At 39.4% G+C, this 72,089-nt stretch overlaps 2 protein-coding genes across 3 annotated transcripts in view; one reads left to right on the forward strand and one right to left on the reverse strand.

Annotated features, from left to right (window-relative positions):
* Positions 1–4,627, forward strand: part of UBXN8 (UBX domain protein 8) — a 24,339-nt gene extending 19,712 nt beyond the window's left edge. For both annotated transcript variants that reach the window (XM_034647616.1, XM_011226990.3), the window contains 2 exons: positions 1,659–1,733; positions 4,008–4,627. In XM_034647616.1, the coding sequence (XP_034503507.1) occupies positions 1,659–1,733; positions 4,008–4,178 (246 nt within the window). In that variant the 3' untranslated portion in view covers positions 4,179–4,627. The remainder of the gene's footprint in view (positions 1–1,658; positions 1,734–4,007) is intronic.
* Positions 4,628–22,706: 18,079 nt separating this feature from the next.
* On the reverse strand, positions 22,707–58,491 carry PPP2CB (protein phosphatase 2 catalytic subunit beta). The gene is made up of 7 exons (XM_019801339.2): positions 58,396–58,491; positions 35,544–35,753; positions 33,835–34,008; positions 30,816–30,905; positions 30,540–30,701; positions 28,768–28,886; positions 22,707–23,509 (listed from the first exon to the last, which is right to left on the reverse strand). The coding sequence occupies exons 2-7, from the start codon at positions 35,658–35,660 to the stop codon at positions 23,437–23,439; spliced, it is 735 nt and encodes a 244-aa protein (XP_019656898.2). The 5' UTR covers positions 35,661–35,753; positions 58,396–58,491; the 3' UTR covers positions 22,707–23,436.
* Positions 58,492–72,089: the final 13,598 nt, after the last annotated feature.

Here is a 72,089-nt window from a genome sequence, read left to right on the forward strand (position 1 = left end):
TTTTTTTTTTTTTAAGATTTTATTTATTTATTTGACAGAGATAGAGACAGCCAGTGAGAGAAGGAACACAAGCAGGGGGAGTGGGAGAGGAAGAAGCAGGCTCATAGCAGAGGAGCCTGATATGGGGCTCGATCCCGCAACGCCGGGATCACGCCCCGAGCCGAAGGCAGACGCCCAACCGCTGTGCCACCCAGGCGCCCCGGAGGGTCTCATTTTTATCAACACATTTGCAACATTTCAGTTGAGGACGTTGGATGTCTGAGGAAAATCCAAAAGTCATTAAGAGACAGTGAAGTGTGCAGTCCAGACATCGAACCTCCAGGAGAAACACACATACAAAAAAACAACTTCTAATTCCTTTCTGTTATACCCAACAAATTCAAGTCTGTGATATGTCCCTCCCGACCTACACACTCTACATTCTCACTTCTCATTAGGCGCTGGGTTGGTATCCATGACAACCATTTATCATACAGATGTAATTCAGTATAGCTCCGGTTTGACAGGGAACACCTTTTATGAATTTACTCTGGCTTTAAAATACATGACCTCATTCCTACAGGACAGACTGGGTGGAGCTTTCTCTATATATGTCTGTATATTTCTGTATGTGTGGTGCCTGTGACTCTATGATAACGAGCCATAAGAAAATTCCTGTTCTAGCCAAAGCCTGCTTGCATTTAGGAGCGGACTAATAGATGAGCAAACTAACAACTCCATGGATTTCTGGTAGGAGAGAGAGGGATCTGAAATATAATTAATGCAATTCTTACTTAAGCAGTACACTCTAATTCTTTTTGTGCCTGTTATTTATTTAGTATTACAACCATCCACAGAGTTCTAAATAATATGGTAAGAATTTTAAAATGAGAGGAGGGGCACCTGGGTGGCTCAGTCGGTTAAGTGTCTGACTTTGGCTCATGTCATGCTCTCAGGGTCCTGGGATCCAGTGCCAGGTCGGGCTGCCTGCTCAGCAGGGAGTCTGCTTCTCCCTCTGCCCCTCCCCCTGCTCGTGCTTGCTCTCTATCGCAAAAATATTAAAAAAGGGTTTCCTGACATTTATTATTTAATAAACATCAGAAAATATTACTTCCTCATCGTTTTTTGTTTTGAATGTCTTTTAATATTAACTAGCAGTTTGCAAGCTCTTTTAGTTACTTAACTGTTTAATCAGGGAGAAATGATGGGGAAACTCAATACATAAAGCGCATCTAGCAACTAGGACCAGCTCCTCTGGGCACAGCTTACAATGATAGAGTAACTTGGGAACCTGTTTCCTTCCAGTCCAGGGTTTTTCTCGTCTTAGACTCTGAGGCAGCACTGGATCGTCTTGGTTTGTTAGATGAATTTTGAAGCCCATGAACAACCTTGATATTATCTGGACAGACAGAAGCATCTAGTTTCTGATGTCCTCTCCAGAAGGCCCTGTCAGTGATCTCCTCAGTCAATAGGAAAATGTTCTTCCGTTTCAGAAGGCATTTTTATATTTAGAGTGAATTTTATTTAGACCTTTATTTTGGCCCACTACTCTCAGAGCTCAATGCCTACAAAACCCTACACAAGCTGCTTAGAATTACAGACGTTTCATAAGAGTAGCAATTTTGGAATTGCAAAGAGCAGCGGATTGGAATTCTTACTAGAACATTTTTATTCCTCAGGTAGTTACTGTCGCTCTCCGATGTCCAAGTGGGAGTGTCCTGAGAAGAAGATTTTTTAAGTCTTGCAGTTCACAGGTGAGGCAATTCATATATTGAGAAATATTTTTGTTGAATTTGACAATAGTTTACTCCCATGCAGTGGGGAGGTATTACCACTGTCTTGTCTGGGTCTCCCTTCATGGATGGTAAAGGGCATTTATATGTACTCTGTGTTGCAGAAATTTGGGTAATTAGGCATGCTGGATTTTTTTGAACTGTAATTTCTGCATTTTTTTCAGTTATTTTCCTTTTTTGTTTGTTTTTTTATTAATTACATTTTCACAGCTTGGTAGATATGATGCTCTCAAATCCCTAGGAAGCAGCCAGTATTAACTTTGTTCCCATTATCCTTGATGGGTTATTAGCTTAAGCCCTATTGTTTATATGTAATTTTCAGATCATTCTTTAGAGGTTATTTCCTTTTGTTCTAATAGATTTTTTTTTCTCTTAAAAACTGTGCTGTGTTCATTAGCAATAATTTGGAAAACAGAAAAGTAGAGAGAATAAAGACGATCTGCAGTCTGATGCCAAGGCCAATTGCTAATATTTTGGTGTATTTCTACTTTCAAGCATACTTAATTATGCATTATATTAGAAATATATCTAAATTGTTTTCTGTCCTGATTGTTGCATTTAGCCTTCTGTGACTAGCATGCTATGAACTATAATGGAAAATACTAATGGATTTGACTACATAGAAATGTAAAATTCTATAAAGAAAATGTTCAGGGGTATCTGGGTAGCTCAGAGGTTAAGTGTCTGCCTTTGGCTCAGGTCGTGATCTCAGGGTCCTGGGATCGAGCCCTGGGTTGGACTCCCTGCTCAATGGAGAGTCTGCTTCTCCCTCCCCCTCTGCCCCTCCCCATCACTTGTGATCTCTCTCTCCTCTCTCAAGTAAATAAATACAATCTTATTAAAAAAGGAAAAAGAAAAAATTCGTAAAGTTAAAACTTTGGAAAAAAATATTTTACATCTATGTTTAATAGTCATTTCTTTATAGGGAGCTATTATACTAATTAAGGAAAAGGTAAACTCCACACTAGAATGGCAGATTAAAAAAAAAAATGAAGGATTTCCTAAAGAAAAAAAAACAAGTGACAGATAAAAATTTTTGGCCTTACTTAGGATCAAAGAAGTGCAAATTAAAATGGGACAGAATTTTCTACCTATCAGATTGTCAAAGATTAAAAAGAAGAGTATGCAGTTTTGGCCAGTGTGTGGAGAAAACAGTGATTCTCATTAATTGTTCATGTGAGTTTACATTGGGCCACTATTCCTATGGGATAATTTACTCATATTATCTTTTTTTTTTTTTTTTAAGACTTTATGTATTTGAGAGAGAAAGAGAAGGAGGGAGCACAAGCAGGGGGAGTGGCAGAGGGAGAGGGAGAAGCAGGCTCCCGGCTGAGCAGGGAGCCCGATGCGGGCCTTGATCCCAGGACCCTGGCATCACGACCTTAACCAGCTGAGCCACCCAGGTGCTTGTATAATCTTTAAAAATGTCTTTGGTTCATTAATTTCATTGATGAGAATTTATTCTATGTAAAATAAGACAAATGATCAAAGGTATAAGTGTTTATGTGGGAATTGGTTTAATTAAGGTGTATCCAAATATTGGAAAATGATGAAGCTTTATGACCTAGATGTATGTTTATTACATGGAATAGGTTCTTGGATGGTAGTTAGCAGAAGTCAGAGATTATCTATAGTTGATACTCCAGCTTCTCCCAAGAACATTCTAGTATCCAGCTTTCTTCCTAAAGCAGCAAACAGTCCTTTGGCAGGCGTTTTTAAACAATAGGAAATGGAAGTTTTCACAATTACTGTGGAAATCTTCATAACAGGAAATGTTCTCAATTTATAGGAATAGCCCATTGAAAATTGGGTTATCATAAGGCAGAGTCACTGGGCCTGGGCATGTCTCTGGTGACAAAGTTCCTGAGTGATTTTTTACTCTTGGCTTCGATTCTGATCTAAACAACTTTTTTCCTAAGTGCTAACCTTTTGTTCGTAACTTTTTAATTGAATAACCTTTCCATTTCCTAGGGTTGGGGTTTTGCTACTTGTTAAATGCCCCTGCTGTCTATAGGTGCCTTTAGTCCCTAGGCCTTTTCTGAAACTTCAGAAGGGTATTAAAGGTTATTTGCGTCTCACAATTCTTGGCATGCTATTTTCCTTTAAACTCTAGAAGGTTCTGTTTCATTACTCCTAGGGGCATGATTTAACAATGAAAGAATTATAAAATATCATGGTGATCTAGAGAGACACAACTTTGCACAGTATTTGATAGCTAAACTTTTTATCTTTTAGGTCTTATTTGACTGGATGATGAAAATCGGGTACCACACATCCCGATACAGCCTTTCTACTTCCTTTCCCAGACGGCCTCTGGAAATGGAGGGAGGCTGGTCACTGCAGGACATAGGAATAACTGTGGATACTGTACTCAATGTGGAAGAGAAAGAGCAGACTACTAATTAAGAAATGAGAATTACCTGTTCTCCATAAAAATCAGTGATGCCCTGATCTTACAGGACAATAAAGGGTTCACATTAAAATTATGCCATACCTTGATTGAGCTCAAGGAGGTAAACACTTTAATGTTGATATCCTTGGGAACATATGGACATAAAGGATTAGAAAAGGATTGCTCTCTGCATATAATAGGTTTTGGAATGTGCCATATTATAATGTACCAAATGAAAACTAGATAAAAATGTATACCGTAAGGCATTCAATGATCTGTATTTTTCCTAGCTGACATCATTTATCACTATGTTGAAAACAAAGTCATATGACTCTGTTTTCTACCTCTACAGTCCACCTTGCCACACTGAACATTTCACAATTCAGTCAAACTCTAAAGTCTATTAAGTAGGAATATTTGTTCTGCTGTATTTCTAGAAATTAAACTTTAAAGACATTTCAAAGGTCTTTAATGCTTTAAGTTCTTTTTGATATCTGATAAAGGGTTAGTATCTAAAATATGTAAAGGACTTATAAAACTCAACACCCAAAGAACAAATAATCCAATTAAAAATGGGCAGAAGACATGAACAGACATTTCTCCAAAGAAGATACAGATGGCTAACAGACACATGAAAAGATGCTCAACATCACTCATCATCAGGGAGATTCAAATCAAAACTACAATGAGATATCTCCTCACACCTGTCAGAATGGCTAGAATCAACAACACAAGAAACAACAGGTGTTGACAAGAATGTGGAGAAAAAGGAGCCCTCTTGCACTATTGGTGGCAAACTGCTACAGCCACTATGGAAAACAGTATGGAGGTTCCTCAAAACGTTAAAAAATAGAGCTACCCTACGATTGAGTAATTGCACTACTAGGTATTTACCCAAAGCATACAAGAACATTAATTCAAAGGGATACATGCACCCCGATGTTTATAGCAGCATTATTTACAATAGCCAAGATATGGAAGCAGCCCAAGTGTCCATCAGTTGATGAATGGATAAAGAAGAGGTGGTATATATACAATGGAATATTATTCAGCCATAAAAAAGAATGCAGTCTTGCCATTTGCAATGACATGGATGGAGCAAGAGTATAATGCTAAGCAAAATAAGTCAGAGAAAGACAAATACCAGATGATTTCACTCATGTGGAATTTAAGAAACAAAACAAGCAAAGGGATGAAGACAAACCAAGAAACAGACTCTTTAACTATAGAGAATAAACATGGTTATCAGAGGGGAGGTGGGTGGGGGATGGATGAAATAGGCAATGAGGATTAAGGAGTGCACCTGTGATGAGCACTGGGTGGTTAAAATAAAAACTTAAAAAGTGAAAAGTTTTTTTTTTTAATAAAGATCTTTTTGATAGGTATGTATTGTTTACTGAATTAATGTCAAGATTTATTTAATTTCACCTTGCATTAAATTGGAACATATACAAGTTCCGGGATCAGTATTTTAAAAATAAAACAAAACATTAAAATACAGGTGACTTTTTTATATCTATCTATCTATCTATCTCTGGTCATATCATTTTCCTGCAGTGTTATATTCATGTATTTTAATACCAAGTTCAACTCACAAGTGTGTTATAAAAAGATCTTTGTTCTGGTCAATCCCTTTTTCTTTTCCTGTGTGTGTTAAGAGTCAGTTAAGTTGACTCTTGTGTATTGGCCACTTTTTAATGCTCCTTTTACCTCTTCTGTAGAATTTATTACACTGTTTATTATCACTGTTTTTGTTTTCCCAAGTAATTCCTTAAAAACAAGGATTGTATCTTTTTTTCCTCCAGAAGTACCTAGTATATAGTAGGTGAAAAAGATTCATATTTTAAATTAATCATAAAAGGGCTTCAAAACTTTACAAAGTTATAAAAACAAAATCCCCCATAATCTCATCCAGAAATAAGTGTGACTAAAATTATAGTTTTCATAATGTCCTGCTGCACTTTCTATACTTACGTAAAATTGATTAAAAAAGCAAAAAGACGCCAAATTTTTAGACCCCTTGGAAAAGCTGATTATTGTGAAAAGTACCAAGGAATTCTGCTACTTAGGAACGTGGTAGTTGGCTCCGAGGAGGGGGAAATTTGTTATGTGGCAAGAGAAACTAGTACAAGAAACATTTTCCCCAACAGTATGAGGAGGTCTTTAGAATGAATGACTTTTACTGTTCTGGGTAGATTCTTTGGTTTCTGTGGCTAGTAACTTGTCTTAATTAGGGTTCCTTTCAGATAGTGTCCAGTATTCTTTGAAATAGACTCATGCACATAGAAATACAAAAGAAAATGAACAAAAGTTTCCATATTTACCTGTTCTGATCACAGACTTTAATAGGCTCTATTTTCAGTTGTCTGTCCACACCCATGTCCAAGGAGAGAGACTACAGAAAATGATTATCATTAAAAAAAAAATGGGGTGCCTGGGTGGCTCAGTCAATTAAGCATCCGAATCTTGATTTCAGCTTGGGTCGTGATCTCAGGGTTGTGAGACTGAGTCCTGCATTGGGCTCCATGCTCAGCAGGGAATCTGCTTGAGATTCTCTCTCTCCCTCTCTCCGCCCCTCCCCCCAATAAATAAATCTTTAAAAAAATATTCGCTCTGGTTTAAAAAGCCAAACTCTTGGTAATTAACAAATGGTCCTTAAAATTTGTGGAATAGTTTCCTCCTGTCCCCCCAATTTCTAACACAAAAATCATTAGAGCCATTTCTTTGCATAGCGATACATTCTTCTTTAAACAAATAAAAAACACTACGTTGCATGGATAGCTAAAGGGCTAATGATAGATCGTTAATTGTTTCCTTGGTTACAAAAGCTAATTCTTCCGGGTGTAGGGAAAGGAATTACAGATGCCTTAAATCTTTAGATTCTTGGTTAATAATACTATTTATACATACATAGTCCTCTTGCATTGAGTTGGAAAAATTAGAAACATAATTAAGGAATTATTATTTTTAAGACCTTTTTTTTTTTTTAAAGATTTTATTTATTTATTTGACAGAGATAGAGACAGCTAGGGAGAGAGGGAACACAAGGCAGGGGGAGTGGGAGAGAAAGAAGCAGGCTCATAGCAGAGGAGCCTGATGTGGGGCTCGAAACCATAACGCGGGATCACGCCCTGAGCCGAAGGCAGACGCTTAACCGCTGTGCCACCCAGGCGCCCCAGGAATTATTATTTTTAGATGTGATGATGGCATTGTGGTTAGGTGAGAAAGAAAAAGACTATCTCTAAAGATACATGCTACAATAGATAGGAATTATGGTAAATTTTGCTTCAAAATAATGGGGAGAGGACAGTAGGTGGGGATATAGCTGAATAAATATTAAAGGTAAGTAAAAGATACATTGGGTTACCTTATACTCTTCTAATTTTATACAATTTTCCATGATACCAACAGGCTTAAGATTTTAAAAAAGGACAGACTTGTAAGTTTGTCAAGTGATTTATGAGAAAGCTGTGACTTAAAATAGCTTTAGATTAAAAAACAAAAAAACAAAAACAAAAACAAACAACCAGCCGCAGGGAAAACTAACTTGAATCCTATTTCGACTTGGCCTGCTTATTATTGTTTTTAATAATACACGTCAGTGGAGGACTGAAATTGAAAAATTTAAAATACCTACATCTTACACATACTAAGGAATATCCTGAGTATTTCAACGGGGCAGTCAAAATGACCAGGAGTGCACTATATAACCTATTCCCTCAAGCACACAAGCCACATGTTTATTTAGAGAATTTCCGCTAATTTTATTACCTTCATCTCTGCTTCACTTTTTTTTTCATTTTTTAAGATTTATTTATAATTTTTAAAAGATTTTATTTATTTATTTGTTAGAGAGCACAAGCATGGGAAGTGGCAGGCAGAGGGAGAAGCAGGCTCCCCTTCAAGCAGGGAATCCAAAGCAGGACTCCATCCCAGGACCCTGGGTTCATGACCTGAGCTGAAGGCAGGTGCTTAACCGACAAAGTCACCAGGCATCCCTAAGATTTATTTGTTTGAGAGAGAGTGGGGGAGTGAGATGGAGAGGAAGAGGAAGAGAATCTCATGCAGACTGCCCGCTGAGTGTGAGCCCTACTCGGGGCTCCATCTCCTGTCCCCAAGATGATGCCCTGAGCCAAAACCAAGTCAGACGCTCAGCCAGCTGAGCCAGCCAGGTGTCCCACGCTTCACTTTGTAAACTTCACTGTAATGGACTGGTGTGGCAGATAACTCATTTGAGTTTGGGTAATGCAATAATTATCTGTTAACAAGACAACATAAATGTTGCTTTAGGTTGCCCAACTATTAAGCCTGTGATACTAAGGGGTATTTATGGGAGAAAATAAAAAACATAAAACCATCTTTTTCTTTTTCTTTTTTTTTTTTAAAGATTTTATTATTTATTTGACAGAGATAGAGACAGCTAGCGAGAGAGGGAACACAAGCAGGGGGAGTGGGAGAGGAAGAAGCAGGCTCATAGCGGACGAGCCTGATGTGGGGCTCGATCCCATAATGCCGGGATCACGCCCTGAGCCGAAGGCAGACGCTTAACCGCTGTGCCACCCAGGCGCCCCAAAACCATCTTTTTCTAAAGGGGAAAAAAACCCTTTTTCTAAAGGGATTTGTTTTTTCTAAAGGAAATTTTTTTTTTAAATGTGACATTCTCCTTTAAAGTTGGGGAGGTCGGGGGCGAGGGGGGACTAGTCTTAATCAGTTAATTGTTCTGCCAGCTGAAACAGATCCTAAAAATAACAAGTTCTAAACCACCCAGCAGTTTGGGACTTCTCCTTAGGATAAAGAAAGCTGCAAAGAATGTTTCTCTCACTCTAACAAGAACAGCTGGATGATACACGGAATCACAGCATGTTTGAGCCTCAGATGGCTGAGGCGGCAAAGAATCCACGGAACCTAATTCCAAAGAGGGGTAACGCACCACGAGGAGAGACAGGACCCACCGACGGTCTTCCCTTTGGCAGAACATGGCACTGTGGGTGTTCTGCAAACAGATAAGAAAAACCCAGCTGAGATTGTAAACATGTTTAAAGGCCAGGCATGGGCTACTGTACCACTTCGGAATGGGACTGGCTATTTAACTGGTGGGTCTTAGCGCCAAATGAAAATGTGGGAACCCGTGCGGAAAAAGGAAGAATTCAAGATGGTGACCGCAGAGCATTAGATCGAGCCTAAGGTCCGTCTCAGCGTGGGTCTGCACGTGACTGCACAGGGCACACGCCGTGAAGCCCGTCAGGACCCGGGGCCTCAGCCACGAGGGGCGTTTGCGCTCAGCGGAAAGCGCTTCCCCACCAGCCCTCACCAGGTGTTCCTGGGAAGGAGGCAGAGCGGCGCGGGAGGCCCGGGGAGGCCAACCCGGCTGCAGATGGGGTGCCTGGTGCTGTGGAGGAGCAAGCCTAAAGCTCCCCTGGCCTGCTGCCATCCTTCTCCCCTGGAACGCCAGAGTCTGAATCCACCACAGGCGGTTCACCGAGCGCCATGACCACAGGACCCTGGCCGAGATTTCTGGAAGCGGCCACAGCACAACCAGACAGGCGCCCTCGAGACGCAGGGAAAGATTGCTGGCTCCTGGGGAAGAGGAGAAGCCAGCAGGTTCTGTGCGGCGGGGAGGGGCAGATGCAGCTCTCCGCCAGGTGTTTGCTGCTGCGGGGGGGTCCTCGGAAAACCGCCACCCGGCACCCAGCACGCAGAGAAGGCAGGGCTTGGGGTCCTGAGAACACTTCCCCTCTGCAGCCGAAGCACGGAGGCAGGCGACCGCTCGGACAGCCGGGGCCAGAGCATGGAGGAAGACCCTCTCTCTGCCACAGGTACGCGGGCCAACGGAAGGCTGCGGGGCAGCGCGCACGCGGAGAAACCTGGCCCTCCAACCCCACTAAGCGAAGCGTGAGAGCAGCCAGCCACCGGTAGTGGAAGGGACGGCTGTGGGCTCCGAGTCTGGGGAGGGACGGAATTCTCTACCCACGGATAATATGCTTCAAAACGGGGGCGCCTGGGTGGCACAGCGGTTAAGCGTCTGCCTTCGGCTCAGGGCGTGATCCCCGCGTTATGGGATCGAGCCCCACATCAGGCTCCTCTGCTATGAGCCTGCTTCTTCCTCTCCCACTCCCCCTGCTTGTGTTCCCTCTCTCTCTGGCTGTCTCTATCTCTGTCGAATAAATAAATACAATCTTAAAAAAAAAACAAACCAAAACGGAGCATCTAAGACCTAGAAACGCTGAAGGAATTCATCCCCAGTGGACTTCTCCCGCAAGAACTCTTCAGGGGAGCCTGAATGGTTCAGTCCGTAAAGCGTCTTTCAGCTCAGGTCATGATCTCAGGGTCCTAGGATCGAGTCCCGCATCGGGCTCCCTGCTCGGCGGGGTGTCTGCTTCTCCCTCTACCCCTCTCTCCATTTGTGCTCTCGCTCTCATCCATCCATCCATCCATCAATCTATACAAAAAGAAACATTCAAGTAAGTCTTTAAGGCGGAAGAAAAATACCACATGGAAATATGAATTTACGCAAAGGAATAAAGAGCATTGGAAATAGTATCGATTTACATGAGTGAATACAGAAAAGGTTTTCCTTGTACAAATCCCTTTAAATGATAATCTGTTTTAACAAAAGTAATAATGTTATATGGGATTTTTAATACTTGTAAAAGAAAGATGTATGATAATAGCATGAAGTGTGAGGGGATAAAGAGAAGTATTCTAGTAAAAGGTTCTTATACTATAGGTAGTGTGGCGTAATCACTTGAAGGGAGGCCTAAGTTAAAGATGTATACCACCAATCAATCTTAAAGCAACCAGTCCTAGAGTAACAAAACCAAGGAGTATCATTAGTAAGACACTAAGGAGATAAATGGAATAAAATATATTTAATCTAAAAGAATTATGAAAGAAAAGGAATATATGGGACAAATAGAAAACCAATAGTAAGATGACAGATTTAAACCTAACTATACCAATAATCTCATTAAATTCAAATGGTCTAAATACCTCACTTAAAGACAAAGTATTTGGGGCACCTGGGTGGCTCATTCGTTAAGCGTCTGCCTTCGGCTCGGTCATGATCCGAGGGTCCTGGGATCGAACCCCGCATCAGGCTCCCTGCTCTGCTGGGAGCCTGCTTCCTCCTCTCCCTTTCCCCCTGCTTGTGTTCCCTCTCTCGCTGGCTGTCTCTCTCTCTATCAAATAAATAAATAAAATCTTAAAAAAAAAGACAGTATTTGATTGGATTAAAAAATAATGCCCAACTAGATGCTGTCTAAAGGAAATAGTGGTAATAGATAAATGCCACCTCCCCCAAAACCTACAGCTAAAATGAAATACTGGTTGTCCTACCTAATGCAGTATGAAACACTTAAGAAAAGTCATAGGGGTGCCTGGCTGGCTCAGCCCTTAGTCAGTGTGACTCTTGAGTTTGAGTCCCATGTTGGGGGTAAAGTTTACTTAAAAAATTTAAATTTACTTTTAAAAAGTCATAAAGATCAGGAAGGGGAAAACAAAAAAAGCTTTGTATTCACAGAAAACATGATTTTGTAACAACAACAACAACAAAAAATCCAAAATAATTTTATGGACAGTAGGAAAGGGAGAGAGAGAGAGAGCAGGTGAAGGGGTGAGGCAGAGGGAGAGGAGGAGAGAATATCTAGCAGACTCCTCACTGAGCGTAGAGCCCCAGGTGGGGCTCAATCTCACAACCCTGAGATCATGACCTGAGCCGAAATCAGGAGTTGAATGCTTAACCAACTGAGCCACCCAGATGCCCCGAAAATAATTTTTGGTAAGTATAAGAATTAAGTACCTCTGGTATGGCTACTGGATACAGGCACAATATATTTTTTTTAAATCACTTCTAGTTATTATCAATAAACATTGGAAAGTAAAATGAAAAGAAAGAGGTCATTGAAAACAACATTTTAAAATCAAATATATGACAGGGGCACCTGAGTAGCTCAGTTGGTTAAGTATCTACCCTTCAGCTCAAACACAATGGGAAAAATGTCCGTTCTCCCCAAAGTAATACAGACTCAATACGATCCTGGTAAAAATCCCAGTAGGTTTTTTTTTTTCTTCCCTCCATGTGTGAGTATATCAAAGCTGACTCTAAATTGTCTTATTGTAAAATCTTTGACAAAATTTGCCATGTTAACCATTTTAAAGTATTCATTTCAGTAGCCTAAAGTATATTCACAGTATTCTGCAACCATCACCACTATTTCCAGAACTTTTTCATCATCCCAAAGTTCTGTACCCATTAAATAATAACTCCCCATTGCCTCCTTCTCCTTTTCCCCCAGGCCTGATAATCTCTGTTCTACTTTGCATCTATATGAATTTGCCTATTCTAGGTATCTCACGTAAGTGGAATTATGTAATATTTGCCCTTCTGTGTCTGGTTTATTGCACTTAGCATGGTTTTAAAGTTCATCCATGTTGTAAAATGAATCAATTTCCTTTTTATGGCTGAATAATACCGCACTGGATGTATACACCACATTTTGTTTATCTATTCGTCTGTTGATGGACATTTTGGTGGTTTCCGCCTTTTGGCTATTGTGACTAACGCTGCTATGAACACTGGTACTTAGTGCATTCTTGATAAGATTTCAGTGGTTGATTCAGCTACTTCAATGTGAGATGAGTATTTAGACTGCATTTATTAATTTCTTTTAAAAAGATTTTATTTATTTATTCGACAGAGATAGAGACAGCCAGCGAGAGAGGGAACACAAGCAGGGGGAGTGGGAGAGGAAGAAGCAGGCTCATAGCAGAGGAGCCTGATGTGGGGCTCGATCCCACAACGCCGGGATCACGCCCTGAGCCGAAGGCAGACGCTTAACCGCTGTGCCACCCAGGCGCCCCGTAGACTGCATTTATTTTTGAATCAGTTCAGTAAGGTCAAGATACTCTAGTAATTTGCTCATTGACTCTGTTTTCAATTTATTGGCAAATATCATTCATAGACCCTCTTAATTTTTTTCCCCTTCTCTTTTTTCCCCTTCTGTATCTTTTATTCTACAAATTCATGCTTTTATTTGTGCCTTCCTCTCCTTTATATTTTATTGGTCTTCAAGGACCAACTTTCGTTCTTTTCTTTGGAAACTTTTATTTCTTTTGATATTTGCTCTAATTTTTTTTTTTTTTACCTTTTATGGAGTAGTAAACACTTGGCTTATAATGTCCAGCCTTTCCTTTATTACAACATAAGCATTTAGTTATAAATTTCCCTATAAAGACTAGTTTGGTTGCATTGTACAAGTTTTATTTTGTTCTGTAAACAGTTTCACTAAGGTATAGTTTATATATAAAACTGTCCCATTTCAAGGGTACAATAAAAGATTTTTGGGGGCACCTGGCTGGCCAAGTCCGTAGAGCATGTGACTCTTGATCTTGGGGTTGTGGGTTTGAGCCCCATGTTAAGTAAGAAATTACTTAAAATCTTAAAAAAAAAAAAAGATTTTTAGGGACTGCAGCCACTCTGGAAAACAGTATGGAAGTTCCTCAAAAAGTTGAAAATAGGGGCACCTGGGTGGCTCAGTCGGTTAAGCACCTGTGTTTGGCTCAGGTCATGATCCTAGGGGATCCTGCTTCTGCCTCTCCCCCGCCCCTGCTCTCGCTCTCTTGCTTACTTTGTCTCTGAAATAAAGAAAAAAATCTTAAAAAAAGAAGTTGAAAATGGAGCTACCCTATGACCCAGCAATTGCACTTGTAGGAATTTACCCCAAAGATACAAATGTGATCTGAAGGGGTACCTACACCCCAGGGTTTATAGCAGCAATGTCCACAACAACCAAACTATGGAAAGAGCCCAGATGTCCATCAACAGATGAATGGCTAAAGAAGATGTGATGTGATATATATATATAATGGAATACTACTCAGCCATCAAAAAATTGAAATCTTGCCATTTGCAATGACAGGGATGGAACTAGAGGGTATTATGCTAAGCAAAATAAGTCAATCAGAGGAAGACAATTATCATATGACTTCACTCATATGTGTAATTTAAGAAAACAGGATCATAGGGGAAGGGAGGGAAAAATAAAACAAAACGAAATCTGAGAGGGAGACAAACCAGAAGAGACTCTTAATCATAGGAAATAAACTGAGGGTTGCTGGAGGAAGGTGGGGATGGGGTACCTAGATGATGGACATTACGGAGGGCATGTGATGTAATGGGCACTGAGTATTATATAAGACTGATGAATCACTGAACTCTATTTCTTTTTTTTTTTTTTAAAGATTTTATTTATTCATTCGACAGAGATAGAGACAGCCAGCGAGAGAGGGAACACAAGCAGGGGGAGTGGGAGAGGAAAAAGCAGGCTCACAGCGGAGGAGCCCGATGTGGGGCTCGATCCCACAACGCTGGGATCACGCCCTGAGCCGAAGGCAGACGCCCAACCGCTGTGCCACCCAGGTGCCCCTGAACTCTATTTCTGAAACTAATACACTATATGTTAATTAATGGAATTTAAATCAAGAAAAAGTAAAAAATATTAAAAAAAGATTTTTAGTAAATTTACCAAATGAAACAACTGTGACCATAAATCAGTTTTAGAACATTTTCATTGTTCCAATAAGATCCGTCGTGCCTATTTAGTTACTTCCCATTCCCACTGGCCAGCCCAAGGCAACCACTAATCTACTTCTGTCCCTGAATTTATCTTTTTTGGACATTTCATACAAATGGAATCATAATATGTAGTTTCTCATGTCACTAGCATGTTGTGAAGTTCATCCATGTTGTAATATGTTTCCTACTAATGGTACTTTACCGTTGTACGAATATAGCATTTCTGTGTATCCATTCAGCAGTTGATGGACATTTAGATTGTCTCCAGTTTTTGACTATTACAATTAATGTTACTATAAATATTTGCATACTTGTCTTTGTGTGAACACATATTTTCGTTTCTCTTGGGTAGATACGTAGGAGTGGAATTGTTGGGTCATGAGGTAATTTTATGCTTCAGAAGCTGCCAAGTTTCCCAGAGGGACTGCGTCATTCTACATTTCTTTTACAGCAGTGTAAGAGGGCTCCAATTTCTCTACATTTTCACCAACATTTCTTATTTTTTTGTTCAAGTATAATTAACATACAGTGTTATAATAGTTTCGGGTGTACAATAGAGTGATTCATAAGTTTCATATACTACTCAGTGCTCATCAAGATAAGTGTACTCTTTTTTTTTTTTAAATTTTATTTATTTATTCGACAGAGATAGAGACAGCCAGCGAGAGAGGGAACACAAGCAGGGGGAGTGGGAGAGGAAGAAGCAGGCTCATAGCAGAAGAGCCTGATGCAGGGCTCGATCCCATAATGCCTGGATCACGCCCTGAGCCGAAGGCAGATGCTTAACCACTGTGCCACCCAGGCGCCCCAAGATAAGTGTACTCTTAATCTCCTTCACCTATTTCACCCATCCCCTCCCCCACCTCCCTTCTGGCAACCACTAGTCTGTTCTCTGTATTTAAGATCTGGTTTTTTTTGTTTCTTTTTTGTTTATTCATTTGTTTCTTAAAATCCACATGTGAGTGAAATCATATGGTATTTGTCTTTCTCTGACCCACTTATTTTACTTAGCATTATACCCTCTGATCCACCCATATTGTTGCAAATGGCAAGATTTCATTCTTTTTGATGAACAAGTGATATTCCATTGTGTATTCCCACATCTTCTTTATCCATTCATCTACCAATGGGCACTTGGGTTGCTTCGTGTCTTGGCTATTATAAATAATGCTGCAATAAACATAGGGATGCACATATCTTTTCAAATTAGTGTTTTCATTTTCTTTGGGTAAATACCCAGTAGTGGAGTTATTGGATCAAATGGTAATTCTGTTTTTAATTTTTTGAGGAATTGCCATACTGTTTTCCATAATGGCTGAACCAGCTTGCATTCCCATCAGTTCCTTTCTCTTCATATTCTTGCCAACACTTGTTGTTTATTGTGTTTCTTAATTTAGCCATTCTGACAGGTTTCAGGTTTAAGACAAGTATCTCGCTGTAGTTTTGATTTGCATTTCCATGACAGTAAGTGATGATTGAACATCTTTTCATGTGTCTGTTGGCCATCTGTGTATCTTCCTTGGACAAATAGCCATTCATATTCTCTGCTCATTTTCAATTTGATTTTTTTTCTGTGATGAGTTGTGTAAGTTCTTAATATATTTTGGATATTAACCCCTTGTCAGATATATCATTTGCAAATAATCTTCTGCCATTCATTAGGTTGTCTTTTTGCTTTGTTGATTGTTTCCTTTGCTGTGCAAAAGATTTTTATTTTGGTGTAGTCCCAATAGTTTATTTTTGGTTTTGTTTCCCTTGTCAAAGGAGACCAATCTAGAAAAATGTTTCTATGCTGATGTCAAAGTTATTACTGGCTATGTTTTCTTCTAGGAATTTTATGGTTTCAGGTCTCACATTTAGGTCTTTAATCCATTTTGAACTTATTTTTGTGTATGCTGTAAGAAAGTGGTCCAATTTCATTCTTTTGTACGTAACTGTCCAGTTTTCCCGGTACTGTTTGTTGAAGAGACTGCCTTTTTCCTATTGTATATTCTTGCGTCTTCTGTCATAGGCTAATTGACTGTAGAAGCATGGGTTTATTTCTGGGCTCTGTATTCTATTCTGTTGATCTGTGTGTTTTTGTTCCAGTACCATCCTGTTTTGATTAGTATATCTTTGAAATCTGGGATTATGATGCTTGCAGTTTTGTGCTGCTTTTTCAAGATTGATTTGCCTATTTGGGGTCTTTTGTGGTCCATACAAATTTTTCGGTAATGTGTTTGAGTTCTGTGGAAAATGCTGTTGGTAGTTTGATAGGGATTACGTTAATTTGTAGATTGCTTTGGGAAGTAGGGACATTTTAACAACATTGGTTCTCCCAATCCATGAGTACAGATAATTTTCCATTTGTGTCATCTTCAATTTCTTTCATCAGTGTTTTACAGTTTTGGGGATATAGGCCTTTCATCTCCTTGGTTAAGTTTATTTGATTGTTTTTAATTTTTAAATTTAAATTCAATTAATTACATATAATGTGTTATTAGTTTCAGAGGTACAAGTCAGTGTATTTTATTCTTTTTGATGCAACTGTATATGGGATTGTTTGCTTAATTTCTCTTTCTGCTACTTCATTATTAGTGTATAGGAAGGCTGTGGATTTCTTTTTTCTTTTCTTTTCTTTTTTTTTTTTTTTTAAGTAGGCTCCATGCCCAGCACGGAGTCTAACACGGGGCTTGAACTCACAACCCTGAGCTCAAGACCTGAGGTAAGATCAAGAGTCAGATGCTTAACCAACTGAGCCACCCAGGTGCCCCTGCAGTGGATTTCTGTATATTAACACTGTATCCTGTGACCTTACTGAATTCATTTATCAGTTCTAGTAGTTTTTTTCATGGAGTGTCTAGGGTTTTCTCTATATAGAATCCTGTCATAAGCATAGAGTGAAATGTTTTTCTTTTCTGATTTTCTTACTCCTGATTAAGGCCTTTTCTTTCAACTCAAAGAATTCCCTTTAATGTTTCTTGTAAGTCTGGTTTAGTGGTAATGAAGTCCTTTTCCTTTTTTTTTTTTTTTTAAAGATATTATGTATTTATTTGACATAGAGAGAGACAGCCAGTGAGAGAGGGAACACAAGCAGGGGGAGTGGGAGAGGAAGAAGCAGGCTCCCAGCCAAGGAGTCCAATGTGGAGCTTGATCCCAGACCGCCGGGATCACGCCCTGAGCCTCTGCCTTTGAGCCACCCAGGCACCCCAGTCCTTTATCTTTTGTATGGGAAAATTTATCTCCCCTTCTATTCTGAATGATAGCCTTGATGAATAGAGCATTTCTGTTTGCAGGGTTGGTTTTTTTAGGTTTTATTTATTTATTTGTCAGAAAGATCATAAGTGGGGGGCGGATGGCAGGCAGCAGGCAGAGGGAGAAGCAGACTCCCCACCGAGCAAGGAGCCCAATGTGGGACTTGAACTCAGGACCCTAGGATCATGACCTGAGCCGAAGGCAGATGCTTAACCGACTGAACCACCCAGGTGGCCCTGTTTGCAGTTTTCTTTTTTTCCCTTTCAGCGTTTTGAATATATTATGCCACTTTCTTCTGGTTTGCAAAGTTTTTGCTGAAAAATCAGCTGATAGCCTTAGAGGGTTTCCCTTGTATGAAAGTTTCCTCTTGTTGCCTTAAAAAATTCTCTTTATCACTAGTCTTTGTCATTTTAATTATTATGTGTCTTGGTGAGGACCTTCTTGGGATTGATTTTGCTGGGGGCTCTCTGTGCCTCCTAGATCTGGACATTTATTTCCTTCCTCAAATTAGGGAAATTTTCAGCTATTGTTTCTTCGAATAAATTTTCTACCCCCTTTTCTCCATCTTCTTCTGGGATCTCGATAATGTAACTATCATTACACATGTGGATATCACTGAGTTCCCTTAACCTATTCTTATTTCTTATTATCCTTTTTACTTTTCCCAGTTTTTCTCTGTTGCTTTCCAATACCCAACCTTCCAGATCACTGATCCATTCTCCCACTTCTTCTTGTCTACTATGTATTACATCTAGTGTATTTTTTATTTCAGTTATTAAGTTCTTCATCTGTGATTGGTTCTTTTTTTATGTTTTCTATCTCTTTGTTGAGGGTCTCATTGAGATTGTCCATTCTCCTATTCGGCTGTCTTCCCAGGCTTTCTTGGCAACATTTGTTATTAATAAGTAAGGGCTTAATTGTTATAGCCTTTCTAATGGGTGTGAAATACCTCAATTGTGCTTTTAGTTAACATTTCCTTAATGACTAATGGTGTTGATCTTTCATCTATGTACTTATTAGCCATTTGTATGTCTTCTTTGGTGAAATGTCTATTCATATTTTCTGCCTGTGTTCCGACTGGGTTGTCTTATTATTAATGAGCTTAGCAGTTCTTTTAAATTCTAGATACACGTCCTTTATCAGATATGTGTTTTGAAAATATATTCTTGCAGTCTATTGTCTTTTCATTCAGTTCTGTCTGTTTAAGCACAGATGTTTATTTCCCAGGTCTAGTTTATCAGTTTAAAAATTTTATGAACCTTTCTTTTGCTGTCACACTTAAGAAATCATTGTCGTAACACCATTTGTTGGACAATCCTTTTCTCAATGAATTGCCTTACCACTTTCTCAAAAGATAATTAACTATAAATGAAAGGATTTATTTCTGGACTCTTAATTTTGTTCACTGATCTATGTATCTGTTTTTACCTATACTACACTGTCTTGAAAATTATATTTTTATAAAAAGTTCCGACATAGGAAAAGTGAATGTACTTGTTCTTGTTTTTCCAGATTATTTTGGCTATTGTAGATGTTTTGTCCACACATTTAAAAATTTATTTTTCATAACCGGTTTTTCTAAATTCTATTTTATGGAATTTAAAAGTTCATCTTTGACCTTAATTCTTTTAATTTCAAAAAGAATAGGTACTTCTGAAAAATTCTGCCTTTTTAAGTTTTTATTTAAATTCTAGTTAACATATAGTGTAATATTAGTTTCAGTAGAATTTAGAGATTCATCACCTACATATAGCACCCAGGGCTCATCACCATGAGTGCCCTCCTTAATACCCATCACGCATTTACCCCATCCCCACTGCTCATCTCCCCAGTAACCCTGTTTGTTTTCTATAGTTAAGAGTAGTTTTATGGTTTGCATCTTTTCCCTCCATGTTCATCTGTTTTGTCTCTTAAATTACACGAGTGAAATCATGCGGTATTCCTTTCTCTGATTTATTTCGCTTAGCATATACTCCATCCATGTCATTGCAAAAGGCAAGATTTCATTCTCTTTTATGGCTGAGTAATATTCCATGATGTATATACCACCTTTTTGTTGTTAAGTAGGCTCCATGCGGGGCCCGAGATCAAGACTTGAGCTGAGATCATGAGTTGGATGCTTAACCAACTTAGCCACCCAGGTGCCCTGTCTACCACATCTTCTTTATCCACTCATCAGTCAATGGACATTGGGCTCTTTCCATAATTTGGCTAATGTTGATAATGCTGCTGTAAACATCAGGGTGCATGTATCCCTTTGTATTTTTGTATCCTTTGGGTAAATACCTAGTAGTGCAATTGCTGGATCATGGGGTAGTTATAGGTTTAACTTTTTGAGGAAACTCCAGATTGTTTTCCAGAATGGCTGCACCAGTTTGCATTCTCACCAACAATGTAAAGCTTCCCTTTCTCCACATCCTTGCCAACATCTGTTGTTTCCTGTGTTAATTTTAGCCATTCTGACTGGTGTGAGGTGATGTGTAGTTTTGATTTGTATTTCTCTGATTTTGAGCATCCTTTCATGTTTCTGTTGACCATGTGTATATCTTCTTTGGAAAAATGTTTATGTCTTCTGCCCATTTCTTATTATTTTGGGGGGGGTGTTAAGTTCTTTGTAAATTTTGGATACTAACCCTTTATCAGATATATCATTTGCAAGCATCTGCTTCCCTTCCAAAGGCTGCCTTTTAGTTTTGTTTCCTTCTCTGTGCAGCAGCTTTTGATGTTGATCAAGTCCCAATAGTTCATTTTTACTTTTGTTTTCCTTGCCTCTGGAGATGTATCTAGTAAGTTGCTACAGCTGATGTCAAAGAGGTTGTTGCCTGTGTTCTCTAGGATTTTGATGGTTTTCTGTCTCACATTTAGGTCTTTAATCCATTTTGAATTTATTTTTGTATATGGTATAAGAAAGTGGTCCAGTTTCATTCTTTTACATGTTGCTGTCCAGTTTTCCCAACACTATTTCCTGAAGAGACTTTTTCCCATTGGATATTCTTTCCTGCTTTGTCAAAAGAGTAGTTGACCATAGAGTTGTGTCCATTTCTGGGCTTTCTATTCTGTTCCACTGATCTATGTGTGTTTGTGCCAGTACCATGCATCACTACAACTTTGTAATATAACTTAAAGTCTGGAATTGTGATGCCACCAGCTTTGGTTTTCTTTTTCAACATTCCTTTGGTTATTCAGGGTCCACACAAAATTTAGAATTGTTTGTTCTAACTCTGTGAAAATGCTGGTGGTATTTTGATAGGGATTGCATTAAATGTGTAGATTGCTTTGGACACTATAGACATTTTAACAATATTTTCTTCCAATCCATGGACATGTAATATTTTTCCATTTCTTTGTGTCCTCTTCAATTTCCCAAAGGTGTTCTATAGTTTTGAGAGTACAAATCTTTTACCTCTTTGGTTAGGTTTATTCCTAGGTATCTTATGGTTTTTGATGCAATTGTAAATGGTACTGATTCCTTGATTTCTCTTTCTGCACATGGATTTTGTATCCTGCAACTTTACTGCATTCATCAGTTCTGGCAATTTTTGGTGGAGTCTTTCGAATTTTCTAGAGTATCATGTCATCTTACTTTTGCTATTTTCTAAACTGCATTGTAGTCAGAATTTGGTGTCCTATCAATTTTTTGAAAGTTTTTTCCAATTTTTATAAATCTCCCATATAAACTTGACAAGAGTATGTGTGTATTTATTCTGATAGGGCACAGAGATCTAATTTTTTTTTTTTTTTTTTTTTTGAGAGTGCATGAGAATGGGGAGGGACAGAGGGAGAGGGAGAGAGCTTGGAGCCCAACACAGGGCTCAATCTCATGACTTTGAGATTATGACCTGAGCCGAAATCAAGTCGGATGCTTAACTGACTGAGCCACCCAGGTGCCCCTCTATTATATCAATCTTATTAAAATCTGTTATTAAATACTCTACACCTTTGACTTAGTAAGAAAGGAGTTGAATTCTGCTGTTGTGATGAAAACTTGTCAACCCGATTCTCCGGATTTTTGCTTTTAACATAGGCTATTTTGGTACGTACACGTAAGTTTAGAATTGTGAGTTAACTGTTTGTATTCATCTTCTGTTCTTAAATTTGTCTCAGAGTCTATTTTAATATTAATATAGCTATTCCAGGTTTCCTTTGATTAGTACTAATCTTCCTAGTCTATTCCATCTTTTTATTTTTAGCATATCTGACTTTGCTTTTGGTATGTGCCTTGTAATCAGGATCTAGTTGGATTTAAAAAAAAAATCAAATTTGACCCTCTGTTTTTTAACTAGAGAACTCTGTCCACTCTCATTGAGACACTCATTCTACCATCTTGTTTTCTTCTACAAAGACTTAATTTTCTCTTGTCTTCCACCCTCCCACACTTACCCTTAACACTGACTCTGTATCCGCCCCCCCAACACTTGGAATTCATATGTTAGTAATGGTGCTATTACTATACTATTTCTACTAAACTCTCTTTTGGAGATTCTCATTTTTAGAGCAATGGATAAAGATAAAATATATTTTGGCTTTTAAAAGATTCTTCCTAGCTCTAGAATATTCTACAATTTTAGCATACACTCCATACTGAATATATTAATACAAACTACCTAGTAAAATGTTTAGAGATAAAAATGGTTTCTATGGTCTAAAAGTTACCAGCCTACTATTTAAGATTTTCTTCTGAATATAAGCCTTACACAAAGAACATTACACTTAAATTATCATCTCAACACAACTCTTTATCACAGGTCAAGAGGCTTTATTTTTTATTTTAAGAGGTTTTATATCAAGTGTCAAAATAGCAGAACTTCATTTAGAGCATACCACAGTAAATCAATTTGTTTAAAATGGAAAGTTTATTTGCTTAGTACACCAAATAGGATGCAAGCACTGTCATGACAAATATACAGAAATATGCAGATCAACATAAAACAGTAATTTAGTTTAAATGAAGGGAAACCTTTTTAAATGTTATGACAACTTACTCCCAAGAATCTTTTCTTCAGTTAATTTAACTATACATTTCAATAAAATAAAGGGTAATGGATTAAGTGGAAGTTAGCTTGTGACTTTTTCTTAAAAATAAAACTCCAACTCTATCAATCCATGCCAGTTACACTATTAACTAAAATTTCCAAGTAAGTGCAAAAGGAGATGAAGGAGTTAGTTACCTTTTTTGCTTGAACAGTCCAGAGGATAATGGTTACTACAAATACAGCAGGCAAACTGTTAAGACTGACGGATCTAGAACATAGTGTTGTACTAAATTTCAGTCTCCAATTGTGCTAAATGCTCATTAGTATGGCACATTTTGGTCCATGATATGGTTTAATGCCAAGACAGATCCCAATTTGTTACAGAAACACATACATTACTGCTGCTTTTTTTGTTTTGTTTTTAAATATATATATTTTTAAAAAGCCAGGTATACTTCCACATACAAAGGCAGGTTTTTTCCCAGGAGGAATTTACAGGAAGTAGTCTGGGGTGCGCCGGGTAACATGAGGCTCTCCACGACGAGGTGCTGGGTCAAACTGAAGGCTATAAATGGCGGAAAAAAAAGCGAGTAGTTAAAGGATTTGAATTTGCAAGCAGATCAACAAAGAATAAGACGCTGTAGGAGAAAGACCAGTACTGATTTCCCGCTTTTACTATGTTTACGACTGGAATAACCCTGGGCGAGTCACTGCAGGTGTGTTCTTCCATAAAACTATCAAACAGCTATGGTGAAAACTGAAGCAGACCAAATGTCTGGGTCAGTGCCCGGCATAAAAGATTTGCGATATAATTGTCAGCTGAATGAAAGTTGTGAGCGTGGACATGTTTGTTTTGTTCTAGATTAGAAGGGGAAAGCATTTAGTCTTTCGTGATTAAGAATGATGTGAGGGGCACCTGGGTGGCTCAGTCGGTAAAGCGTCTGCCTTTGGCTCAGGTCACGATCTCAGGGTCCTGGGATCGAGCCTGTGTCCCACTCCCCACTTGGCTCAGAGTCTTCTTGTTTCTCTCCCTCTGCCCCTCCTGTTTGTGCTCTCTCTTAAAGAAATAAAATCTTAAAAAAAAAAGGTGTTAGCTGTGGGGTTTCTGTAGATGACCTTTATCAGGATGAGGAAGTTCCCCTGACTAGTTTGGTGAGTATTTTTATTATTAAAACAAATGTTTTTCCTGGCTTAACTGAGATGATCCTATGGGGTTTTTTTTGTCCAATGGTTTATTGCTTTGGTTTTTCATAGTTTTTTTTTTTTTTTTTTTAAGATTTTATTTATTTATTTGACAGAGATAGAGACAGCCAGTGAGAAGGGCAACACAAGCAGGGGGAGTGGGAGAGGAAGAAGCAGGCCCACAGCAGAGGAGCCTGACGTGGGGCTCGATCCCAGGACCCCGGGATCACGCCCTGAGCCGAAGGCAGACGCCCAACGACTGTGCCACCCAGGCGCCCCTGGTTTTTCATAGTTTGAACCAACTTTGCCGCCTCGGGATAAATCACACTTGGTCATTGTGTATAATCCTGTTTGTATATTACTGGATTCAGTTTGCTAATATTTTGTTACAGATTTTTACAACTATCAGCATAAAGAGTATTGGTCTGTAGTTTTCTTAAATTGTCTTTGATTTTGGTATTAGGGTAAAACGGGCCTCAAAGAATACATTGGGAAATGACCCCCCCTATTCTATTCTTAGTCTCTGTGAAAAACTGGTGTTAATTCCCTTTTAAACTTTTAGTCTTTTCATCAGTGAAGCCAGCCGGTCTTGGGAGCTTTTCTTTGTAGGAAGTCTTAAAATATTTATTTATTAAAATATTTAATATTTATCAATATTAAACTATTAATATTAATTCAACTTTTTCCACTTGTTCCAGGTTTGTTCAGATTATCTTACTCAATTTTGGCCATTTGTCTTTCTAGGAATTTGTCCAATTTATCCAAGTTACCTAGTTTGTTGCCATACAGTTATTCACTGTATTCCCTTGTAATTCTTTTTATTTCAATAAGGTCTGTAGCGATTTTGGTAATGTGAATCTTCACTCATTTTTGTTTGGTCAGTCTGGTTAAGGCTTTTTCAATTTTGTTGAAAAGAACCAACTTCTGGTTTTGTATTTTTTCTGTTTTTCTACTATTTCATTTATTCCCACTCTTTATCTCCTTTCGTATGTTTGCACTGGTTTTAGGTTGCTCTTTCTAGGGTCCTTGAAGTGTAAAGTTAGGTTACTGACGAGATCTTTCTAAAAATCTGATTTTTAATATAGGCACTTAGTTATATATTTCCCTGCAAACAATGCTTTCATTGTACCCCGTAAGTTTTGGCACATTGTATTTCATTTTTATTCATTTATTCAAAGTATTTTCTAATTTCCCTTATGATTTATTCTTTGACTCAGGTCATTTAAGAGTGTTAATTTCCACATATTTTTACATTTTCCAGTTTTCCTTCTATTTCTGATTTCTAATTTCATTCCATTGTGTTTGGAAAACATACTTTTGTATGACTTCAATATTCTCTTTTTTAAGGGGGGCAGAGGGAGAGAGGGAATCTTAAGCAGGCTCCATTCCAGTGTGGAGCCTGACCTGGGGCTTGATCTCATGACCCTGAGATCATTATCTGGACACTTAACTGACTGAGCCACCCAGACACTCCTCAATATTCTGAAATTTACTGAGGCTTGTTTTATAGCCCAGCATATAGTCATTTTAGAGAATGTTCCATGTGCATTTGACCAAACTGTATTCTGCTACTGTAGGGTAGAGTGTTCCATAAACGTTAAGTTATAGTACTTCTCAAGTCTTCTATGACCTTGGTGATCTTCTGCCTAGTTCTATTATTGAAAGTGGCATAATAAAGTCTCCAACTACTGTTGAATTGTCTATTTTTCCCTTCAATTCTGTTCATTTTTGCTTCATAGATAAGAGTGTTATGTTTATAACTGGTATATATTCTCTTAATGCTCTGACTCCATCATTGTGAAATGTCTTTGTCTAGAAACAATTTTTACTTTGAAATCTCTTATCTGATTATTAGTATAACCAGTTCAACAGCCATCTGGTTGCTGTTAGCATGGTTATCTGTTTCACGTAATTTACTTTGAACCCATTTGTTTTTAATTTAAATTGTTTTCAAAAGTAGACATCATAAAGCTGAATCTTAAAAAACAAAAAAACAATCTGATAACTTTTGCCTTTGACTGCATCACTTAAACCACTCACATTTAATATTGCTATGACTGGATATATACCTGCCATTTTCTTTGTCTTGTTTCTTGGTTCCCACTTTAACTGCTTTTTTATTAAAAGCATACTTCCTCATGTGACATTTAAATTCCTTTAATAACTTTATTTTCCCTAAGTTATCTTATTGGTTGCTTGAGAACTTAAATATACAACTTAACATATGGGATTCTGCAGATTTATACATTCTAGTCAATTAAGAGAAATTTACTCCTGTAACAGTAACTCCTTTCCATTTCCTCTTTTGCTACTGATGTTATGTTAAAATCCCCAAAATGCATTGTTATAATTACTCCTTCATACAATCTCATGCCCTTAAAGAAGCTGAGAAAGGAGATCAAGTGTGTATAGATTCTATTATATTAACCTTCTCATTTTTATTTTCTTCATATTCTTCCTCTGGATTCAAGTTATTAAGAAACACATATGCACGACAGTATCGTAAATGACAGTGTAACTATATCTTCTTAACTGATTTAAAAAACCAGTTGCAAATGGATGCAAAAACAATAAGGATGTTATTTGTAGTACAGCTGAATTTTTAAGAATTTTAACAGACAAAAGAAGAGCCAAGAAAAGTCTTGCTGGGATCACAGTCAACACTGGGATACAAGACGACTGTGCATGTCTATTAGCTATACCCACCCTAGGAACAATTAGAGTAGCATTTGGGGCATTCTTGAAAACATTCCCAAGCCACACACACACACTATGTCAAATAGTTTTACCCCCCAAATTCATGTCCATTCAGAACCTCAGAATGTGGCACTATCTGGAAATAAGGTCTTTGCAGATGTTAAGCTGAGGTCATACTGGATTAGGTTGAGCCCTAAATTCAATCTGGTGGTATTGTTTTCTTTCTTTCTTTTTTTTTTTTTTTCCTCTTAGAGGATGAGCAGGGAGGGGCACAGGGAGAAGAGAAGAGAGAATCTCAAGCAGGCTCCATGCTCAGCATTGAACCGAACATGGGGCTCCATCTCACGACCCCAGGATCATGACCTGAGCCAAAATCCAGAGTAAAATGCTCAACCAACTGAGCCACACAGGCGCCCCACCAATCTGATGGTACCTTTATTAAAGAAGAAACAGACACACGGGAGAGCGCCACACGAAGACAGGGACTGGGGTGATGCATCTACAAATCAAGGTTTGTAGGAGCCACCAGAAGCTAGGGAGAGGCAAGAAAGGAAACATCACCCTGCCAACACCTTCATTTGAAACTTCTAGCCTCCACAAATGTGAGAATAATTCTGTTAGGGCAACCACTTTGTGGGAATTTGTTACAGCAGCCCTAGGAAACTAACACGTAGATTAATCAACAAAAGGCTACATAACCCTCAATGATACTAGGGGTTTGAACACAATCTCTAATTAAATACTGGCTAATCAAGTTACTCTGACCCAGGAGCAACTCCTACGAAGCCAGGCTTAAAATCCCAATCACATACATCTCTGACAGTCTGGAAAATGACACTATGGGCATCCTTAAGGTTGAGCCCTCTCAGGATTAATCAAACAAGGAAAATCCAAGGTACTAGTGTGCTTGGTTCAACTGTGAGCCAAAATGTAAATTCCTTCAACTCTGAGAGCAACTTCTTAGCCACATACATTCCCAGTGATCTTACTGGATTAGGGTGAGCCCTAAAATTTCAATGACCAAGGAGGCTTGAACACAACCTCTCACCAATAAGTGGCTTGTGCCCACCCAGAGGGAACCTCTAAATAACTCTGTTGTTTAGTTAACAGAGGCTAAAGATTAAAACCAGGAAAAAATCTGAGCAGGGCCCAGAGGAGAATGACTGTGGAGTAGTTTCTGGTCAGGGATCTGGAAAGATGGGGGAGGGAACAGGATATGGCTCAAAGTCCACAGACTGTTATTACTGAGATTTAGTACATATTCTAGAATGTCTTTCTCTATGGGCTGTATAATTTTGGACAATATTCAAAAACCCACAATGATTGTTTAAAATAACCCTTCAGAGGCACCCGGGTAGTTCAGATCATTAAGCATCTGCCTTCGGCTCAGGTCATGGTCTCCAGGTCCTGCCCGTCGCTGGACTCCCAGCTCAGCGGGGTGTGTGTGTGTGTGTGTGTGGGGGGGTGGTGGGTGTGCCTGTGGGTGCTGCTTCTCTCTCTTCCTCTCCCCTGCTTGTGCTCTCTCTCAAGTGAATAAATAAGATCTTAAACAAAACAAAACAAAACAAAACACACCAAAAACCTTCCAGTTAAATGACTGTTTCTGCTGGGGAGAGGGTCTGCCATGTTCCTCATTCCACTATCCCAGCAGCAGAAATCCTCTAATTTTAATAAGCTACATTTAAAATTTTCTTTTTTTTTTTTTTTTTTAAAGATTTTATTTATTTGACAGAGACAGCCAGCGAGAGAGGGAACACAAGCAGGGGGAGTGGGAGAGGAAGAAGCAGGCTCATAGCAGAGGAGCCTGATGTGGGGCTCGATCCCATAACGCCGGGATCACGCCCTGAGCCGAAGGCAGACGCTTAACCGCTGTGCCACCCAGGCGCCCCTAAAATTTTCTTTCTAAAAGCAATTATACAATTTAAAAAATTTTCAGTTACTTACAAGGAGTATTTTAAAGTGTCATCTAATTCCATGATAGCAGCCTGGTTCCCACAACGGTAGCAGTAATTGGGTGCACTGAAAATGGTAACCACATTCCGATCATGACACCAATTGTACCCCTGCAGCATTAAAAAAACACAAAACATTTCACTGTAAAATTATCATCTTGACATGGGTCAGTTTAGAAAACTAAATTCAAAATTACAAATATTCTCGGTGGAAATGTAGTCTTCTCTGCTCCCTTATAGGATATCCATCCTTCACACGGTGCCCCTGCACGGATAGTCCAGTGCTGGGCCCAGCGTAATGGGCCACGAAGCTCACGAATGGCGTGGTTCTGCTTACATCTATGCTTCGGCTCTTGGCTCGGATATGTATTAAAGTTTCTCCCACAATGATGGAAGATTAATTTTTCCTTATACCAGTTTTTGCTTTATATATTTTGAATCTATTCCTAGGTAAACACAAATTCAGAATTATTTCTTCCCTAGAGAACTGGGCTAGTTTTCATCAGTAATGACCTAATTTTTATCTCAGAGGCTATTCTGATGCTTATTAGCTGTACTTTGAATCATTATCTAACTGATATACCAATATACCATTTTCCCTCTACTTCTAGTCTCTAGTGTCATTATGTTTTAATTTTTATTTTTTTCATTATGTTTTAGATTCATCCCAAGTAGCAGATGTATTTTGATGATCTAATTCAGAGTCTCAGTATTTTAGGGAAGTAAAAATTTTCATCCATTCACATTTCTTATGATATAATTAAGTTCATCTTTACCATATGAATTTATATTCCTTATTACATGTTCTCACCCCTCCTGCCTCAACTGCCTTTAAGTTTTCTCTAACACCTTGAAGCTACTCCGCGATTTAAAAGAATAAAATTCTATTTACATTCCTTTAGTATTTATAATAGTAACATCATGGTAGAGAAATCTGGCAGCCAGTTTAACTAAGCTGATGCCACGAACAGTGGGGTAAACAGATTCCATGACCCTAATATGACGCGCTGAGAAGAATGTCACATCGTGGTGTGGGAACCCTGCCAAAAATGCATACCCTGAATCATAAGAAAACATCAGCCAAACCACAAGCGAAGGATAGTTCTACAAAATAAAACTGCCTGTAGTCTTTAAAAATGTAAAGATCATGCAAAACTAAATCTGAGGAATTATTTCCATACCAAAGGAGACTGAACACAGCACGATCCTGGATTAGATTATACATGCACATACACGGCTGAATTTTCCTATCAAGAACATTAGTGAGCTACTAGAAAATTCAAATGACGTGTTTAGATTAGATCATAGTACTGTATCAATGCAAATTTCTGGACTGTGATAATTACACTGTAGTAACATAAGAGAACGTCTTTATTTCTGCAAAACATACATGAAATTTGGAGGTAAAGGAGCACCATGTCTGCAACTGACATTCAAATAGCTTAAAAGAAACGTGTGTGGATGAAGGGAAGCTGGAATATAGAGAAAGAATGCTAAAATATGAAAATATATTTGAGAAATCAGTGTAGGATATAAGGGAATTTTTTGATAATATTTTTGAGACTTTTCTCTATGTCTAAATTAATTTCCAAAGTGGGTTATAATTTTGCTTTGGCCAACTAGTATTTTCCCCTATTTGCTAAAACCAGCTAAATTTTTTCTCCTTTCATTTAGGTAATAAGAAGGAAGGTTTCATAAAGCCTTATTACAGAGATATATATTTATGTGAAATAAGGATCATCATCTTGTAGGAAAAAGACATACCTCCATTACAAGTTGATGAGCTCGAGAAACCAGTGTGAGACCATTGGCATGGTTAAACGTTTCAGAAATGTCCTGTCCAAATGTGTAGCCAGCACCACGTGGTGAGATACCCCACCCACCACGATCATCCGGATCTGACCACAACAGATCACACATTGGGCCCTGGCCAAGAAAATTAAGTACATGTTATAAATTATTAATGGTCAAGTTTAACTAATTTGGCTTTGCAACAATGTGGTTCTATTTCTTTCTTTTTAAAATTAAAATTAAGTTTACCTCATGTGGAACTTCTTGTAAACGATCCAAAGCTCTTATATGATCCAGTGTATCTATGGATGGAGACAGGCCACCGTGGAGGCAGAATATCTGTGATTTAAAAAAGTCAATAATTATTAAATGCTGAAAGTTAATGGGAGAATAAATAATGGTTACAAAATGTAAATCTTCATAGCTCTCCTTTTCAAAATAAAGTTTAATAATATTCACTGTGGAAAATCTGTAAAATACCACAGAAAAGGGAACAAAAATCACATTATTACAGGGAGCTATTGATACTTTAAAATATTTCTTTTTTCCTTATAATCCTAAGTATTTCGTATAGTGTTTTTCTCCCTTCTCTAGTGAATGGGATCTCCTTTCTTGTGACTCACCATTACATTTTCTGGTAACATTTACAATTTTTTTGTTTCTCTTACAGCAAGGACACTACCAATTCCTGTTGCTCGCTCCGACAGTTTTTCAGCTTTCTTAAGAGTTCTGAGTACATAATCATGTTGTTAGCAAAAATATTTGTTAATTTCTTCTCAATGTTTATACCTTTAATTCTTTTTAATGCTCAGTGCACTGACTAGGTGTCCCTAAACAAAATTGAAAAATACAATTTTTCTGTTTGTTTTGGGTAAAATATCTATTCCCAGACCCATCCTCTGGGTAGAGATTCTGGATCAGAGAGAACAGTAATACAAATTTTAGAGGGCATTTTTTTCAAGATTTTGATGAGGTTTCTTTTTTTTTTTTTTTTTTTAAGATTTTTTTTTTATTTGACAGAGATAGAGATAGCCAGCGAGAGAGGGAACACAAGCAGGGGGAGTGGGAGAGGGAGAAGCAGGCTCATAGCAGAGGAGCCTGACGTGGGGCTCGATCCCATAACGCCGGGATCACACCCTGAGCCGAAGGCAGACGCCCAACCGCTGTGCCACCCAGGCGCCCCTTGATGAGGTTTCTGATGTTTTGCTGATTAAGTATAGCCAGCATAAAAGTTTCTTTATTCAGTTAACATTATTTTATTTTACTAATTACTGAGTTTTATTTTTTGGTGCTTGCCACGTCTGGTTTGGTACTGAGGTTATACTAACCTTACAGAATGAATTTTGAAGCTCTTCATCTTTTCCTAAGCTCTAGAACACAGAAATTACGTATGTTCCTTAAAGGTTTGGTAGAATTTGCCTAGAAAACTATCCAGACCTGGTTACTTTTCCAATTTTTTCTAAGTCTGGTAGTTTATTTACATTGGCCTAATTTCTTCAAAAACTATTTTGCTATAGTAAATTTCATCTTTTCAAGTGCAACAGAATAAAGCTGTACCCTATGTTACTGTGATACGTAAGCACATCCATATTGACAGTAATGCCTTATTTCTCATTCCTAGTGATTTTTTGGTATCCATTTGTGTGTGCGGTTTGTTTTTTTTTTAAAGATTTTTTGGGGGTGGTGGTGGAACAGAAGGAGAGAGAGAATCCTGAAGCAGATTCCCTGCTAGCTTGGGGACTTGATCCCAGAACCCTGACATCATGACCTGAGCTGAAATCAAGAGTCAGATGCTTAAACAACTGAACCACCCAGGCACCCCTCCATGTCTGCTTTTGTCTTTAATCCTATAAAATAAAATATTTTACTATGGCATTGAGTTAAGTATTTCACATTTCCTTTAATTTTTCTAAAAAATGACTGTGAGACTATGCATCCTTGCATTTCATCCCTGTTTACATCCAAAAATTTTGGTCTACATCATCCTTTCACTGTCATTTAATTTGTGAACTTTTGTTTTCTTCCATTTTAGCCAAGTCTAGGCAAAATATTATCCCTTGAAATTAATTACTTCAGTGTCCAATATCATGGCTGGGAAAATGTGGACTGTCAGGACCACATAGAAAAGGCTGTAACCAACTTATGAGTGGATCTATTATGTTCGTAACAATTCTGGGCTTTTATACAGTTTAGGAATTGCAGACTTGTACCACATATCATTTATTTTTTGGTACTGTATGTTTCATATTTAAAGTTAAATCAGTTCATGTTCACAGGGGGAACATCTTTTAGAAACTCAGATGACAGAAACTTGCACATTTTCTTATATTTTTGAATGTTTTACAGTATGTCTATAATACTCGTTACAGGTGGAAACAAAGCATACACTTCTTAATGAAGATGTAATACACAATATTACTGCTTGCAATTACCATGAAAATACGAATTAAAAAGTTATTATTGGGGGCGCCTGGGTGGCACAGCGGTTAAGCGTCTGCCTTCGGCTCAGGGCGTGATCCCGGCGTTATGGGATCGAGCCCCACGTCAGGCTCCTCTGCTATGAGCCTGCTTCTTCCTCTCCCACTCCCCCTGCTTGTGTTCCCTCTCTCGCTGGCTGTCTCTATCTCTGTCGAATAAATAAACAAAATCTTTAAAAAAAAAAAAATAAAATAAAAAGTTATTATTGGTAACCAGCAAACACTGTGTATATGTATGGAGCTCATTTTAAAAAACAGCTTTGCTTTACTAGTATTGTACTTCAGGGTCTTAAGCATTTATTTATGATATTTATTTATTTATTTTTTTTTTTTAAAGATTTTATTTATTTATTTGACAGAGATAGAGACAGCCAGTGAGAGAGGGAACACAAGCAGGGGGAGTGGGAGAGGAAGAAGCAGGCTCATAGCAGAGGAGCCTGATGTGGGGCTCGATCCCACAACGCCGGGATCACGCCCTGAGCCGAAGGCAGACGCTTAACCGCTGTGCCACCCAGGCGCCCCTATGATATTTATAAATAGAAAATCGTATTGGCAAATTCTTTGGCAAAAATATTTACACACATATCTGAGAACAACAGGGAAATCTGGTCAAAATGTGCATAAAACTTACCCTAATTCTCTATTCTGAAATTTTAATTATAAGGAAAAGAGGATGAGAAGGCCAAGGAGATGCAGAAATCATGTCATGTAAATTTAAACCCTAAATTACTAATAGAAAATCTTCTCTTACTTTTATTCCTCCCCCACCCACCATAAAAGCACATACATACCTGTCCATCTACTAAAGCTGTAAGTGGAAGATAATCAAATAGATCTGTAAAATATTTCCAAACATTGGCATTTCCATACTTTCGTAGACATTCATCATAAAAGCCATATACTTGGGTGATTTGTCGGCTTTCGTGGTTTCCTCTCAATATAGTAATGCGTTCTGGATAACGCACCTGCAGGAAAAGCAAAAGAAATTCATGGTACAAAGTGTATTTTACCAGTGTTTTATTAAGCACATTAACTTCTGACCCATTTCTTTAAATGGTTACTCGTGTGCTGTTACATTAAATGCTAATTCTTACTCAAGAGTTAAAAATTTTCTCATTCATTATTGACTGACCTTTGAAATATTTATAGTCCTCTGTCTTCATTACTATTTAAACCACCCTCATTGGAACCCTTACTGATATCTATGTTATTATAATAAAATTGTATCTCATTCTTGGTCTTTAATATCTTCTTCATCCTCAAACCATCACCAGTCTTCTAGGTCTTTCCAGAACACTATGTCTTATTGCTGAATGGATACTGATGGTCAAAGACTTGGACCTGAGACAAACTCCTTTATACACTAAGTATGTATTTGCTAACAAAAACAGGCCCTTGCCAAATCTGGACAAGATTTCAAGCGTATTTAGAGTCTCCTTTTCATAACAAAACACAGAGACATACCTTACAGCATACTATTTGGTTAGGAATGTGTCTGATAAGAAGTATGAAAAAGCAGCAGATTCTGTTAACCAAAATAACCTAAAAGCTGCAAAGGCATACTTCAATTTATACATATTTACTAACTATCCAATATGTGCCCAAAATTAAGCTGTTTAAAGCTAGGTGCCAGGTCCACATAAACATAATACATGACTTCTGTTTAGGCACTCATCTCACCAAGGAGGTATGAGACGTAAATAATACAAGGTAATAAGCCACTATGTGATATATGTAAGCGGTGGGAAAATAAGTTTCCCAGTAATTCAGAATAGAAGGAATAAGGCTAAAATGGTTGAAGGCTTCAAGAAAGATGCAGGATTTAAGTGAGTCTTTGCAGAAGGGGTTAGAAATCAGAGTAACCTTCTGGGGAAATCAGATAAGAAAGTAATGAAGACAGGCAGAGCACTGAACTCTTCGATCAGAGCTAGAGTTTATGCTACGAAACACTGGCAGGCAAATTCAGGCTACGCTACAAAGGGCCAGCCAAGGAGTCTGAGGCAATATGGAATCTCTGAAGAGTTTGGGGACAGAAAAGAACAAGTGTTAAGTAACAGAGATTAAATCTTGAAGCATACATATATAAGACAGTGTTGAAGGGGTGAGAAACATTAGTTCCCATACTCTTACACTAACTGAAGCTGTGAAGTGATGAAGATATGAATTGTGTGAGAGAAAAAAAGAAACAGGAATAACAGACTTCTCGAGGCAAGAATTAAATTGACTGTATATGAGGGATACCTGCCTCAGTAAAAATGGTTCCAAGACTTCAAGCTGTAGATTACCCAAGGGAGTGATTTACCAGAAGTTGGCAGGACGCATTAAATGTATAATTTTCATTTCTCTCTCTTTTACAAGATGTAAAACCAACTATTATATTTTAAGGGGCTACAAACTGAATGGATCATAAAATATAACAGATGATATGCAATACTGCTATCCTTGCCTTCTGCAGGTTTAAAGCCTGAAAAAAAATAAAACTGAGTTTCATTCATCATACCTTTAATGCCACAAGAAGAGTCACAGTCTCCACTGAGTAATAGCCTCTGTCTACATAGTCGCCCATGAACAGATAGTTTGTATCTGGTGATTTTCCACCAATTCTAAAGAGTTCCATAAGATCATGGAATTGACCATGCACATCTCCACACACGGTAACAGGACAACGAACCTCTTGCACATTTGATTCTTTTGTTAATATTTCCTTAGCCTGTTAAAAAAAAAAAGAAATGAAATCATTAAAAGCATCGTTTCTTGCATATTAAAAGAAAATACTGGGGAAAAAGACACCTGAAATGAGCCTTAGAAAATCAACACTAAAACCACAATGAGATACCAGTTTACATCTACTGGGACAGCTAAATTTAAAAGGGAACAAATGTTTCTGAGGATGTGGAGAAATTGGAACTCCCGCACACTGCTGGTGGGAATGTAAAGTGGTACAGCTGCCGCGGAAAACAGTCTGGCGGTTCCTCAAAACGTTAAACATAGAATTACCACGTGATCCCACAATTCTGTTCCTAGATGTGTGCTGAAGAGGCATGAAAACCCAAGTTTACACGTGTTCACGGCAGCTTTATTCCTAATAGCGAAAAAGTGGAAACTACCCAAATGTCCAATGAGTGATAAGGAGATAAATAAAATGTGGTGTTACTCGTTCGACAGAGTATTATTCAGCAATAAAACTACTGATAAACGCCACAACTCTGAAAACACTGCTCAGTGCAAGAAGGCAGTCACAAATGGCCATATACACTATGACTCCATTTAAGGGAAATGTCCAGAAGAGGCAAATATACAGAAAGATTAGTGGCTGCCTAGGGCTGAGAGGCCTGGGGGATAAAAGCTAAGAGGTACAGGGGTTCCTTCTGTGGGTAATGAAAATGCTTTAATATTGTGGTGATGGATGTACATGTCTGACTCTACTAAAAACCAGTGAGCTGCATACGCTACACGAATGCATCGCACTCGTGAGGAATACATCAACAGGAATTCTATCTCAAAAAAGCTGTTTTTTGGGGGGCACTTGGGTGGTTCAGTCGGTTAAGCATCCAACTCTTTTTTTTTTTAAAGATTTTATTTATTTATTTATTTGACAGAGATAGAGACAGCCAGAGAGAGAGGGAACACAAGCAGGAGGAGTAGGAGAGGAAGAAGCAGGCTCCTACCGGAGGAGCCTGATTGTGGGGCTCGATCCTATAACACCGGGATCACGCCCTGAGCCGAAGGCAGACGCCCAACCGCTGTGCCACCCAGGCGCCCCTAAGCATCCAACTCTTGATCTCAGCTCAGGTTCTGATTTCAGGGTTGTGAGTTCAAGCCCTAAACACCAAACTTTTTTTCCCCCAACGAATAATCTTAATTTGCATTTAAAAACAGGGTAATTAAAGTTACAAATCAGTTATTCAAATTTTTGGGTAAACAAACACCTTCTTACACCAATTCATGGGCTAACCTTCAACCTCCTTATTCCAACTATTTTATGTATTACTCAAATTAGCATATACCATCAGGAAGCCCTGAAGGACAGAACTTTATTATATAAACAACGGCAAATTAAACATACAGACTAAATTCCTTACACCTCATCTACCCAGCAACTTTGTCTAACAGAAAGAGCCCAGAATCAGAGAAAATTTAAAAAGGCCTCTGAAGTAATAAAAGAGATTGTGATAAAAGTCTATGTAGCACCTCCCCACCAATCTGCCAGAACAGTCTCCTAGGCCTTCTTCTGGCCCTGTCATGTGCAAAATTCTAATAAGCTATTTATAGCTTCCAGATGTACGGCAGATTAGGAACAGAAAACCATGGCGAACAAGAGGTAGAACTGGGACCAAGAATAAGAAACAACCCGAGGGTGAGGGTGATAGTAGAGAAAATGACACGGCAACAGAAGTCAAACACAAAGGATGAAACTTAAAGCAGGACCGAGTAGAGGAGAGCTGAGACTGGTAGGAGAGTAGAATTTTAGGGGCATTTCTCTGCCTTGCCAGATGGGATCACCTAAAGAGCATTTAAAAACATGAATTTTGGGTTTCTATGCGTAAGTTCCTATTGGTCTGTCTCTGTCGACAGACTTTATTTACCATTCTTGCTAATGGGTATGAAACAGTATCTTTTAATTTGCACCTCTAATAGATATACTTTTTTAAAAAAGCAGTTTTTGTTTATTGGTGTGTGTGTGTGTGTGTGAAATGCCTAACTCACAAACATAGGCTATTTGGTGGTTTATGTTTTCCCTCCTTATGGTCTGCGCTGCTTCGGTCTTGTTTTAGAAACTGTTCTCCTGGGCGCCTGGGTGGCTCAGTAGGTTACGCGTCTGCCTTCAGCTCAGGTCATGATCTCAGGGTTCTGGGATCGAGCCCTGCATCTAGCTCCCTGCTTAGTGGGGAGTCTGCTCCTGCTCCCTCTGTCCCTCCCCCTGCCCTTGTGTGCGTGGTGTCTCGTCTCAAAGAAAATCTTTAAAAAAAAAAAAATTGTTCTCCAGACAGAGGTCAAAGAAGGCATTCCTGCATTTTAATCCCAGTTTTGTTTTTCACACTTAAAACATGTCTTTAACTCAACTGGAATTTGTTATATAATATAATGTAGGGTTTCATTTTTTAAAAAAGATTTCAAGTTATCTCTACACCCAATGTGGGGCTGAGATCTAGAGTCCCATGCTCTTCTGACTGAGCCAGGCAAGCACCCTGTGATTCATTTTTACTTTATTTTTCCTAATGGTTAGTTAGCTGGCTCAGCATTATTTATTTATTTATATAGTGCCATCCTTTTGTAAAGACCCATGTTCTGTTTCCTGGTTACGCTCAGGCCTTCTTAGGGTAGGGTATACCCTCTCAGACTCCCTTATAATTCTTTTCCTGAAGATGCTGCCTGTCTTTTGAATTGTACTGCTCTCATCACTGATGGTGCCCTGAGCTGGCCAGAATCTAAGCTGAAGCTGTGGACCTGCCTGGCCCTCCCTCTGAGCCCGAACTATGCCAAGCTGCTGCTCTACTTCCAGACATGGACGGAATGCCACATGGTGGGATGGGGGCTCTGGCTTCCTGAGCAGGGGCTGAAGGAGGGATGTGTAATCTGGAAACGGGGGAGTCATCTCAGGGAGTGCACCCTGACTAGGGGGAGACACAGAAAGAAGGCAACAGGGAAATAGCCAACCTGTTTTTTCCTTTCATGGACCTCTCTGAGGTGTTTGTCTAGATTCAGCAGAAGCCCGGCCTTCCAAGGTAATACATCATGTTAATCACCCTGCTTCACAGCTTTGTTGCCTGATTTTATCCCTTCCCCTTACCTATTTGGGCTTGCACAGTCCCAGAAGAAAGTGTCAGCGTCTTTTTTTAAAGATTTTATTTATTTATTTGACAGAGATAGAGACAGCCAGCGAGAGAGGGAACACAAGCAGGGGAGTGGGAGAGGAAGAAGCAGGCTCATAGCGGAGGAGCCTGATGTGGCTCGATCCCATAACGCCGGGATCACGCCCTGAGCCAAAGGCAGACGCTTAACCACTGTGCCACCCAGGCGCCCCAAATGTCAGCATCTTAATCCTTGCCTCAGATTCCTTCTCACTGGTCTACTGTCCATGCGTCAGTAGAGTCTGATTTAATTACAGTGAGAAATCATGGTAACTGGGAAGTGAGGCTCCCTTCCTTATTCCTTTTATTCAAAATCATCTATTTTTGATCCCTTTATTAAGCCTGCCATATGAATTTTTTTTTAAGATTTTATTTTATTTATTTATTTGACAGAGAGAGACACAGCCAGCGAGAGAGGGAACACAAGCAGGGGGAGTGGGAGAGGGAGAAGTAGGCTCCCAGCAGAGCAGGGAGCCCGATGCGGGGCTTGATCCCAGGACTCTGGGATCACGCCCTGAGCCGAAGGCAGACGCTTAATGACAGAGCCACCCAGGCGCCCCTGACATATGAATTTTAAAACTAATTTTGTCAAGGCCTATTAAAACTTTGTTGATATTTTTGACTCAAATAGATTTCCTTTATTCTTCAATTTCAGAATTGTCTAATAATGTCTACTTGTTGCTGCTGCTGTCAGATGTAATCCAAAGTAATTTATATTTGATATATGCTGGGATTTTAAAAATATCTCTTATGCCAGATTTTTACATAATACCCTTATAACTTGGAATACTGAAAACTTTAGTTTATAGTCTCTTGGATTTTTCATACCTACTACAGAATGACAATTTTGGTCTTTCCCTCTATAATTACTAATGTCATAGTCTGTTTGGCCTGTTGTAACAAAAATGCCATAGGCTGGGTAGCTCTGGAACAAGAGAAATTTAATTCTCACAGTTCTGGAGTCTCAGATCAAGATTTCCTGAAACTTAGTAAGATCAATCTTCTTCGATCTATAAATTTCATAATTTCTTAAGGTAGGGGAAATTTTAAAATGATAAGGATTAAGGAATACACTTGTGACGAGCAGCAGGTGATGTATGGAGTACTGAGTCACTATACTGTACACCTGAAACTAATATAACACTATGTTAAACCGGAACTTATAATTAAAAAAAAAATTAAAAAAAATTTTTTTTTAGAGAGGCAGGGAGGTGGGGCAGAGCATGAGGGAGAGAGAATTTTAAGCAGGCTCCACACCCAGCATGAAGCCCTGTGTGGGACTCATCTTACACCCTGAGCTCATGACCTGAGCCAAAATTGGATGCTTAACTCGCTGAGCCAACCAGGCACCCTTTCTTTTTTGCTGTCACTTGCATTCCTTGTGATTACCTTAAGTCTTAACTTTACGGAGGCAGTTAGATTTTTTTCTGCTACAGCTATTCTGCTTTTCTTGTTATTACTACCACTGGTTTTGCCCTCATTTTATTTCTAAATATTCAGCTCATGCTATGCTTTTGTTTTTAATCTCCTTTAATTAATCCACAACGTAGTGAGTTGCTTTATAGCTTGGGCACACCTGGGTAATTTCTTTCTGTTCCTTAGGATAAGGTCTGCTTTTTAAAATCTTGGGTTCTATGTATATTTCCTGAGCTATGTTCCTCCCTTGCTTGCTGCTGTTTGCTTGCCATGCTGTTCTCACTTTCCTGCCGAGCTACCACTCTAACCCTTGTACTTACTCCAGCATATTCTGTGGCATTTATTAACTCCCACTCTACCACATGTGAGACTGGTTTGTTTTCCCCCAACGAACCTCAGGGTAAGTCAAGGTAGTTAATTTCAATCCTTCTTTTTGTAACCAAGAGAGGGGGTGAGAGGGCTCACAAGGGGGGAGTGTAGGGTCTAGAATGCCTACAAACTGTATTCACTTCTGAGGATTTTTAAAGGGCTCACTCCATTCCCAGAGGGGAAATACTCTCAGACCTTGGACATGTTCTGCAATCAACATGTTGTCTTAGTTTGGGCAACCTTAACGCATTCAATTCTGCCCCTGTCATTCCCCATTTCTTTCCAATAGCCATTTCCATTATTTCTCAGACAAAAGGAATGAGCTCAAGATCCCACTTAGCTGTCTCTTTTCAGACATGCTGGGATATCAAAGAAAACCCGCTGGGTTTTGCTGGCTCACCCACATGGCTTGGAGTAGCAGGGTATAGTGAGGAGTGGTATCTCACTGTGTTACTCGGTGATCACAGCCCCGGGCTGTGCCTCTTTTCAGTTACTGATTATTTCCTGTCCTTTAAGTTTTTCCTGTTTGTTGTTCATATCATTATTAGAAAAAACAACAGTTAATTATCCATTTTCCTTGGTGTTGGCCAGACCACATCTGGAGTAACCTGTTGCATTAGGTGGTGAATAAAGAGGGGCAGGGACTACAAAAGTATGCTTCTTTACCATTCATGAGATTGGCAAAAATAACATTTACCCACTGTTAGTAAGGCTATTCTCTTGCCCTCTCTTCCTTCTTCTTTTTCTTTTTTCTTTCTTTTTTTTTTTTTTAGCAAGGCTATTCTCATACCCTACTGGTGAGAATACACATTTATACATCTTCTTTGGAAAGCAACTGACAGTAGCTAACAAAATGTAAAGTGATCTGAGGCAAAGACTGCCTAACCTCCATATCTATTCTCCTCTTCCTTCTTCATAATTAATCTAACTGCAGTCAAGGCAGCCATGCTCCCAGCTCAGACTATACACTTTCCAGCTGCTTTAGTTCAGCTGTAACAAATACCATAGACTAGGTGGTTTGCTTTCTTTTTCTTCTTTTTAAAAGATCTTTATTTATTTGACAGCACAAGCAGGGGGAGCAGCAGAGGGAGAGGGAGAAGCAGACTCCCCACTGAGCAGGGAGCTCAAAGTGGGGTTCAATCCCACATCTGAGCCTAAGGCAGACGCTCATCGGACTGAGCCCCCCAGGCGCCCCAACTAGGTGGCTTTCAGCAACAGAAACCGCTTCCTCATAGTTCTGAAGGCTGGAGAGTCCAACAGGAAGGCACCAGCTGACCTGATCGGTGGTGCGGCCCCTCCTGTTCTGCAGAGGGTTGCCTTCTTGCAGCATCCCCACAGGGTAGTGCGAGACACACATCATCTCTCTAGCATCTCTTCTGAGAAGGGCACTAATCGCATTCATGGGAGCTTAACCCTCATGACCATACCTCTGAAAGGTCCCACCTCCAAATACTACCGCATTGGTAACGAGGCTTCATATAAAAATTCTGGGAGGACACAGATATTCAGTCCATGGCACCAGCCTCTCACGCAGCTACAAATGGCCACGAGACTAAGTTCTGGTGAGATGTAAGGAGTGTTATGTGGGAACCAGAAAGTTTCCTTAAGGAGGGAGCATGCCCTTCAACACTCTCCACTCTGCTTCCTGGAATGTATATGTGACAATGGCTGGAACTCTAGAAGCCACGTCAGACCACAAGGACAACACCTGCTCCCTAGTAACAGCAGAGCAGAGTGCTGGAAGATGGAGCAGGCTGAAAAACCACCCACAAAGATATGTTGACTTCCTAATCACCAAAACCTGTGACTATTACCACTCATGAAAAAGATGTGATTAAGGATTTTGACAGGAGCAGCTTATCCTAGATGATCCTGACAGGCCCTAAATGAGGCAGAGGGAGTTTTGAGACAGACAGACAGACAGACAGACACACACACACACACATTTCCATGGAAAGACAGAGACAGAGTGAAGTGATGAGCCCAAGGAATATCAAGCCACCAGAAGCTGTAAGAGGCAAGGGACAGATTGTCTCCGAGCTTCCAGAGGGTGAGTTGCCCTGCTGACACCTTGATCTTGGACTTCTGGCTCCAGAGCTGTGAGACAATATACTTCTGCTGTTTGAAGCCAGCCAGTTTGTAGTAATTTGTTGCAGCAACCACAGAAAAGTAACACAGCAAGTGTGTGGTTTCCTAGCAACTTTGTAGAGCTACCTTATCACCCTTGGGAGTGCTTCTGATTTGCCTGTACATAAGAAAAATATAAAAACTGCAACTTTGGTTAAGCCCTTACTTTACGTTTTCTGTTATACATATGAAACCTAATGCTGATACCTGACATAAAGGGCATCTGATATTTAAATGAAAAAGGCAAGTCATAAAACTACTAGACGGTCACCTGCTAAATAAGGAAACTATTTAGGAGCTCCACTCCAAGAAGCTGCTCTACTAATTTTTAAATACATTAGGTCCTCCAAATAGCTGGTTTAGATCACAGGGGCAAAATACTTATAGCAAAGTCAGCCAAGTCCAGGGAAACCACTAATGCATCAGGGAGTAAAGAAGAAAATCCTTATGGAGTTTACAAAAGCCAAATCCCAAAGTCAACAGGATCCTATAAAATAGATTGAGAAAACAGAAGTCTTTCAAAAAGCAACATAACCTCCTGCAATGGAACTATCAACTGGAAAAAAAAAGTCAATGGCAACAAGCTCAAAATGAGAAAATCATTGTCATTTACTTTAGCAAGCAACAAGTCATTTGTTTTTCAAGTTAAATAGGACCGAGTAACCAAAATTTTGCAGAAAGAGTTAAAGGAATCCTCAAGTCATAGAATGTTAAGAATTTAACAAGCTAATCACATATAAAAATCCACTAAAGGAAACATTACTAAAAACAAAGGAAGAATTATTTAACATATAGTACCCTGTATGGGACAACATTCATCAGGCTGATAAACAATTCACTTTGATATGCACCATACATAGCAATTACCTGACACATCAAAATATTCCTGAATGTAATGTTCATGCATACATGTAACAAACATCTGTAAAGTGTCTGTTGTAGGCCAGGCACAAGAGGTAGACAGAAAAAGGTAAACTCTCTAGCATTAACAGGCTGACTTAGATGGGCTCAACCAAACAAAATAAAAACTTCTGTATACAAAAAGAGGTAAAGGAGAAGCCTGGAAATATATTTAGAACACACAAGATAACAGAAACATACTGACATCTACCACCTAAAGATATTTGTAGAATAAAGTATGTCTAAAAAAAAAATCATTGGCAGTCAATGTTAACATTAAGAGGTCAATTTTTGAGAAACCCTAAGAAACTGAGTATTTGGGAATATAAAGCTCTGAATTAGCCATCTTTGTTTCAATTGTTAAATGAAGAGGGGTTGTAATTATTTTTATACTAATTGACTTAACATGTAATTTAAAGTTGTATTTTCCGGGCACCTGGGTGGCTCAGTCGGTTAAGTGTCTGCCTTCGGCTCAGGTCATGATCTCAGGATCCTGGGATCAAGCCCTACGTTGGGCTCTCCGCTCAGCAGGGAGTCTGCTTCTCCCTCATATAAATAAAATCTTAAAAAAAAAGTAAAGTTATATTTTCCTGTATTATAACATCAAAAACTTATTTTTAAGTCTAGGTAGGGAGATTTTTTTTGTAACATTGATGGTTTTAATAGTTCCAAGACTTGTAATATTGAGACTGAACTTCATTTTTTTGAAATTTCAGTTTTAATTGCCAATACCGATCAATAATACAACCTACATAAAAAAAAGCTCTTTTCAGTCCTTAAATTTTAAGAGTATAAAGGGGTCAGGAGACTAAAATGCTTAAAAATTTCTATGTTAATGCCTCTGTTCTGCTGACCTACATGTAAGATAAGAGAGATCATGTAAAGGGTAAGTAGGGTCACATTTCTACAAAGACATGTAACCTATTCACGTCAACTTGTTTTCAGTGACTATCAGTGTCCTATTACAGTAATCCAAAGTACTGATGTTAGAATATGTAAAACAAATCACAAGGAAAGTCTGCATACACGTTGTAGAAATCACGAAGTCTTTATCTCCAGATTCATCTAATGTCAACTGGACACACCTAGCCCAGACTTTTAATTTGAAGTGACTCTAAGCAACAGGGACAATGGCAAGTTCTATTCCGAAAGAGTTGTTCTCCCCCGCATTCTAAAACATTTCCAAGGTATGATTTGACTGTGGCTCCACACACTCTTAATTTCTGCAAAATTTCCAAGCTGGGTCCTTTTGATTCTAGGCTACCAAATATTCTTTCATTTTTGCTTAAATTAGCCTGGAAGACCGTCTCAAGAGTTATGACAATTCAGCCCGTATTTTTTCTTCTCTTTGCCTATGGTTTAGTTAGAATGAGATTATATGTATAGAAATCTTCCAGGAAATAGGGACTCTCCTCCTGGTTCAAATCTAACTGTGTAACCTTAAAACTTCTATACTTTTCACTTTCTTCACTTAGACAAGGTATCTATTGGTCTGTAGTTCTAAAATGTGTAGTCCTAGGGTGCCTGGTTTGGCTCAGTTGGAGGGGTATATGTGACTCTTGATCTTGAGGGTCATGAGTTTGAGCCCAATGGTGGGTGTAGAGATTACTCAAAGAAATAAAATTAAAAAAATATGCAGTCTTACTGCATCATGCATACATTACATGCATACATTACATGTATCATCTGGAAACAGCTATTCTTTTCCAAACTGAAATTCTTTAAGGGCTGATTTTTACCTGTGCAGCAAATACGTTATTTTATTTACTTATCTAGTATTTAATATTATATTACTGAAATTATCCTTTTCTGTGGGGGAGGCAGAGAAGACAAACTGCAGGCTTATTTTTCTCACATTAACGAGAAGCCTGGAGGTAGGCATCCCTGGAATGGTGCACCTTCTCAAGGATCATCAGGGCAGCATTCCTTCAGTCTTCCCACCTACCTTCTTTGTGACCCTCAGTAAACTGAACTGCCAACTCATGGTCACAAGACAGTGGTGCATCTCTAGTCACTGTGTCTGGTACCCTATTTCAGCAAGAAGGCAGAAAGGACAAAAGACCGAAGAGTACAGGCTAGCCTCATCTATCCACCTTCTAAAACTTTCCCAGAAGTCTTGCTCAGCCACTCCTGTTACATCTCACTGGCCATCTGAGACATGCTCCCTGCTGCCCCAATGCATCATTGGCATGTGACGAGAATGAGGGTAGAGCCGCTGCAAGGTCAAATTCCAGTTAAATTATTAGTCATCTAATACAGGGTCTGACAAATAGCTCAAAAATGTCTAAAATCACAAATGAAACCACTTTTTACCAAGTTTACTCTGTAAGACAGCTTCCCAGTTTTGTTCAGGGAAAAAAAAAATACCGAATAGTACAAATCGGTAGAAGGTTCAGTTGGAGCTGGTGTCTTCTATTTATTACTATTTTTTAAATCAACATTCAGCTGATGGTTCCAACTCTGAAAAGGAAATCTGCTTGATATGCAACCCCTATCATTTACTGCCTTACTTTAAATATAAAAATGAAAAGCACCAAAATACAAATATTTTCCAATTCAATTGTTCTTTTATGGATATATGGTTATCTTAAACCAGCACAGATTTTAAAAAAACTACATGGATGGGTTAAGACAGGATACAGGATGTGTGTATGTTTCACAGTAATACTCCCTAAGCTTCTAACTACAAAGTAGTGAAGAAAATACTTTTTGGGGCACCTGGGTGGCTCAGCTGTTAAGCATCTGTCTTCGGCTCAAGGCCTGATCCTAGGGTCCTGGGATCGAGCCCCACATTGGGCTCCCTGCTCTGCTGGGAGCCTGCTTCTTCCTCTCCCATTCCCCCTGCTTGTGTTCCCTCTCTCGCTGGCTGTCTGTCAAATAAATAAATAAATTCTTAAAAAAAAAAAATAAAGAAAATACTTCTCAGGCCACTGTGATATCCATTCCACCCCTCAAATTTTCATCTTTACTGTACAGATCCATGATGTTTTTAAACATTTAGATTTTTTTTTAAAGATTTTATTTTTTTTTTTTAAATTTATGTGACAGAGAGACAGCCAGCGAGAGAGGGAACACAGCAGGGGAGTGGGAGAGGACGAAGCAGGCTCCCAGCCGAGGAGCCAGATGTGGGACTCGATCCCGGAATGCACCCTGAGCCGAAGGCAGACGCTTAATGGCTGCGCTACCCAGGCGCCCCTAAACATTTGATTTTTAACTCCCACCCTTTCTTCAGATTCCTGGTCACCAAGCAATCATATTACTGTGAGATCACTTTGGCGTGCCTTCAGGAAATTATGTGGTCTGACAGAAGTATACAGTTTGCCTGATATTTAAAATTCTTAATGTAAAAACCTTTGTGTGTCAGTGGGCCCCCAAACATCCCCAGGTTTGGTGGTGATTTGCAAGAAGACCAACACAACTCAATACAGAGTCATACTCATGGCTATGATTTATTACAACATAAGGATACAAAGTAAAATCAGCAAAGGGAAAAGGCACAGGGAAGCAAAGTCCTGAATAAATCAGGTGTAAGCTTCCAAGAGTCCTGTCCCCGGGGAGCCTCAGAATGCACTGAATGCCTGTAGCAATGAGTTGTGACAGAAGTGTGAAATGCTGTCTACCAGAGAAACTCAATAGAGACTTAGTGCCCAGGATTTGTAATTGGGAGATGGTAACACAGGTACCCTCTGCTTAAAGAGGGGATGGTGGGAGACCCTCCCCAAATTCAAGTTCCCAGGCCATCCAAAGGCGACCATGAAATGAGGCCTTTCTACAGACAATGGTCTCAGGGCTGCTATGTCAACTCTTTTCTGTACACTTTGTGATTCTATATGTAACGGTCATGAGTGATTTTTAATGTTACTCAGCACCCAAACTTTAATTATCTCTAGGATAGAAGACCAAGTTTAAACCTGTAAAGTGAGGGACTGTGGGGATGGTAAATGCCACGTGGCAGGAAGCTGTTACTGTTGCACGCAATGCCGTCTACCTATCCATTCAAACTTGTTTCCTTTCTCACCCATTTAAGACATATTCTTTCTTGCTGCTATGAACCAAATCTCTCTTAGGAAGAACACTGAGAAAACAAAAATTTGGGAATGACATCCACATAAATAGGATGAACTAACTATTTTCCCCTCTACCCATATTTTAGGAATAAAGAATATGCAAATGTACTAAAATTTCCTCCGTCCAACAGGTGACATTCTATTTTTGTGCTGGTGCCCATCACCAGAGCCATATTAATGAAAAGCTACTGAATTTGGTTTTGGCAGAGTCAGTATCCAAATTTTCTTTACCCTCTATTTACACACAATCTGCTCTAAAATATTATGGGTAAATTCATCAGAAGAAAGCCACAGAACAGACTGATCTGTGAAACAGGTGAGATTAAATGAAGTTAAAAATCCTACAGAGCTAAGTTAACATAAGTAGGGTGCCTTTCCTCCTATAGTTACAAGGTGCTTCCATAAATGACATTTGATCTATTTTTTAAATTCAAGTACAGTTAACACAGTACTATATTAGTTTCACGTGTACAACAGAATGATTCAGCAATTCTATACATCTCAGCATTCAAGGTACTCGTAAATCCCCTTTATCTGTTTCGCCCATGCCCTTACCCAAACCTTCGGTAACCACCAATTTGTTGTCTGTACTTAAGAGTGTTTTTTGTCTTTTTTCTTTGTTCATTTGTTTTGTTTCTGAAATTCCACCTATAAGTGAAATCATATGGTATTTGGTGTTCTCTGACTTATTTTACTTAGCATTATACCTTCTAAGTCCATTCATTTTATTGCAAATGGCAAGATTTCAATCTTTTTTATGGCTGAGTAATATCCCATTGCATATCTACCACATCTTCCTATCCATCCATACTGGACACTGCAGCCGCTTCCGTTTTAATAATGCTGCAATAAATATAAGGGTGCACAGATCTTGTTTAATTAGTGTTTCTGTTTTCTTTGGGTAAATACTCAGTAGTGGAATTACTGGATCATACGATGATTCTATTTTTAATTTTTTGAGGAAATGCCACAGTTTTCCACAGTGGTTACATCAATTTACATTCCCACCAACAATGCACAAAGGTTCCTTTTTCTCCACATCCTTGCCAACACTTGCTATTTATTGTGTTTTTGCCTTTAGCCAGATAGTTATAAGGTTCTTCCATAAATGATAAATGACAGCTAACTTTTTTTTTTTTTAATGCAAGGAAGTGAATCTTTCCTTTCAGTTCAGCAACAGTCAGGTGTCTGTATGCCAAGCAATTTCAAGCCTAGAAACATATATAAGAATAAATCATATACTCTGTTGAAATTAAAAAAGAATGAGGTAATGTGCATGTACATAAGTCAAAATATATTGCTCAGGGAAAAGTTTTAGGGTGTTATACCAGTGATCCCATTTTAATAGAAACGATATACCAAAAATAGGCTGCTCCCCAACACATGTTTTTCACACACCAAGAACAAGGTGTGGAAAACTGTCTCTGATGCAGGAGGGCAGTGGATGGGGAAGGTGGGTACAACAGTGAAGAGCATTTGTGTTCTTTCCCCCATATTTGTAAGATGTTTAAATTTTTACAAGTATATATCATTTTTTAAATCTGAAAAAATAATTTTTTTATTTTTATTTTTTAAAGATTTTATTTATTTGACAGAGACAGCCAGTGAGAGAGGGAACACAAGCAAGGGGGAGTGGGAGAGGAAGAAGCAGGCTCCTCAGCTATGAGCCTGCTTCTTCCTCTCCCACTCCCCCTGCTTGTGTTCCCTCTCTCGCTGTCTCTGTGTTAAATAAATAAATAAAATCTTAAAAAAAAATTCCAAATGGCAATAACTTAATTATAAAAACAATCACAGAGCTATATCCATACAATGGCATTTTATTCAGCCATAAAAAGGAATGAAGTACTGATATATGCTACGACATGGAAGAATTTTGAAAATTCTATGCCAAGTGAAAGAAGCCAGACATAAAAGACCACATATTGCATGATTTCACTTATATAAAATGTCCAGAATAGCCAAATCTATAAACGAAGCAGATTAGTGGTTGCCAAGGGATGGGGGAGGGGAGAATGGGGAGTAACTGCTAAAGGGCAGAGCTTCTTTACCAGGGTGATGAAAATGTGTGAGATACTGGGGTTAGAACAAAATTATTTATGGATTTGAATCCTACCCAATCATTTCTCTTTAATACAGGCAGTTCTCACTTTGTATTAGTTCCTCTCTGCATGAATTTCAGTCTCCAAGGTTTAGTTAAATTGGGCCCCCAACAACATGGTTCAAATTTAAGTTACCACAGTATATTTACTGTAATTAAAAATTCTGCTGCTGGTACAGAAGTCACTACCTAAACAAAAGGTGCAGCAGCATGATCAATAACCAATCACATCGCTTATTTCAAGTCTTTTAGGGATGGGTCAGACCACATTGGTTATCAGGTTTATATCCAGACAGCAAAGTGTATACCTGTGTTGCCTCCTTATCTTTTAGTAATAAACTCATGCGGCATTTTACAAAAATGGATACTCAAAAGAGGGATTTGGTCAACAATGATGAAACTGCAGCAAAGAAATGAAGAGTGGTAAGACTGAAAATGAATTTCAAATAAGAAATACATAGAAGAAATGGCCGACTGCGGGATGTGGATACTGCTACCCCTGGAGAGACTCTAGACATGCAGCCAGGAAATAAATGTACTTAGTGACATAAATAAATAAGGAAACTTATTGACATATATGAGGAAAGTGGTTGTGGCGAAAAGAATGAAGATATCCCAGAGGAAGTGATGCTGGCAAAAAGCTCAGTAGAGGAGCTCTCAGAGATATCTTGCAACACTGAAAGCATAAAGGAGAAAATGTTGGGGGGCGCCTGGGTGGCACAGCGGTTAAGCATCTGCCTTTGGCTCAGGGCGTGATCCCAGCGTTCTGGGATCGAGCCCCGCATCAGGCTCCCCTGCTGGGAGCCTGCTTCTTCCTCTCCCACTCCCCCTGCTTGTGTTCCCTCTCTCGCTGGCTCTCTCTCTGTCGAATAAATAAATAAAATCTTTAAAAAAAAAAAAAAAAGGAGAAAATGTTGGAATCTGATCCAAACCGAAGAAAAAAGGTAAATCAGAATCTTAGCATATTCCTTAAAGTAGCATTTCTCAAAATGCAATCTGGAATTTTTTTTTAAAGATTTATTTATTTATTATTTGATAGAGACAGCCAGCGAGAGAGGGAACACAAGCAGGGGGAGTGGGAGAGGAAGAAGCAGGCTCCCAGGAGGAGCCCGACGTGGGGCTTGATCCCAGGACTCAGGGATCACGCCCTGAGCTGAAGGCAGACGCCCAATGACTGAGCCACCCAAGCACCCCACAATTTGGAATTTCTAGATAACGAGACTTGTGATGTCTTTAAAAATACAAATTTTTGGACCTGCCAAGCCATAATCAGTCTCTGGGATGGAATTAAGGAACCTGAAGTTTTTATTTCCTTTCCAAGTGATTCTTATACACAGACACAGTTTAAGGAAAAGCTGGACCATTTTGACTACACAAAAATGCTAAAAGGTCCAGTAGACATTTTTTAAAAAGGGAAAGAATATTTTAAACATTAAATGGCTAACTTTCTGCATTTTCAGAGTTCACAGAATCAAGAAAAAGAAAATGTTATGAAATTACAACAAAGAATATACCAACTCAATTAGAGGGAAAATAACCTCACATCTTACACACTCTGATTCTGATAAATCTACCCATGTTTTCCTCATGTATTTTGGCATTATGTTTCACTTATTTATTAAAGTTCTTGTCACCTAAGATTTGTTATGGAGTAAAAATCTGCGTAGTTAAGAACCTTACCCACAGAGAGGTCTGGCATCTGCTCTTGCCTACTGGGATGTGATTGCTAGGCCCCAGAATGTCCTGCTTCATGTAAGTAGTCTTTGCCTAGGGGCTCTGACCACTGGACAGTCTAACACGTTGATTTATGACGAGGGCTTTAGGTCACCCAGTGTCCATTCTGCCTCTGAAGGAACTAGAGATCGAAGATATCAGGCCCTCCTGAATATGTCTCTCCCCTTGGCTGACTTTAATCTGTATTCTTTCCCTGTAATCACGAATATAACAGCTTTCAGTGAGTTCTGCGAGGCCTTCCTGTGAATTACTGAACCTGGGAGCGCAGTTTTGGAACCCACCGAACATGCAACTGGTGTGACACATGACAGCAGTCTTGGGAATTGTGCCCTCTAATTTCTGCAATACCCTTTCAGATCACAAAAGTAAATCACTTTATGAATAATTTGCAAGGCTTTCTCCGACCACTCTACTAAAAGAGCCTCTGAAACTCAAGCCCATCACTCTCCCCTATCCTCTGCTTTTTCTTCCTACCAAGAACCACTGCCTGGCGTTCTATTAAATCTGTGTATCATCTGTCCCCTCTTCTGTTCACAGCTGAATTTCCGGTACTCTGAACAGCGTCTGGCACATAGGAGTACAACTAAAATTTGTTGAAGCTATGGTGTAAAAACACAATGACAGCATTTATTCAGCCACTCTTTTCTTTCTCATTTCCCACAGAACAAGTGCCTCTCTTGCTACCAAAGCAAAGGCAAGACTGCACTGAGCCAATTCTCCTTATTCAGGACATAAGTATCACGTGGGAAATCTTTCAAAGGCAGAAGAAACTTAACAGCTACTTTCCTCTCTATGAAATGGGAAGAACAAAATCAAAGGATAGCCTACACACTACCTTGGCACATTAAAAAAAATTACATGCTAAAAAGTCACTTCAAACAAAGTTTCACAGAGGACTGCATGGGTGAGGGACGCCCGGGCGGCTCAGCTGGTTGAGTGTCCAACTCTTGGTTTCTGCTCAGGTCATAATCTCAGGGCGGTGAGATCGAGTCCCAGGTGGGGCTCTGCAACCAGTGAGGAGTCTGCTTGAGATTCTCTCTCTCCCCCTACCCACCCTCCACCCCCACTGGCCCTGGTTTGTGTGCTCTTTCTCTCTAAAAATAAAGAAATAAAATCTTAAAAAAAAAAAAAAAGACTGAATTGGTGAGGACACAGTCTCACCTTCCCATCCCATTCTCAAAGTAAAATGACTGTCTTTGTATAGAACACTATTTAGCAGATCTTCAATGGAATTTTGCACACTTTTGTTGAACTATATCATAGTGGTATTGTAGTACAAGTCAGTTATCTCAGACTGCATCTCAAGGTTACCATTTAACTCTTTTGCACAAAAGTTATTTCATTCAAAGTGCAGTTTGCAAGGCACAATAAACTGTCCCAGACTACAAGAGGCAGCAAACCAACTCTAAGCTTGAGCTTCCCCATTCCCTAGAAAAGTAACCGAATCTGTAATAAGCTGACCTCACTCTCTACCTTAATATGATTATTAAAGAAATTTAGAATTGAAAAGTAATGTTATAGGCAGTATAGACAAGATTTAACGAATAGTGTGAAAGAAAATGCTTCTTTATGTAAGTTACTTGAAAGAACCAAGATTAGGTTTACATTTAAGTTACGTTTACATGAAGGAGAATTATAAGGAAATCAGTTCAAAATAATTCAGAATTCCTATTTAATCTAAATGAAACTCAAATTCTCATACACAATAGATTACTCTATGATTTTAATGCCATTCTTCTTAGAAAGACTAAGTTCAGAAAATAGATATAGTTTATATAGTCTAAAACACAGTGACTGTTTTGGCATTAATTTTATCTTCAAAGTCTGGTATTTGGTTTACTTTTACCAAAGAAGGACTTCATGCACTAAGTCCCTCACAGTATTTATCCCGAAGAAAAGATGAAGAAAAATTTCTTCGGATCTTCAAATCAGAACAGAAGACACAGGCTACAAAAAAAACTACTCCTTGTGGGGAGAAAAGTGTATAATGTAGACTTTCATTTTATCTGTCTACAGATATTGTTTCAGGCATCATATGTAAGTCAAGAAATGAACTGATTTTAAAGCCTGCTCTAGTCATTAGCGGTTCATGCTAGTCTAGTTTGCTTCAGCTTCTTTACCTGTCTGCTGAGAGGCTGGCCTACACAGGCGTGGAAAACGACAACTGATTCACTCAGCAGAACTGGGTTTTAACCTCATATTCCACTGTAATCAGGTCATTCTGTCTTACAGTAAGGAAGGAAGGAGCTACTTTCTGCATCAGTGCGTTTCAGACTCTGTCAAATGGACGACCATAGCTTGAGGGAAATTAAAATGAAGTACCAGTCAGGCTTCCTGGCTGTTACCACCGATTTTTAGCTACAACCTATCAAAGAAAAAAGTAATCCAAGAGATTTTTTCTCTATGCACAAAATTCACTTTTACTAGAATCTAATCTTCATTAAGATGGTTTCAGGCATTCAGGAATTTAAGCATGCTATTTCACATGAATGAGGTAAGTAATATCCTAATGATATTCCTATTTCAAGGCTGAAGCCACAACCCAGAAACCTATCCATTAGTCTTACATAATATTTATGTATTTATATCCCTACAAAAGCCTCAAACATTTTCTCAGTAGGCGCTTTATAATCATCAGAATATAGACCTGCGAGCACACAAACAGGTTAAATTTCGGCACCTACTTAGAGTATCATTACCGAGGTTCTTCAGTATAAAAGTTTATCAGGTAAAAGAGCCTAAAAAGTTTCTCTTCCTGCAATGCTACCAAGAGTTAAATATAGTTCTAGTCACACAATGTCCTGCACAGCGCCAGACTGGCTCTCCGGGCACACTATCTTTTAAAATTACCGTACACACTGCTGTTGCAGAAATGAATCACAGAAACAGTTGCTCTATACACTTAGGTCTAATTTGCAATTAGCTTCAAAAGCTGGTCCTAATTTAAGAGCTAGTCCTCTCAGAAGATGTGCCTTACTGTTTTAAGTAAACAATTTTTTTCTGCACAGAAATGACCTTGAGAGACAGACCATCCATCCATACCCGTATTTTTTCTAGTTCTTCCCCATTTGGGATTAGGATGGATCCTATTTTTGCCACTACCTCACAACAGGGCTTTTATCAGTACCACTTTGGTCTCAATTTCAGCTGACTCCTTCAGTTTTTAGGCAACCTGAATTAGAACAGGAATTTAATTTGAGGCGGAAAAATCACCACCATATAATGCAACTTCCTATAGAGTATATTTTCAGCAGACTCCAAAAAAATCCTGTTATTTAAAACAAAACAAAACAAAAAACAACAAAAACCAACCAACCAATCCAGTCACAAAGAATTAAACAAAAAGAGGATCTCTATAACTAGGTTTAACATTTTCTTTTTCTTTTTTTTTTTTTTAAGATTTTATTTATTTATTCGACAGAGATAGAGACAGCCAGCGAGAGAGGGAACACAAGCAGGGGGAGTGGGAGAGGAAGAAGCAGGCTCATAGCAGAGGAGCCTGATGTGGGGCTCGATCCCATAATGCCGGGATCACGCCCTGAGCCGAAGGCAGACGCTTAACCGCTGTGCCACCCAGGCGCCCCTATTTTTCTTTTATACTCTTTCTATATGCCTGCCATTCTTGACCTAGAAAGGTAGAGGAAGTATTAAGGAGACCAGGCAAGGTCTCCTTAGCCAAGGCCAAGTTTAAAGTTACTTCACAGAATTGATAGTAATCCTAGTACTTTGTGCTTTAGGTAACAGGGACCACATGAAATACTGCAACTTATTTTTCAGGATTCTACAACCACTATATAAAAACCTCTTTTGAAGTACATTCTCCATAGAGAAGTCATATCAACACATCTATTTATTTTGCATCTTTTCACAAAAGAAAATGAGACAGATTTAAAACAAGATAAAACGGCTATTTTTATTTGTTTTTTCCTAAGATAGCTTATTGCTTAATGGTACTTTATACAGGTAGTATTTTAATACTCACAAACATCCCAGGATATAGGCAAATAATATTATCCTTGTCTTCAAAAAGGAACAGAGGTGCAAAGAGACTGGGTGGAGCCAGGGTCTGAACTCAGACATGCAGACTCTTAGATTTTACTGTAAGTAAACATTACACTTGTCAGGAAAAAAATGTTAGGGATAGGGATGTAAAATGGAACCAAAGACTCAGGTTAGAAGAGAGAATATATATGCCACCAAGGAAGGCCACAGTGGCTAGAATACGGTTGTAAGACTAAGCTCTGCTCAAAATGGTAGCGAGGAAGGACTACTACACTTCTCCATTCCACTGGCAACACGTGGTGGAGGCCAAAGATAAATGATTGGGGATTTTCACTTAAAAATTCATGCCTAGGAGCACCTGGGTGGCACAGCTGGTTAAGCATCCCACTCTTGTTTATGGCTCAGGTTGTGATCTCGGGGTGATGGGATGAAGCCCTGTGTCGGGTTCTGCACTGAGAGGGGAGTCTGCTAAGTCACTCTCACTCTGCCCCTCCCCGCCGCGCGTGCGCTCTCTCAAATAAATTTTTTTTAAAGATTTTATTTATTTGACAGAGCATAAGCAGGGGGAGCAGCAGGCAGAGGGAGCAGGAGATCAAATAAATAAATCTTTAAAAAATAAAAATAAAAGTTCATGTTTAGTGGATAAGTACAATTTTTTTTTAAGTGAGGAACATAAAAGCTTAAATATAGACCTATAAGGTCCTAGGGATTGGTAGTCCAATTTATTTAAGAGCTAAAGTACAATAATCTCTCTTGACAAATACAGAAAGATTCCTCAAGATTTAAGTGTGACTGAGGGGCGCCTGGCTGGCTCAGTCAGAGGAACAGCTCACTCGTGATCTCAGGGTTGTGAGTTCGAGCCTCCCCCCCTCGCGTTAGGTATAGAGATTACTTAAATAAGTAAATTGAAAAAAAAAAAAAACACCCACAAGAACAAAGACTTAAGTGTGACTGAGTAGCAGTACAGTATTCTTCTCTAGGAATATCTTTTTTTTTTTTTTTTTTTTTTTTAAGATTTTATTTATTTATTTGACAGAGATAGAGACAGCCAGCGAGAGAGGGAACACAAGCAGGGGGAGTGAGAGAGGAGAAGCAGGCTTCCAGAGGGAAAGCCTCCTGTGGGGCTCGATCCCACAACGGAGGGATCATGCCCTGAGCCGAAGGCAGACGCTTAACGACTGAGCCACCCAGGCGCCCCACTAGGAATATATCTTTAAATTATTAAGAGAGTCTAAGGGAAAAACTGAGTCAACACCAACTTTGTCCGTAACTTCAAATCTGTATCTAACGTTCACGGCAGGGTTAACAGACTCAACTAATTTCAAAACTAGGTATTTCAAAATTTAACGCTGACATTAGACCTTGAGAAAGCAATTTAAATTTTAGGACTCATAAATTATAGGTTATCAAACAAAAAAACCTGAAAGTCCACGTGACGCTATAAGTAATGTTTGTTTCAGAAAGAAAAAGTACTACTGGCTTGGCGGTTCTGTTTACAGAAATTCTCCTGTGTTAACAGAGTTATTTAATATATAAAGATCTTAGGTAACATTACACTTGTTAAAAACACTATTCTAACTTAATATTAGCTATTATTCCACCATCCCTACGTTGCATAATTTTAAGAGTGCCCTATTATTTCCTTCTCCAATGCATTTCTGAGGCATTCTGATTTCCAAACACAAACTATCAAGTCTTCTAGATATGCCTTAAAAATACAAACGAACCCAACAACCTTAAGAATTTTGTTACCTTCATATAGAACCTTTCTACATATAAATGTGTGAAAATTATTTAATCCAGATTATAAAAACTGAATGAGAAAAATTCTAGACTTTTAAAGAGTGTGAAATAATTACAGCGGTTAAGAAAACAATGGATACAGAATTCAGAAAGTAGCCCAAGATCCAACAGTCAGGAACGACTGTAAGCAGTTAACCACATGCATATTTTATTACTCTTTGGTATAGGAAAAACCACCACCACCAAAACCCCAAAACACTTTACATGTAACAGAAATAGAAAGAACTTTCTGAAACGCGCTGCCCTGCACCAAAAACACGCACCCCATTTATCATTTCAAGTAATCACTGTTGTCAAACTTAAGACATACTTTCTCATTTTTGACAATCAACATACGCTTCCAAGAGGCAGTGCGAAGACTAGTCACCGTCTGTTTAAGCCAAAGTCAACCTCTATTTAAAAACCAGTCTGCCATTACACCCACCTCTCTAAAAACAAACGCTTAGCACATTTCGTCAGTGATTTTTGAAGGGCCCAATTCACCTGACAAAAATCCTACATCTAACAAGTTAATTAATACTATCATCCAGGTTAACTTTCGGTGCATTTTCAAATAAGAGATTGCATTACATTAATTTGCCGGCATTCTAAAGCGCCGAGATCGCCAGTCCTCATGTGAAACGTTAGGGTCAGTAATCCCCAGGAGGGCGTCGGTGACCCCAATAAAATCTAGGGCGTGGATTCCCGGTGCCACGTTTCCCCTCCCATCTACACGGGCCCTTTAGGCCAGTGAAGTGAGCTTCCGGAGGGGGCCGCAGGGTGGGTCCGGAGGGGAGGCAGAGAGGCCCGGGGAGGCCAGCTCAAGCCCGGTCCTGGAATGGCCCGTCCCGCCGCCCAGGTGGACGTCCCAGCAAAGAGACACAGCCCCGCAGGGCCCCGGACCCGCTACGCCGGGCACAGCGCGGACAGGCCCCGGAGGGGAGGGGCCGCCGCGGACGCCCCCACCCGGCCCAGCGCTCCCGCATTTCTCCTCTGTTCTCTTACCTTTTCGCACAGAGTCCGCACTTGGTTCTCGTTAAGCTGTTTACACTCGTTCAGCTGCTCGACCCACTGGTCCAGCTCCTTGGTGAACGCCTTGTCGTCCAAAAAAAAAAAAAAAAAAAAAAAAAAAAAAAAAAAAAAAAAAAAAAAAAAAAAAAAAAAAAAAANCCCGCCGCCCCCCTCCCCCCCCCCCGCCCCTTCCCACCCCCGCTCCGGGCGCCGCTCCCCTCTCCCGCCGCCGCCGCGGCCGCCAGCTCCCAGCGGGAGAGGAGGGAGCGAGGGAGCGCGACTGCGGGCCCCTCGCCCCGCCCAAGGCCAGCGGGCGGCTCCGGGCGCGCGGCCTCGAGGAGACCCTCGCCCGCCCGGCTGCGCGCCCCGCGAGTCGGTAAAGGGCGCGGGGAGGTTGGCGGGAGTGCGGCGCGGGTCTGCGGCGCAGCACCTGCCGGACGCTAACCGCCGGCCTCTCCCGGCTCTCTCGCCCCTTCTCTCGCTCTTTCTCTCCCCTCCCCCTGGGTTTCCGTCATCGCCCGGGCATTTCCGCCGGGAACAGGCGAGCCGGCGGCGCCGCCAAGGCTCGGGAGGCGAGGAAGGATGCAGCGCCCCCGTGTGGCTCGGCGGATAAACGGCCTCGGGGGAGGGCGCGGAGGGTGGCCCCGTTTTTCCCCTCCTCTCTTCTCTAACCTTCCCAACTTGGGGTCCGGACTAATAGCTCCTGGTCCTTTCATCATATCCTTTTCTCTGGGAGCTTAGACCCACCTCAGTTTCCCGCAGTGTTATTTCAGCGCTCTGGAGAGGAACTCGGAAACCTGTGCCTTTTCTCAGCAACGTTGTCTCTCCAGAGTCTTGCACTCTCCCACAGCAAGCATTCAATATTTATTGGGTGTGTAAATGAGTTCTTTCTAGCCTTATCTCTGCCACTAACTAGCTGTGGACCCTAACGTCTCGAAGCCTCCCTTCCTTTCTTTCTTTCTGGTTCGATTTTATTTGAGAGAGCGCGTGCAAGTGGGGGGAGGGGCAGAGGGAGAAGGACAAGCAGACCCCCCATCTCACCCCAGGGGGGAGCCTGAAGCCAGCAGGATCCCAGGACCCCGAGATCATGACCCCAGCCGAAGTCCCTTAGCCGACTGAGCCCTCCCAGGCGCCCCTCTTTCATGATTTTTCTGTATGATAACAATCTGTGTCCCTTCCAGCTCCAGCCTTCTTCGCTGTATTTTCTGCAGTGTTTACTGTGTTCTAATGATTTGTGCATTCACCAAATATTTATTGAGCAGCTGCTAACCGCCACGTCCCTATAGAGCAGGTGCTAAGCACCGATACTGAGGACACCTACTACCGCCACTCAGCGCAGGTGAGAGGCGACATCCTCTGTCAGAAGGCAAGCCATCTGATCTTGGCTTTGCCGACTTCGTCGCTGTGGCCTTGGGCAATCAACAAATCTCCCCCATCCTCAGATTCCTCATCTATTAAAAGGGCTCAGTAAGGCCTACCTTTTCAGGTTATGAAGAAACATGTTACAAGTGCCTATCCGTGGGGCACCTGGGTGGCTCAGTCCTTAAGCGGCTGCCTTTAGCTTAGGTCATGACCCCAGGGTGCTGGGATCGAGCCCCACGTCTGGCACCCGGCTAAGTCGGTAGTCTGCTTCTCCCTCTCCCACTCCTCCTCTAGCTGTCTCTCTCTCTCTGTCAAATAAATAAAATAAATAAATAAATAAAATCTTTAAAAACAAAACAAGTGCCTATCCAATAGTATAGTATGGGAGCAACATGCTAAATGCCTTAGGCCACCGGGCAATGTTACAGAAAGCTTTAGGAGGTGGTATTTGAACTGAATTTTGAACCTTCTTCCCAGGCAAAACCTTGAAGTTGCCTGAAGAAGAGGAAAGAAGTTGCAAGGAATTTTTTTTTGGGGGGGGGTTGGAGAGCACATGTGTGAAATCTCACTGTCTAGAAAGCCACTTCTATCAATAGAAATAGGTCATGTGGCGGGAAATGAGGCTGGAAGACATCCTGATCTCAAGTGACTTGTATATAGTACCGAACCAAGTGAAGGAGAAAACATGAAAAGATTAAGAGAAGGAGCAACTGTATCATTGCAATAGATGTTTCAGTCTCCGAGGACCTTAGTCTATAAAGGTTTGATTAAAGGAGGCTGAATTTCAGCCAAGCCTGGAAAGCTCAGAACGCAAATGAGGATGATATTTTCGAAGTTCCTAGAGAAAATGGATTGAGAACAGTAAAAAAAATTACCTGGAGAAATGGGAACTGTGGATCATGCTTGGGGAGGGAGGTCCTTGAGGTAGAAGCAAATGTGTTTGGAATTCACGTGAAAGAATGTTCCTAGAGTGCGAGGTAGGGAAACAAGTTTGTGAGAATAGTGCTTCTGAAAAGTTCAGTCAAGTTATGCTGTCAAACAATAACAAATGCTTTTTTAAGTCCTTCCTGAGTTCTCCTTGTACCTTCCTGTTTAGTCCGTCAGTAATTCCTGACACAGGTACTACTATTCTCCTGTTTTTCAGATGAAGAAACAGATGTGTAGCGGTTTAAAAACACACCCAAGTCACACACATACTAACTGGTGGAGTGGGAATGAACACCTAAGTCTGACTTCCGCTCCCATGCTTTACGTTCTATGACCTCTGCAGTCTGATGGGAGTTGGGAAAGCTGAGTTTGGTCCGAGCAGTCAAGGGACATGGTGATTGCAATATCACTTTCTGGTATTTTGGTTGTAAAGGCATCTTAATTAAAAATAAAAACTGTAATTCTTGAACACTTTCTTTTCTCGTTGCTTCTGTGATGCTTGTATGTTGGTGCATGTTGTGTGTTTCATCTTGGGGAACATAACCGTCAACCTCTGATCCTTGCTTATCACTTGCCGTATAGAACTGCATTTAATCTTACGTATGCAAGCCAGTTCTAAGTTTCTTTGTTTACCAGAAGTGTTCTCATTTGTATTTCTTTACCTCTTTCCTTTTGGTCAAAGAATTTTAAAATCGCTGACTTCAGCAGATCCTTTGCCTTAAAATTACATGTTAGATTTTGTTCTTACACAACTGACTAGGTTCTTTTAAAATTTATAAATATGGATATTTTTTCTTGATTTAAATGGCTTCATGACATTTAATAATATGAAATATGAATCATTTATATTTTGTAATGTATCCAGAAAGTTAAATGTTTCATTTAAAATTATGTACATTGTATTGTTCTAAAAAAGATTCTTCTATACCACCATACTTCTCAAAAGATTAAATAAATATCTTTACTTCTAGTTAAAAAACTTTTTGATAATTGCAAGGTGAAGACAGTACTATTGAAATTGACAAAGGGAATTCTGTGTCAGAATCTCCAGCAGTAATGATGAAATAAAAAAGACAGAGTCCGGGGCGCCTGAGTGGCTCAGTCGGTTAAGCATCCAACTCTTGATCTCAGCTTACATCTTGATTCCAGGGTTATGAGTTCCAGCCCTGTCCTGGGCTCCACGCTGGGCATGGAGCTTACTTAGGGAGAAAGAAAGAAAGAAGAAAGTCAAATTGGAAATAAATGCAAGAAAGAGGGAGAGAAGAAAGAAAGAAGAGAGAAAGAAAGAAGAAAGTCAATTGGAAATGCTTTATTTGAATTTAAAAACTACAAATCACTACAAATAAGCTATTAATAAAAAGATCATAGTTCTTATCATTATGATTTTGACGCCATAGTTTTCATTCTGGCCAACACTGGTATAGCAGAGATTGCTAAGTAGTCAAGCTAATATCCACTGTACAATTATGTTTGGAGTAAAAAAAAAAAATGCCCTGCTTAAAAAATTACAGAGGAGTAGTCATGTGGTGTAATTCTGGCAAAAGAGATGTAAATAAAAGTAGCTGAGAAGGGCTGTACCAGAAAGCTTGTTAAAAGGAGTAAACTTCAAATGCTCTTGCCTGGAACTCATTGCAGGAGATGGAACAGCCATTTCGCAGCCAGCAGAAAAAAGCAAAAGGCTAAAGGGATAGCTAAGAAGAAAGATAAAAAGAACTTGGGTTCCTTATGGCAATGTGAAACCAGAATAGCAGCTCTGGACTGCCTACCTCCAAACTTATTATGAGGGGAAAAACCCCTCATATCTGTTTAAGCTTCATTTAGGGTTTTTTTTTTTTTTTAAGATTTTATTTATTTGAGACAGAGTGAGAGAGAGAGAGAGAGAGAGAGAGAGAGCACGTGCCGAGCAGGAGGAGGAGGAGTGGGAGAGGGAGAAGCAGGCTCCCCACTGAGCAGGGAGCCTGATGCCATGCGATGTGGGGCTGGATCCCAGGACCCTGGGATCATGACCTGAGCTGAAGGCAGATGCTTAACTGACTGAGCCACCCAGGTGCCCCCATTTAGGGGTTTTATTACATCTAAACACAAACCTGACTGATACATCCAGATACTATTCATTATATACTTCGACTAAATGATAGGTGGAAAATTGTATGATTTTTTTGACATTTAGTGAGGTTGAGCAATTTTTCATATCTTTTGACATTTAGATCACATATGTGAATTGAGTGCTCATTATTGGGTTTTCACTTCCTTAGTACTGATTTATAGGCTGCCTGATATACATGTTTCAAATACTTTACACTGTGTTACTTGGATACAAAAGTGTTTGATTTTAGTTTTTTAAAAAAATGTTTTATTTTTAAGATTTTATTTTATTTTCTAAAGATTTTATTTATTTATTTGAGAGGGAGAGAGGGAGCACAGTGGGGAGGGGCAGAGGGAGAGGGAGAGAGAGTCTTAAGCAGACTGAGCTGAGCGAGGAGCCCCACACGGGTCTCAATCCCACAACCCTGAGATCATGACCTGAGTGGAAACCAAGAGTCGAATACTAAACTGACTGCGCCACCCAGATGCCCCTTTTATTTATTTATTTTAATTAGTAAAAAAATTTAAAGTAATCTCTATACCCGAGTGGGCCTTGAACTCACAACCCCAAGACCCAGAGTCACATGCTCCACTGACTGAGCCATCCAGGTGCCCTCATTATAACCATTTTTAAGCATACAATTCCATGTCATTAAGTACATTCACAACATTAAGCAACTCTCACCACTATCATCTCCAGAGTTTTTCATCAACCCAAACAGAAACTCTGTACCAATTAGACAATAATCTCATTCCCCCCAATACACGTATACCGTTCTTTCTTTTTTTTTTTTTTAAGATTTCATTATTTATTTTACAGAGAGAGAGTGAGTGCGTGTGCAAGCAGGGGAAGGGCAGAGGGAGAGAGAGAGGGGAAGCCGACTTCTCCTGAACGCAGAGTCGGCCGAGGGGCTCAGTCTCACAGCCCTGAGATCAGGACCTGAACTGAAACCAAGAGTCTGCCACTTAACAGACGAGACACCCAGGCACCCCTACATATACCCTTATGTATTATTTATCATAAGCCTCAAGAGAGCCCTATCCCCTGACAGCCTAGGAACCTCTGGTGCTTATTCTAATACTCCTGAGTTGTCTGGATTATTGATCTAACTGAATTGGTCCCATTGATTCTAAGATGGTGGGTTTTTTTGGTTTTTTAAAAAGATTTATGTATGTATGTATGTATGTATGTATGTATGTATGTGAGAGAGAGAGAGGGAGAGAAAGCACAAGCAGGGGGAGCTGGCACAGGGAGAGGAAGAAGCAGGCTTCCCGACATAGCGCTCGATCCCATGACCTGAGCTGAAGGCAGATGCCCAACCGACTGAGCCACCCAGGTGCCCCGTTTTTTGTNATGTGAGAGAGAGAGAGAGGGAGAGAAAGCACAAGCAGGGGGAGCTGGCACAGGGAGAGGAAGAAGCAGGCTTCCCGACATAGCGCTCGATCCCATGACCTGAGCTGAAGGCAGATGCCCAACCGACTGAGCCACCCAGGTGCCCCGTTTTTTGTTTTTTGTTTTTTTTTTCATAATGTGACATCTCTGAAATTGAGTCCCACCTTACTCTCAGTGACATCTTAGATTCAGTCAAACCCCTTTTATAATGAGCGTTTGTAGCCAATGTGCTATGTTCACGTTATTTTAGTTTGGTGTCTCCCCACTCTCCATTTCAGTGTGGTTATTGTATTCATTTAACAATTAATTTTGTTTCTGCTTGTATATAGTTTAGGTTACTTCCATCCTTACTGATTTAATTTTCTTTATGGTATGTAGAACATTATATAAGCTTCCAAAAGTAACATTTATCCAAAAAGGTGAATTCAGAAAAAATTTTCCCTTATCCCTTCTTTCCCTTATCCCTTTCACTCTGTTCTCTATGTAGTAACCAGCTTCATTGTTTTCTGCTTTTTCCAGTGTTCTTTTATGCAAAAGTGTTGGGGTTAACCTGGAGCATGAAATCAGCCATAATGCCTGGCTTGCTACCATGTAACACAGAGGCTGCTGAGGGCAGGGAAGGTTTCAGAGGAGGGCGTAGGCCTTTGGAATACCGAGGCCTACGGGACCACTCTGCCATTGGAATGCTGCAGGGAGTTGCCTTCCCGAAACTTTCCCAGCGGAAACAGGCGTCCTGTGATCTAAGATGTAGGCATTGTCCCTTAGGCTATGTATAGCAGAACTCAGAGAACATGCAAATTAGCATAGCGTATCTTCCAGTAAACAGACCCTCAGTTTCAGTAAGACCCCTTGTCACACACCGTGTGCTTGAGCAACAGTGATAAGGATTTGTGATTATACTGAAGGATCAATAAAAACGGGAGCAGAGAAGGGCAAAGGGTCTTTGCCTTTAAGCATTGACCTACTTACCTTCTCTTCTCTTTCACAGCAAAGTTTGGAGTAATCTTTCCTCCGTCAGTACGGGAATTGCTGGCCATTCCCGGCAGGAAAGTATGCATGTATATTTCACCTTCTTTTTTATGCAAAAGGTATATATATACTCTCTTGCACTCCGCTTTTTTCAATTGACTATTCCATAGAAAACACTCCTTGCTGGTTTGTATAGATTGACCTCATTCTGTTTACAGCTGCATAGTCCTTTGGTGTATGTAATATAGTTTGTTCAACTACGCCTAAATGTTTGGGCATTTAGGTAATTGCCAAGATTTTGCAATTACAAATAATACATTTATATTTTATATTATTGAAGATTTATCATCTAGATCAATTCCTGAAAGTAGGGTTACTGGGTCAGAGAGTAAAGGCATATGTCGTTTCTTTAGATATTGACAACTTCTGCAGAGATTGTGCAACTTAACACTCCCACAAACAGTGTATGAAGTGCCTGTTTCCCCACAGCTTCCCCAACGGAGTACACGGTCAAGCTTTTAAAAATTGTGCCAATATGATAGGTGAGAAATGGTATCTTGATGTGTTTTTAATTTGCATTTGTCCTTTTTTCATTTTTCTCCCAAACTAGGTTACTGTGACTGGCATAATTATGAATAATTCCCTAGGTCTAAACAGGGATGTATCTTCCGCCTATTTCAAGGGCTCTTCATGCAGTATCTGAACAAAATTGGGGTTTGATTAACAGCAAAAAAATGCATTTCTAACTAGGGATGACTCTTGAGTAGGCGAAGAACAGTCTGTCACAAACACAAAGGGCATCATCTACCCAAAGTTCACTTACGCACGTTTTCTCACATGAGCCTTCAAGGAAACGAAGATGCAGTAATTAAGAAACATGCTGGTACATTTCTTAGCGCTGATGCTGACAGGCAAGGTAGGGAGTGAATGTCAAGACCTGGATTGGTTAGGGGCGCCTGGGTGGCTCAGTCGGTTCAGCGTCTGTCTTGGGCTCAGGTCACGATCTGAGAGTCCTGGGATTGAGCCCCATGTCAGGCTTCCTGCTCAGCGGGGAGCCTGCTTCTCCCTCTCCCTTTGCCTGCTGCTCCCGTTGCTTGTTCTCTCTCTGTCAAATAAATAAAAATCTTAAAATAAATTTAAAAAAGAATCTTCTTTAAAAAATAATAATTAGTGTTGAGATAAACTTTGAGTCAAGATCTGAAAGCTGTGAATGATTGGAAATTGGAAACTGGAGGTGCCTCAAGTAATCAAAACCTGGAGTACTGGGTACAAATAACCAAAAAAAGCCTAAAGTGGGGACAGTCTTGTGAAGGACTCTGCACTTCGCTTGAGGGGCCTGTGCCAACCCCCGTGTGGTGTCAGAATTGAAATGAATTGCAATACACCCATTTACTGTCACGGAATTCATGACAGAACAGTGCAACACATTAAGTTTTTATCCTAATACATCTTTTGACAGGTGAACTTATGACACCTACAGTCTTGGTTACAACTATATTTAGCTTATTTTCATCTTAACACTTTGAAAAATAGTTAAAGTTGTCATAGTTACATAATCTTTTAAATTCATGGCTATAACTTATATCCTTTCATAGTTTGCTATGGAAATTAACTCCCCACTTCCTTTTGGTTCTCAGATGCACAGGTATACTTAATCCTCTCATTTTATGGCATATTGTCAACAAGTCTGTGCAAAATCCTTGCTTTCCTCTTTCATCCTGGATACAGAATCTCATTTCTCTCCCTTGAAAAGTATCCTTTAATGTATTTGACATATATTCTTAAATTATCCGTGTAAACTATATAGTATTATGTCTCATATGCATGTACATATATTTGTATTGTGCTACACATGTTTCCAACTTCACTAAATGGTGACCGCTATTGTATTAAGTATTTAGCTTCTAACTTCTAATGTATAGTATTCCACAGTATGAATCCACTGTAGTTTATCTATTTCCCTAATATTACCTACCTTCCTGATTTTTTTTTTTTGAAATTCTGATTTGAGAAATTTGCATTTTTCCTCTACTAGTTAGTTTGAACATCTCATTATACGTTTGTTGGCCATTTGGGCATCCTCTTCTGGGATTTGCCTTATTCAAATCACAGGAGGCTCAATGTTCCTGTTTTGTTTGATTTCCAGGAGTATGTTCTATATGTTAATCCCTAGTTTTGTGTCAAGTAACTTTTCTCAGTCTGCCATCAATCTGTGAAGTTCTTTGAATAGAAACGGTTGTTGTTGTCAAATCCATTTTATTTTCCTTTTTGTGATTTTTTGGTCTTAAATCATTTCCTACTCTTAGGTCTACATTATAGTTTATTAACTCTTAGTATAGGTTTGTTCACTATGAAAAGCAGGGGTCCAGATGGAGATGTAATCATGAGGAAACACCACACAAACTCAAACTGAGGGACATTGTATAAATTAATTTATGTTTCAACTGTGTCAAGGTATAAAAATCAAGGAAAGACCGATGAGACATTCTAGACTAAAGAGAGCTGGCCATGAAATACAACATGTGGTTCTAACCTGGATCCTTTTGCTCTAAGACCCACTCCTGGGAACAAATGGTGAAGATTACATGGGGTCTAAGGATTAGATGGTAATAAGGTATTGGTGTGAATTTCCTGATTTTGTTGATTGGACTATTATGTAGGAGAATTTCCTTCTTTGTAGGAGACATGCCCCGAAGTATTCATTAGTGGTGCGGTATCAACTCACGAACTTACCCTTCACTGGTTCAAGAGTAAAAGTTTTTCCAAGTTTTCTCTAAGTTTGTGACTGTTTAAAAAACTTTTTGGGGGCGCCTGGGTGGCACAGTGGTTAAGCGTCTGCCTTTGGCTCAGGGCGTGATCCCGGTGTTATGGGATCGAGCCCCACATCAGGCTCTCTCGCTATGAGCCTGCTTCTTCCTCTCCCACTCCCCCTGCTTGTGTTCCCTCTCTCACTGGCTGTCTCTCTCTGTCAAATAAATAAATAAAATCTTTAAAAAAAAAAAACTTTTTGTTGTTGTTCTTCAGATCCAAATAGAGATAAAATCAGTAACCCTTACCTGAAGATAAGGTCATTCTGCATCAATAGGACCCCATTTCCCAATGTTTAAATGGGAAAAATTATAATGCACATGCCAACCTCAAATTTCCAATTTCTTAAAATTTAACAAAAACATGATAAATTATCCATGTACAAATAACAGACTATCATGTTTGAGTGTAAAATGCTTAAACATAGACTTCTGATGACCAAACAATGTGGCTTTAATAAACAGTAGCTTTGTATATAATAGTTATCTTCTTGTCTGTCTGCAATTTTCTTCAACGTGCTCTCATCTGGGATGATACTCATAACATGTACCAGGCAAACGAAGGGCTACACATGAAAGGTAAATGTGGGAAAAAGCCTTTGGGACAAAAAGGCAATAGCTGAGAAAGGTTCACATCGAGTATTAGCTATGATTTCGAGATAGGTATTTTTGACACCTGGGGAACTTCTAAAAATGTGATTCTGTGTGGTCTATCTATGCATTCGGAATGTCACAAGACTTTTCTATATATCATGTTGTTAAACATTACATCGAATTTGGGGAGACATATTTTTTCCAATATTAAACAGGCTGAAAAAAATATCTAAATGTGAATTTTGGGTATTAAAAGCCAAATAGCAGCATTGGGGAAATGAAAATCAAAATTCAACGATATATCATCTCATATGCATTAGGATGACTACTATGAAAAAACAAAAACAAAAAACAGTGGGGCACCTGGGTGGCTCAGTCCGTTAAGCATCAGACTCTTGATTTTGGCTCAGGTCGTGATCTGAGGGTCGTGTGAGATGGAGCCCCATTGGGCTCTGGGCTCAGCAGGGAGTCTGCTTGGGATTCTCTCCCTCTGCCCCCCTCCCCCATGCTCACCCTCCCTCTCTCTTAAAAAAAATCTTGAAAAAATACAGGAATAACAAATGTTGGTGAAGAGGTGGTAAAATTGAAATCCTCCTGCACTGTTGGTGGGAATGTAAAATAGTGGAGCCACTATGGAAAACATTATGGTAGATCCTTGAAAAAGTAAAAATAGAATCACAATGTGATTGAGCAGTAACACGTCTGGGTATACATCCAAAATAATGAAAAGCAGGCTTGAAGAGATGTTTGTGCACCAATATCCATAGCAGTATTATTCATAATCGCCAAAAAGTGGAAGCAACACGAATGTTCAAGGGAGGAATGGATAAACAAAATGAGGTATACACGTACAGTGGAATACTGTTCAGCCTTAAAAAGGAAAGAAATTGTGACACACGCTACAACATGGATGGACCTTGAGGCCATTATGCTAAGTGAAGTAATTCAGTCAAAAAAAGACAAATATTGTAGGACTCCATTTCTGAGGTATCTAGAGGAGTCAAAATCAGAGACAAAGTAGAACGGTGGTTGCCAGGGACTGGAGAGAGGAAAAGGGGAGTTGTTTAAAGGGTTTAAGAGTTTCAGCTTTGCAAAATGTAGGAGTTCTGGAGATGGGTGGCGCTTTCTTCAAAATGACTCTGGCCCCACTTTTTCTCTTCAAATGTTATGCTGAAGTTTATTCTGCTCCATATCCCTTATGAGAGGCAGGCTCTCTAGCTTCCTGCCCTCATTATCCCAAGACCATTTACTTGTGTGATAATTTCCTGGGCCTATACCCTCCCTCTCCAAACTTTCTCACAGATCAATTATACAAAATAAAACAAAGTAATGTTTCAAATATGTCATATTGAAAATGCACACATACAGCCTGCTGGGCCAGCTATGTTAGTTTTGTGGTCTTCCACTAATTTTTCAGGGCAAAATATTGGGACAGACTAAAAACTAATTTTCTCACCCTGGTTTTTGGGTTCTTGATCTAGGAACCTACAATAATGAAAAAGCTTCTCCTATAACCTTCTGTAAGCGAGCATCCATCAAATGGCAAAGTAAAAATAAATTGTTAGTGAATATTTTAACCTGAGTGTTCCTTTTAGATGTCAGAGTAAAAAAAAAAGAATCCAAAAAAGATTTGAGGGTGGGAATGACAATAGTTTATTTTCAAAAAGACAAAATGAGAATCCATTCCACTCAGTATAAATATACTCCAAGTTACACAGCAAATGTATATGAAGCATCTCCTATTGCTTAGCCCAGCAGCGGACATTTGGAATTGAAGAATCAATGAGATAATTTCTGGCTTGAAAGCAGCTTACAGTCTTTGTTAAGTGGGAGACACATGCAAGAAACCAGCCATTAAAACAAAGTGAGGTAAACAATGACAGAGATGCTTCTGCTTGGTGTTACTAGGTCTTAAAAGAAGACTATATAATTCATCCTACTGAAATTTAGGAATACTTGTAAGAGTAAGGCAACCCTAAGCTGAGTCTTGAACAATCTTTTTTCAGTTATACACGTTGAAAAGTTGAGAGGTCTTTAGCTAGAGGAGACACGTGATTATAACCTAAAGCATTCCACTGACATTATGTGTGTGGGTGTATGCATTATGGAGAAGTAAAAGGATACACAATACACCCCATCTCCCATGGAATGATTTAAGTTGATAAAGAGAAACGGTAGACTTTATATCCTTGACAAAGTCTCAGTGTGGCATAGTAACTTGGCATTACCCCTTGGCCGACCCCTTGGTTTAGTGAAAGGAACTACTAACACATCCCACAGAACATATCCCTGGTTAAAGTATTCCTGGTAGGATTCTTCTCTTATTTTTTAAATTGTTTAATATATGTAACAAAATTTACCACCCTATTTTTCAAGTTTACAGTTCAGTAGTGTAGTATTTTCATTAATGTTCAGACATGGTTTCAAAACACATTGGTTGGGATTCCGTGGATTAGGAGTCATTAGTTACTTGATTTAGCAGAACTCCCAATGTGAAAAACACATTCACTTCTTAATACAACTAAAATAATCCTAGCTAAAGGACTGGAATTATTTGTATGCACAGAGCAATTATCTTTTAATCAAATATGCAAAAATCTCAAATTACTGGATTGTTTTTTGCATATTCGGTAATTCAAATTTTAAAAGAAAAGATTATGTATTAGGTCCATAAATTGATGTCTGGAATTAAAAAAGTAAGTGACATATCAAAGAAGAGAAACTTAAGACAGATCTTGTATTCTTTTCAGACCAACACTACTGGAAACTATTAACTGATGTTCACAAAGATGAGTTGAGGAATAAAATATCTTGTACAGCCTTCTGAATGAATGCATTACAAAATACGCAAATAATGCTTCCCTTTATGGGGCTGATAGTAAGATTAGTTGATGCACACGCAAATAGAATAGCATACTTGTAGCACAAGTCAGATGTTCAATAATTGCTGGCTGAATGTAAGTGCAATCTTTAACCTAATAAGCTCAATTGACTGGCTTTCTCAAAACAAAGATGTTCATATTTTAAAAAAATGAATCTGTCATGAATCTAAGTTATTCTTACCTAATAAAGGGAAATAGATTTTAAAAATGAAAGGAGTTACAAATCCCAAGATATATGCAGGTTCCTGTGACAAATTAGTATGCAGTGTATTATGAGATTAAGGGTTCCACAGATTATTTCAAAGGAGGCTTCTTATTTATAAACACCAGAGGGATTCTTTAATGGTTATAAGATTCAGAAGTAAGAAGGAAGCAATAAAGCAGGTAGCAGAGCTTACACCTCAAGAAATGAGGATTTTGGTCTTACAAAATCTTCCTGTCTTAATCTGAGTTCTTTTAATCTTACTTTCATAGTGCTTTACTAAGCAACCTCTTGCTCAGTTTCTTTTCATTACTTAACCAGGAATCAGTAGTCACTGCTCTTACAAGTGCACTCATCAGAATTTAAAAAGTGTTTGTCTTACGAAAATAATTCTTCTTCCTCCACAATTTATTCTTCAAACTGTATGGACAACTGGAAGTTTATCATGGTAGTTAAGCACTATCAAT

Source organism: Ailuropoda melanoleuca, chromosome 18, assembly GCF_002007445.2.
Source record: "Ailuropoda melanoleuca isolate Jingjing chromosome 18, ASM200744v2, whole genome shotgun sequence".
NCBI lineage: Eukaryota > Metazoa > Chordata > Mammalia > Carnivora > Ursidae > Ailuropoda > Ailuropoda melanoleuca.

Bases quoted from the DNA above. Each gene is read 5' to 3' on its own strand.
- PPP2CB (XM_019801339.2), bottom strand. From the start codon at position 35,660: ATGGAACTCTTTAGAATTGGTGGAAAATCACCAGATACAAACTATCTG. The intron at 34,009-35,543 runs GTATGATGAATG...CTTTTCCTGCAG, and splicing joins CTCTTCTTGTGGCATTAAAG to GTGCGTTATCCAGAACGCAT. The intron at 30,906-33,834 runs GTATGTATGTGC...TTTAAATCACAG, and splicing joins CAGCTTTAGTAGATGGACAG to ATATTCTGCCTCCACGGTGG.